Source organism: Salarias fasciatus, chromosome 17 (assembly GCF_902148845.1).
Source record: "Salarias fasciatus chromosome 17, fSalaFa1.1, whole genome shotgun sequence".
Lineage (NCBI taxonomy): Eukaryota > Metazoa > Chordata > Actinopteri > Blenniiformes > Blenniidae > Salarias > Salarias fasciatus.
Window position 1 is genome coordinate 10,071,131 of NC_043761.1, and position 72,089 is coordinate 10,143,219.

The window sequence follows — 72,089 nt, forward strand, 5'->3', positions numbered from 1 at the left end:
AAATATTTATCTCGCGACAAAATTGATTCTTGATATCAATTCATGTGTTCATCTCTTGAAGAGTGCCAGTGATTTAAGCCCGCCTCTTTAGCGTGTCAGACTTAATTAATTGCCATTACTATCATTGTGGTCCAGCTGATTGGTTGGTTCATCATTTACAGTATCCTCGCTCCAAATCTCATCCTCTCCAGCAACGCTGACATTTGGAGAATTCTTGATTAACATAATTAGACAACTTTGATGGGAGATTTACAAAATCCTCCTTTTCTCCCGTCCTGACTTGTTTCTATGCGCGTCTCGCAATCTTCCCGTTAATGCTGCGAGTCCCCCAGATTAAATGTGACATTTCTAAGGGTATATTTAACCGCGAGATATATAGGAAACATGTCTTCAGAGCTGAAAGAGTGAATGTGTTTACTGCATGGGCTGCACTGGCTGTGTGTGTGTGTGTGTGTGTGTGTGTAAAAACAAAAGCTGAAGAGAAAGAGGGTATTAAAGGAGACAGGAGGGGAAAATAAAGAGACACAGATAGACTCTGGCATGCTGTTATTTCTCTATGAAGAAGACCAAGGAGAGCTCCAGTAGTTTATTGATTTTCAGAACTGCTCTGCTCTCGTTGTTCTCCCCGGGTGCTGAGTGCTGTTCATTGGACAGGACACACGCAGCACCTCAGGCTGCGATCCCCGCCTGAGAAACCCCTCGCTCTCGCAACAGGCCCTTCCCACAATGCACCGCTCAGACCCATTCACGGCTACGTCTCAATAGCTTCCACTCACTGGGAGAAGCCGGCACGTCTGTTGAAGTCTGTTGTGCGTGTGTGTGTGTGTGTAGTGGAAAAAGGAGAATAAATTAATTGTTTTTTTTGACGAGAGCATAGGATTTCACCGTGTCATGGCGAGCGCTGTTTGTTGTGCTTCGGCGAAGGCGAAAGGTTTAGATCAACAAGGCAAGCTCATCTTTTTTTCCAGCGCTCATTCCTCACGCAGCTGCCGCAGAGGTTAGTTTGGATAAAGAGCCACTTTGACATTTTGGATGTTTACTCGGCATGCAAACAGGAACAAACAACCGCAGCCGCGTCACGTATTCCTCGCTCCCTCACACTTATCACGCACGCAAAATAGCAAAAAAAACTAAACAAAACATAAAAGCACATGGCGGTGTGTTTTCAAATTGTCCACCGCCTCTTATTCAAAGCAGGTCATTGTGAAATGATGCCATGGCTGCCGCTCACCTTTACCTCGGGTTTGTCTTTAATTATTGTCGGGGAGGAACACACAGCCCAGCTCATCAACTGGATAAATATTTGACCGCTATTCCATAAATTGGCATTGAGGGGGGGGGGGGGGGTTTGTTTTAATGACGCATTCTGTCCAAGTCAGACATCATGCGCCGAGCGTGCACGGCGAATTGGCTCACTGCAGGTGACCACAGCTCGTCTCGGCGTGAGGTAAATTAAAACTCACATTTCTGCTCGGAAAATGAGAGATTTCATACACTTCCCGAATTTGTCTTATTTAATTACAACCTATGTCAAAGCATAATTTAGGGAGCTTAGGCAGGGCATCCAATTAATCAGGAAATAGGTATGTTTGTGGTGTGAAGGAGCGTGCGGGGAGTGCTGCGTGTGTGTGCGTGTGAGGAAGCGCAGTGGCTGAATAAGAGAGCTCATTTTGTGTTTTGTTTGTGTGCCGTTTGTGCGTTCGGGTGCGTGTGCTTGTGGGTAAAATCTGATCTTCCTCAACCCGGGGGGTGCCGCTAACAGGACTCAGGGGTACGCGCTCAGAGAAGGACATAGAGGGTGCAGAGCGTCACGCCTTAACAAATAAGCGTCCCACTGCGATTTTAGCCAGTGTCGCTTGAGCTTGGCTTATGGTTTATGCTAATCGCAAATCTGCACAGGATCATAGAAATCCAGAGAGCTTGACATTTTTGATTATCATTCCACACTGGAAAACAAAGGCACCAAAGGACGACGAGAAACCCAAACTTTCAGGAGTAAATTCTATTTGTAGTTGATACAAAACTCCCAATTTTACACTTTTAGAGTATTTTATTTGCAGTCTTGACATATCATATGTGTGAGAAGGTTAACTGAGTGTTCATGCTCCTTACATCAAGTGGCCTGCATTCAGACTGAAGTTTTACACCAGTTGTGTAGTTTCCACATCACATCCACATATGGCAGGGCAATGAGCCTGAGTGATGGCTCACATACAGTTGCTGTCTTGGTGACTTTGGACGATTGTCAATAAAGTTAAATTTACCACAGATGGGTGTCAACTTTGATCTCATATTGCTCGGATAGCCGGCGGAAGCCATTTTGAGTCCTCTCTAAATCTGCGGCGCAGGCGTCTTCCTCACATGTGGCTTTCGCATCGCCTGGCCCCAAGTTATTGTGATAACCCGCCGACTGGGCTCCTTTTGTTTTTTAACGTCAGCTTTAATCGTCAATCACCTGCTATTCTCTTTCCTGGTCCGAGGGATACATATTTATGGAGTCTGGTGCGTTTGTGTGAACATTTGCAAGTGATTACGTGCACTCTTCTCACTCCAAACCGAGATTCCAGATGTGCGGCTACACCAGCAGAAACGTGAGTGACTGCTGAGCTCCAGGAGTTCGAATTCCTTCAGAAACATGGTGTTTATTTACAGCAAAGGGATTATCAATCACTGTAACAGATTTCACTCTGATCACAGCGAGCTCAATCCTTAATGAATCCATCACTTTATGTCCTTTCCAAGTTCATTTTGCATTCAGACACTTACTCCAAAAAAGCAAAATCTGCCCTCTCTGTGAGTCGGACCAATAAAGAGTTGAACGTTTTGATCAGACGGGCTCAAAAAAGCCTCCGCTTTGAGGGAGGGTGGGTAAAGTCTCACCATCATGCTATTAATCATGCGAGGGCATCAAGGTTCAGCTGATGTCAGGGTCAGCTTCAAAAAGCTTCTCTTATTAAGTTCTACTTATTCTGCATGGACCTCTGCGTAAAATGTTTTAGGGTTTGATCAGATGCAGGTGCTGGTTCTCACTGTTCAAAGCGACGCCTTCAACTCTTTCACCTGGCCATTAAAGTCTTTGCGAGGGCCAGCTTTTGCATTTCAGAATCAGATGACCATCTGTTGAGAAATAAGCTCATTAGTGACATTTACAGATGTTTTGTCCTGCAGCCAGTTCTCATTTTCGGTAAGTGTCTCTGAAAGTTGTACTTCAATAAAAAACAAATGTGGTTTTGGGAGCCGGTGAAAGAGGGGAACCCTCTCAGTTAATGATACAGGTGTATCACAGTGAGAGTTGAGCCACGTTCACTCCATGAGGAAACAAGTCTTGAAGTTTTGTTCTACTCGTATCTGTACTGTGAAGCTGGCAGAATGAAGAAGACAATGATTAAAATCATCATCGTCATCAATAAATGTAGTTGTTCTTGAGTATCTAAGAAAGTTTTCCACCTCTTTTAACATGCTATTCTGATACAAAGAACCTGAGTCTTCTCTGTTTTTATATAATTCTGGAAACTGAACTGAAACCACTACCTTTGAATTAAATATATCTACTACGCCATCACAACAAAAACTCAAGCCTATGCTGTCAATTTCTGTCCTGCTGCTAAATACTACTCTCCGCGTCGGGTGTCGGTGTTTTCCATTGAGCAGCGTTTATGCCCACAGTCATCCTTCATGTAACAAATTATTCACTGCTCTGTATGTTTCAGTTGCGAGCTAATGCTTCCATAATGACACTAATGACCACGAACTGGCATGCTAGCATCACACAAACTGACTGCTGTTTTCTCTGATAGGACATGGACTGGAAATATTCAAATGAATATATACACTAACAGGAGACACGCTTTATGTTGATTAGCGCCAATCCGATTGTGCTTTACCGGCAGCGCTCCTGTGCTGACGGAGACAAAACAAACAATTAAACAAAACTAGTGATAGCTTTTGTTTAGCTTGCTGTCAACCAATAAATTGTGTTAGCATAATTGTTATATACCATGTAGGATCACACCCTGGATGTCAATTTGTTTTTTTTTTGCAGGTTAAGAGAAAAAAAAAGTTTCATTTCATATATTCAACATAAGCAAGCAACACGGGCACAAGGAAGGCATGGGAGCTTGCAGCGGCGGTGTTTGTTTGCGGGGGGGGGGGGGGGGGGGGGCAGTTTCTTCCTTTCCCCTCGCGAAGGAGGATTATGCTTGTCGGCAGCATGCGCACCGACTGAGCCGGCGCCTCTCTTCGCCACTACACACTCCAGCAATCAGGCAGGCTGCCAAACAAACAGATGAAGTCAACAGAGAGACGTTTCCTTGTGTCTTCTGAGATGTGACTGCAACAGATGCAACGCTGACACCAGCGCTTGACACAGTGTGACAACCCACTGTGTCTACACAGCCAGCTCCACTTTGACTTAGTTTGAAAGAAGAAGAAAACAACACACGGGGTAGGGGAGGGAGTGCGGGGAGGATGACACTATGCACATGATCACACACAAGATAATGTTTGTCAGCAGCAACAGCGGTGTCACTCTGTGAGAGAGACAAAGACTGACAACAGGGGTTGATTTCACGGTGCAGTTGTGTTGCATGTACAGTCCTCAGAAGATTTGAATACGTTTGGGGAGAACCTCAACTGTGTTTATGATTCAATCTCTGCGGTGAACGACGGCCATTACACCCAGGAAGGTCAAAATCTCATTACTTAGATTTAATTTAATCCATGATTTTTTTTTTTTTTTTTTCCTTCTTCAAGGCCCCGTCCCTTGACTGGAACTCCACATCGCCACCCAGATAGGCAAGCTGAAAGCACTGCATGCTGGTTAACGGAGTTCTTAGTTTTGAGCAGCTCTAGGGGATGGAGTGAGGGAGTATCTGTATCCAGGTAATTACAGTCTGAGGGGGCACAGAGGTCCTCTGTGATTACACATCAGCTCTGTAATGGATTCAACATTTACAGACGTAGAGAGAGAGAGAGGGAGAGAGGGAGAGAGAGAGAGAAACGCTTTCCTTACCTTCCCATCATGAAGGCAGGGGATGGCTGGGTGAGAGCCGGTAAGGTGGGGCGGGGTAGGTAGGTATATCTGCAAGATGGATTACGTGGGGTTTGCCGAGTTCAACATTGACACAGATTCATCGTAAATCATTATGCTGGAGACCCGGAGTGATTTCTGCATTAGGAGCAGAAAATGGAGTTCATCCAGTCAATGAGGGAGGGCATATTTCACATCAATCACCTCCACACTCTCATGTTACCAAGGCTTAAATCTCACTTATACTGTTACCAATAGGGTTCAATGGCTATGATGGCAATCAGCAAGACTCTGCACTAACAATACCCTACTGACTACACAGAGGACACAGCGGGGGGCTGCGCTGGCTTTTTTAAAAGCATAAGTTATACATGAACAGAATGGAGAAAAAAAAAAGTCTAAATCACCTCTTCAACCATTGTATATTTTGTAGTTCTACTGTATATTTACAGTTTTTTAAACTTCGGTGAGTTCCGTGACTTATTCCATGCAGCAGTTTTGTTCCTGTGTAGCCATGGCGACTCCAGACAATGGAGGCTTTGAAGAGTGACGGTTCTGAGTCAAGTGCAAGTACAGTTTCCCAAAACATTTGTGAGCTTGAATAAATTTAAAGTGAAGTCAAAACCATTTTTTTTTGTGGCAGAAACTCAGCATGGCCATCGTCATCAATATATAATAATCACATGCCTGTAGGAGGAGACCAAAGACAATTCGTGCATGCAGTATAGAAGTGAATGAGATGTGTAAACAAGACTTTTAAATGACATACTGAAACCTACGAAGAAATGTATCCCATTTTGAAACACTGTAATTATGAAATCTGTGCATTTTCAGTCCTATCCTGTGCCTGGTTGCAGAGCGCTGAAGTCAGTCTCAGTTAACGATGGGTGTGGGGAGGGTACATCCTGGACAGGTCGCCAGTCCATCACAGGACAAACGCAGAGAGACAGACAAGCACAAATAACTTCAAATGTATGTTTATGGACAGTGGGGCCAAACTGCACTACCCAGAGGAAACCCATGCACGCATGTGGAGAACATGCAAACTCCACAAACTGCTCCACAGTGTGGCCCCTTAAATGGCACCTAAACCAACACAGCACTGTCCATAATGTGGTTAAATTTGAATCAAAATTGGTATTTTAAGTACCCGTGAAAGTCCTCCATGTTGAAATTTTCCACTTATAAGTTGTTTGATTAGTGTTCAATAAAGGGTTAAGTAGTTTGAGTTTAGATTAAAGTTTACATCTGTTGTGAAACTGACTTCAAGACAACAATTTCCATCTTTTTTTTTTTTGAGAGGATGTTAAAGGGTTAAGGTTTATTACAACTCCATGGTTCAAGAGAGTAAATACATGTGAACAGACAGTTTAGTCAGAAATATTTCAGTCAGGCGCTTTTTGTAAAAGTCAAAACAAAAACACATTCATTTTTTTAAAATGTCTTTATTGTTTTAAACGACATTTTGTGGCTTCTTTCTGCTTTATTTTTCGGGACACATGTTCAGGGAGGGCTTTGTTCTCTTCCCAGCCGCCGAGGGAAGCGAAGGGGAGCAGCGCGGTTCTGCTGGCTGCAGGAATCCGGATATGATGAAAATGTTTCTGACTCCTGTGTCCGCAGTGAGCTGCTGAGCGTCGAAGGAGCGTCGAGGATTGTTATTGTTGTGATTATTGATCGGTATCGGCGCGTCGACGACATCTGAACCCGGACCTGAGGACGGCCACGCGCTGCGCCAAGTAAAGTTTGGGAAAACTTTTCTGGACTTTGTCTCGAGCCGTGAACGTCTCGCCGCAGGAGGAAGGATGGGAACGAGTCACGTCTGAAGCGAGGGAGTTGACATGTTTGAAAGGTACGTGAACGCCTCATAAACAATCTGTAAACAGCACCGAGCAGGAGGCGGCCGCTTTTTCTGATAAATAAAAAAGGGGGGAGTGTGTGAACAAATTGGCTGCATGTGGAGGCTTTCGGTAGGTTTGTCTAAATAAAACCCCGGGAAGGGGGAAATTTCCAGCAACTTTTTTTTTTTTTCAAACTTCAGCTCGACGTTACTTTCTCGCGCTTTGACGAATGAACCGAGTTCACTTTGGCTGTTTTGACTGTGTGTGTTCGAGCTCATGGTGAGACTTGGGTTTTCACAGCGCTGAGGGCTGAGGAAAGGGAGGAACCTCTTCTTGCTGCGTGTGTGTTCCCGTAAAAGACGCCTGTCTCATGTCCAAGGAGACCGTCCTTCCTCCGGATGGGCCGGCAGGGCCTGCGAAGAGCCCCGGCCAAGAGACGAGGCCGCTGCTGTCACCCTCACACGGTAAGAAGGGAACTCATATCAGCAACACATTTACTTTGCTCATGTTTTCATGACAGAGGAAACTCTGGACTGACCTGTAAGAATCAAACCTGAGGTCTCAAAGTCACGTGGTCCAGGTGCAGATTTCAAGTGTCAGTGAGAAATCACTGCATCTCTCTGCAGTTTCAGAAACTGTCAATAGATTCAGGCTTTGTTGTTTTTATTGTGATGAGCCATTACACATCCAAAACAGAAATTTGATCGTTTCCCAGTATTTTGGAAGTTGTCACATTATATAATTTCTTGATAAATGAAATGAAAAAAAACTTTAAACTCAGATGTCTTTAAAGTAACAGGAAGTTTCAGTCCTCCATCACTGCATATGAACCAAGAAATAGATTCAATAATGGATTGCAACAATCGGGTTTTCTTTTCTGATTATTGCATTTCTGAAATGCATGTAAACGCATCAGGGTTGATTATTACAATTACATGATTAGTCTCGGTCATTAGATTTTAATGGTCATGCAGCAGCTGCATTTTCTCTCTTCTAACACAGCGGTGTAAACATACAACCAAAGGGTCCAATCTTGCAATTGCAAAGTGTAAAAATAATAAAGAATACACTGGAAGTATTGTTTCTGTAGTTTTTTTTTAAATATGTTATCCTCTGAACTAAATGGAGTTTGAAAGGAACTGGTCACACTAGGTCATCTACCAGCAGGTCTATCCAGGTCATGAACCTGCCAAGCTGAATTTCTCACAACATAAACGTCCTAAACACCACTCTTGGTATCACAATAGCATTTATTTACATTCTGAAAGAAATGAGGGGAAATATTGGAGCTCTAGCTGACAATCCAAAATGAATAAGCAAAAGTGTGAAAAGTAGTGAAATACCGCTTCATGTTCATCCATCCATCCACTTTTTCCATGTTCAGGTCGTAAGAGCTGGAGTGTGTCCCAGCTAACACAGGGTACAGCCTGTTCAGGACATTCTGCTGTTCATTTAATGGTATTCCTGAATGTTTTATACAAAAAAAAACAGCTGCATATTATACCTTTAAGCACTCAGTGTAACCCTGAGAAATCTCTGCTTTATAATGCATGTTTCATGTGTACGTGGAGCTCTGGCTTGTTAATGTTTATGGAATGTTTTTTTTTCTTCCACGCAGCCAGTAGTAATGAAGTGGGGCTATAAATATCAGTGACATATTCAGCGAGAACTGATATTGGTCTTGTGGTCAAACAAATGAGAGAAACTGCTTAAAAAGAGGAATAAGTCGGGAATAAGTCTGTGAATGCATTAAGAGATTACTGGCACATATCAGCATTTATCAGTCTGCTTGGGACAATCTCGGCCTTGTCTTTTTAAATTATATTCATGTGACTATTAGTGTACATCAGTATCTGTGCTCCAGTGTTAAGCCTTGATAATGTTTGTGCTTTTTCCTCAATAAAGTCTGAAGAAACGCCCTGGTGACTATTAACAGCAACCACAGCCAATTATAGTTTTTAATTAACTTTCTAGTTGCCCCTAAGATTATCACATGTAAAATAAGCTTACCCCCACACCCCCTTTTCATTTTTCTTCAAACAAGCAATGAACCGTTAACCATCCTATTTATACCAAGCATCATTATGGCTCTGTCAAAAAATAGCAAAGTAGGACAAAGTAAGCAATCACTGCGGCTGCTGGGTTGTGAATGGATTTTCGCTGGACCTTCAAAGGGACTTGCAGTTAAGACTAGATTTCCCCTCCCAGGGGACTGTGGATGTACTGAGAATAGGCCAATTTATTTCTAACCGTGATCACTAAATACTGCGGTGCATCACGCGGCACTGCCGCGAGCGCAAGTGCCGCCGCCATACATCAGCTCCGAGCTGAGATATGTGCCATATCTGTCGAGGGCTTGTGGCCTGCACCCATCCGCTCCACTCCCCCATCGATCACTGCTTACAAACACCAGGGGTTGTAGCCTTGCAGCAGAGCTTTGGTAAACGTAATTGCGAGGTTTGCTGAATCATTCTTCACCCATTTTTCTTCAGGATCACAGAAGGGTTGGCTTTACCTTCCCACTGGTGTGGTACTGAGAAACTTTGAGCAAAATTGTAGGCCACGAGCAGACACCTGGCACCAGACCAGTGAATAAAGTCATTGTGGAAGGTTTATTTATTGAACAAAGCAGCAGTGTGTAATGAGTGAAGCGTCAGCAAGTCTTGAAGTTAAGAAGCCGGGCTTAAGAGAGATGAGTGAAAGTGTCTCTCGTGTGTGTTTCTGCGCAGCTATCAGGCCGGGAGTTTTTGCCCACATACTTTTTCCAATTTAGATGAATGCAGCCTTTATGGCAGTAAAAGAGGCTTGGCAGGTAGAGCGTGCCCGGGAGCTGGAGGAGAGAAAATGAGATCCAGAGCTCTGGCAAGGCCTTCACCTGAACCGCCCCACCATGTTGTGCATTTTGCCAGAAGCCTGTTTTTTTTTTTTTTTCTGGCAGAAATAGGCCGAGTTGCCTCTGCATCTATGACTGTCCCTGATGTTTTGTCCTCTGTGGCTAACCTTACTCTGAAAGTTTACGTCTGTATTTGGAGCAACGGCTGTAATACACGATAATTTAGAGGAGCTGAACCTGTAATCGGATGGAGTTAAAGCAAACAGTGACAGCCACGATAATTTCTTGATTCACCTTGTATGCACCAGGGTTTTTTTTTTTTTTTTTAAATGTGATGTCCAATTCTTGTCACCATAGATGCTTGTGACACCGAATCATCAGGAAGAACGCCGTCTCCCAGGAAACCAGCATCTGAAGGACGAAGTCACGTGACCGCGGAGAAGCCTAATTATTGCGAGCCTGTAAGAAGTAAGTTTTCATGGCCGGGGAAGGCTGTGGGCGGACATCTCCCCGTAATGATAAACAACAATGAGGCGTTTAATTGTAGCAAGTGATGTTGAACTTTTACCACAGCAAGTGTTTATTTAGCATGGAGATGATGATAATTTCACGAGTTTCCTGAACACGCTCCACCTGTCAGGAGCAGGAGCTGCTACGACTTCTGCACGTGTGCAACAGGGTCAGTCGGCCAACTTAAATATTGGCTTCAGTGTTACCAATTATAGTAATATCAAGATGATACCAGGGTCTCCTGGCGTGTGAGTGCTGACATGCGTGCTCTCTTATTCTCCCGTTATGACCAAGTCTTGGCTCGGCCTGGCTTTCCATTTTTCTCCCTCCTTCCAAACCCTCAGCCCTGTGTTTTGGAAGTGGGGAAATCCTGTTTGTGGTTCTGGCAGTGGCTGTCTTTACACACTGATTGAACCTCAGCCGCAGTGTTTTTTATCCCTTGCTGAACGTTTACCTATTTTGAGTTAAAAGGTGCCAACAGCCTCTTCTCTAAAAGTGTTTTTTTTTTTTTTTTTTTACTCTGTAGTGTCTTTAAACCTTGTCGTAGTGTCGTTTTCACATCTTCCCTGATTGGTTTTGCTTCTCCCAACAATCTGTCATACCAACGGCATGTGTTTTCGATTTCAAAGTAATGGTTGGCTTTTTCCTTGGCTCTTTCTAATCAAGTTTTTTTTTTTTCTTTCCCAACTTAAGAAACTTTGTGAACCTGGATTGGAACTCTGGCCTAATCACATTGTTTTATGCAAATGTGGTGCACAGCGAGGTTTTACAAAACAATTATTTGCCACTGAGCTGCTCGAGTTATTAGCAGGTCTAATTAAACCGAGATGCACTTTAGTGCTGTAATTTCACTTGATACGGAGATATGGATTGCAGGTCACAAAAGCTCGGGCTAAATGCTTTGTGTATGTGTGTTTCATTGTTCCTAAGAAGAGCGAGATGTGTCAACAGAGGCTAATAGCAGCTGATTGCTTCCATCCATGTAAGTGCCAAGCAATAATAAGGATTGTGTTTTCATTTGACACAGTTCTTGACAACACTTCTTTTGTTTCTGTGTTGTTAACTTTTCCAGGGCGCCTTTTCCTGCCTTTTTATTTATTTATTTTTTTATTTTTTTTGTGTTTAGACTTAATGACTTGCCGGTGGCTTGTTTACTGAAGTAGCGTTTAAAAAAGGAAGGGGAAAAAAAAAAAAAAAAAGAATATCTGTCAGGAGGTCTTTCGAGCTTGGCAGGTGTTTGGAGTATTGCACTTCTGGAGGGAGCCGCGCTTTGCTTTCATCTCAGCAGATAAGCCCCTGTGACAACAGTTTTGCGTTGTAATTGATGTCGCTCCCCTCAACATTCACACATGAAGTGTCTCTTTTGGCGGCGTGCGCACACACACACACACACACACACACACACACACACACACAGACCGGCAAAGAAACCATCCAGCTGATATGCTGTTGAGAGAACATAAGCGTAAAGTAGCCACTTTATGTGGAAATAAAAAAAAAAAGAAGTTAGGTTTTGCTTTCGTGATGTCTTTGAAAGTTTCGTGTACACGTGTCTGTTTGTGGTTAAACAAGGAAATTCATTCAGGGCATCTTAGATTAACCCATTTATGTCACAGCCCCTTACAGTCTGACTGTGATTTTGTTTTGTTTGGGGGGGGCACCAGTGTGCTCGCTTTCAGGGGTAATTGAGAGCCCTCCTCACTGCAGAAACAGGAAATCAATAAGAAATCATCTGCCTGCCTACATCCCAGCGTGCACTGTTTTCCTTTTCCTTTTTTTTCTTTTCCCCTCTCCGCTGTCTGATTTAAGTGTGTGTGTGTGTGTGTGTGTTACGGTGTGTGTACTGTGACTTTTGACAACAAGCGGAAGCACATTGACTTGTTGTAATAACAACACATATCCCCTTTCAGTTATGAAAATTCTGCTTTGACAAGTTTCCGTTTTAAATCGAGTCCTTACAAAACAGAAACGTAAACATGGTTGGCGGTTCTATCACAATTTTACCGTGGCCCATCATGCCCTTGTTGTTTACATGAAGCCGTTTAATTGGTCTGCTGCTCATGTCGTGGTGTACATGCATGCGAGTGTGATCGATTGTTGTCGAAGCAATGCAGTGGTGTGCAATCATTCAGTTTGTCAGCACCGGACCATTTCTGGCTCCACTATGTCACACACAGATTCGCCTTTTTGCTGCTTATTGCGTCAATTCTGGTGCAGATTTCTCATCCTGATTCAGTCTGGATGCTCTGCATACATCCAGGTGTGAATCGTGTGTTGATTTCAGTCAAGTTAGCATGTCTGCATGTACTTTTCAAGTCCAGTTTCATAATTTTTTATTTCCTCTGTTTTCTAGGTAAATAATGAATCTTTACTGTGGCCAAAAAAGTCACTTTAATTGTTAACCACTGTCGCTTGTGAGACCAAAAATGTGCATTTGTGCCCTTCTTGTGAGTGAAGAGTTCCTCAGTGGTGCAGCCGTCCTGGGGGAGGCTGCGGGAGAATCTTGTGGGGGACACGGACATTCCTCAAGAGAACATTCTGGGTTTGCAGCTGGTATCTCCTCCGAACGGGTGACTCGCCTCCACAGCCTTTACCTTGAAATAAATTGCTGGCACCTGGCACCAGTTTTAGGAGTTTAATCATCGCATTATTCACCAGATTTTCAAATACTTTTTTTAATGCATCCCTGGTTGATAAAGACGACCTTACTAGCTTCTGAAGAACGGGTCTGTTTTTTTATCTCAGGGAAATTCTGTAGTGAGAAAGGAAGGTCAAATAACATGACTCTCCTTTTTTTATAGAAAGACATAAGTCTGGCCTTTGTGTGAATCTCTGATTTGACTCTTTAGTGGCACACCTTCAAGGTGATTACCTGTGTGCAGAATTGACCTTTCGGAAGTGAATTTTGTGACCTCTAATAAAAGCAGTTAAAGGGATTGTTTAATGCTTTGACCCGACTCGCAGACAAGATTCTAACAATCGAGATTCATATACAAAATTAGAAAGTTTTTCAACACTCGACAGCTGGTAGAGTTTTGTTAAGATAAAACAAAGGGCAAGTGCTTCTTCATCATAATTTTCATCATCAGTGCTGAAATATTTTTGCTGCTTAAGTGTTGAATCAACATTCTCAGACTGTCACACTTTGGCTGGTGTATCGAGCAAAGTGCCTTAAGTACTTTCATACTTTTTAACCTTTATGTCAGTTTTCCCTTTTCCCTTGATGTTTTTTTTAACCAGAAGAACTGCATGGTGATTGTTGTTATGCAAGATTCGTATCTTTATTGTAATCCTCGGAGACCTGTCTCTGCAGAAATAATGTGTCTAAAGCATAGACCTATTATAAACTGAACCGTAATTTTCAAGTGATTACTTAGCAGTGGGTCATGGAATCAAAAACTGTATAAATAGGGTGAAATGCTAGTGTAGGGGTTGATTAAAATGGCCATTGTAATTCTACCTCTGTTGTAATTATTTTCTCATTGTCTTGGTGCAGATAGATTTCATATGGGAAATTTCAAGTGTGTTAATTAGCATATTTTACCCAAAGTACCCTGGACTATTCACTGTTAATTTTTTTTTTTTTTTTGAAGATATTCAAAATACTTGAGCCAGATGATTAGATATGCATACCTCAATTCATGGACTGCAGCCTTTGAAATCTCCACGAGATACAAGGCAACATTTATTAGTTTGATTGTGGTTGAATAGTTTTTCTTTTCACCTGATTTAATGATGAAAAAAAAAACCAATTCTGATATTCAGAGATGTTCTGACTCTAACTGACCTTTTTTGATTTAAGTGTTTTTTTTTAAAGCAGATATCGATATGAGGGCAGGAAACACTCAAGACGATTTAATTTATTGAAAGTATCTAAAAAGTAGAAAAGCACTGGGAGAGCGCAGAGCTCCACCAGCTTCTGTTTGTTCTCGATCTTGTTTCCTCCAGCCTGTTTAGCTCAGGTGCGGTCGGTGGGCTGTTTGGCTTGTTTATCATGTCGCTAACCAGCGCTCTGTATGACAATGCCGGTGCCTTTCAGCAGCCCTTCGCAGAGACGGGGCGGAGAGGAGAAAAAAATCAGCCGGTTCAAATGAGAGCAGCGCAGGGGGGATTACTTGGCCTCTAACAGGGTTTTGGCTCCAACATTAAGGTTAAAACCCTTTTCTATTACTTGGATCTCTGCTGATGTTGCCCTCGCTAGCCCTGAACCCCCCGAGCTTCCAACTCCTTGCCCCCTTCGTGTTTGCAGGTTCAGTGCCTCCTCTGCTAGGTCATTCTGTCAAGCCCTCCTGATCAGCGGAGGGTGACCGGGGACCAGGGGCTGGCTCCCGTCCAGACGCTCAGACAGCCACAGCTGACACAACCAGCACCACGAGCCCCCCCACCACCACCACCCCACACACACACACACAACCTGCCTCCCTTCTCTTTCAGGCTAGAGCTAAAATCGATACGGGTGTCTCTGTGTTTTAAAAGCCACTCAGAGGCAGACGAGCACCTCTGTCCCAAAGGCTGATCTCTCAGCTTAAGGCCCTGATTGGCGTCCCGAAGATGCGAGGCGCTGACCCACAGCTGTCCCATTAGCAGAGGGTTAATGCTGAGATTGATACTGAGCAAATAAAGGAACTCGGTGTGGGGGTATTTTGATAGACTGTCTATCCCCTCTCTGACCCGCAGACAGACCTCAGCTGTATTTTGGCTTCTAAGAAGCAGTGGCTGAGCTGCCAGGTCCTCATTTCTGAGCTCCCTATTGGCCGCGCCAGTGGATGCTCCCAGAGCAGCACACAAAATCCATTCGGTTGTGTGGAGTCGTCTGCTGTTTTGCATCCGTGTGTCTTTTTTTTTTTTTTTTTGTGAACGTCGTCAAGTGTGCGCATGTGCATGTCTGCGAGCTCGCTGTTGAATTTCAAACAAGCGAGCTTCCTGTGGAACTACAACTTCAGCGAGGAGATTTTGAAGCCGGTGGAATATTTGAGTCATCGATGTAACTGAAACTGAAAATACCCCCCCCCCCCCCCCCCCCCCCCCCCCCCCCCCGCCCTCTCCGCCCTCTCCTCCCCCTCCCGCTCGCTCCGGCTCTGTTGCTTGGTTTTTTTGTTTTGAGTCGTCAGCGAGGAGAGGGTGGAGCACGTTTTTGGAGTATGAAGCCTGGCAGCTCCCTCAGGCCTGCTCTGAGTCACGTCATAATTGATCTTTCTAGAAATTGCGGGAGCTAGCCGTGTAAAGTCTAAATCCGTGCAAGATGTGCAGCTTTTTAAAGACACTACAGTGCATTCGGCTGCCTTTATACTCCACTCTTTCTCCCCTCTTGGTTGGTAAGAAACCGATGAAGAAAAATGAAAGACATTTGACAAGGCTTAATGCAGAAACAGGATTGTACGAATTCATCTCAGAAATATGGAGAGGTAGAGACTAAGGCGGCGTTTAGAGCCTCCTGCAGCACACGAGTTGCAAGGTTTTGAACGCTCCTTGTGTTCTGCTGCATTAGCAGCACTCAAATTAGCACCGTGCCAAATTCCACACAGGAGTGGAGACCAGAGACTTCTCTGGCCGGAGCTCGGGCGGAGGAGGTGGAGGTGGGGCTGAAAGCCAAAGGCTGTCCCTCAGTGTGATTCATATAAGAGAAACTGACATTTCATTGGGAGTTTCAGTGATTTAGATTGCAGTCAAACATATTAATCTGTGAAAAAATATTCCATTTTTAAATCAAAAAAATAATTGATGCCCCCCCCCGACACATAACTCCCTGCACCTCCCTGTCACAGCGCCCCCCCCCCCCTTCCCACGCATACCTCGCCACTCGCACGGAGTACGCTGAGAGGTTTACTTCGTCAAATTAGGCTCTTGTCTTTCAAGATGCCTTTGCTACTGTAAAATGTAATTAAGCCGAACAAAGTCCGAGGGGGTTATTTTTAGCACTCAATCAGCGGCAAAACTTGAAATGAGTAAATCCCCAAATATCCTGCTTCTCCACTGCTCCTCTTTTTTTTGTTGGACAGAAGAAGCAGCAGCACCAGGGGTGGAAGTGGGTGAGGTGTGTGTGTGTGTGTGTGTGTGTGTGTGTGTGTGTGATGAAAATGATATTAAGTGATGTCTTCAAGTGTCACTTCCCCTTCAGATAGGTTAGAGGAGTCAAATCTGAATGACTGTCACAAAGAATTAAAAGGAGGCTGGAAAGGAGGCGTGTGAAATCCAGACAACCAGTTGAGAAATATCCACCCCCTGCGCTGCAGCGGAGCAGAAAAACAGACCAAAATGTGATCTTTCCTGTTAAAATGAGATGCAACACAATATGATCAGCCTTGACAGGTGAAGGCAGTTAATAGAGTTCTGTTGCCAGCTACCAGAACACACACACACTCGCGCACACACACAGAAGCGTGTCACTCCTGCTGATGAGGATCCAATATCAGAGCAGGTAATTTAGCTTTCTTCAGCAGTCATCATCATCGTCTGCCTGACCGTCATCATCACTATTTTATCTTGGATAAACACAAAACACTGCTGTGTGTGTGTGTGTATGAAGTGACAGTGCCTGGATGGCTGTGTGAAGTCCGGAGTCGTCTTTTTTTTTTTTTTTTTTTTTCGTGTGTGTGTGTGTGTGTGTATTTGGTGGAACAAGCGACATTTCTGTTAGCCCGTGTCAGGTCGCCATCCACTCTGTGTAAACCTGCCAGACCAGACCACTGACTTCAACATGACACCCACATATTCACAATGCGGGAATCTAATTTTCCTATAAAATGCAAGTCCTCGCTGGCTGTTTAACGCTGTCAATTCACTCCTATTCTTCACTACTGACGTGCAGCTAAAGTTTTCGGCAGGTGGAACGTCATGCCACTTATAATTGTGATAAAGTGGTAAAAAATAAACTTACCATGCCATGTTTTCAAAGCCGGCATTAACACCAACCTCAAACCTTAAAATTATTATATTGTTGTTGTGAGCAGGCGTTTGAGTGTTGATTCTTTTCGCCACTTGTCTGTTGCTTTCCAACTCTTTCCTCTGAGACAATAAAGAAAGTCCTTGTACGGGAGTTTAGAAGGTCAAACGGTAAACGAGGCTTTGATATGCCCAAGGAAATTTTCAATCAGAGCCCTTTTGTAATAACATTCATTGTACTCTTTTCCTCTCTCTATGTGTGTCCCTCTCACTCTCTCTGCAGTATAATTCCCCTGGTTTTGCGTCTATAAATATGGACAGGGAAGATGTATAATTTCTAATGAGAAAATATATCCCTTTGGATTGAAAGGCAGGGCCCGCTCCACGCACTGCTGTTTGTTAGGAGGAGAGATGATACCTCAGGCTGTTTTGGCAGAGAGAGGGAGGGAGGGAGGTGGGGGGGGGGGGGGGGGGGGTTGGCGGCGGTGGTAAGAGGAGCCTGGCTAGGTCATTGCACATTTACAAATTAGCATTTCAATCATGCAGGTACACGGCCAGTCGAGCAGAAAATATACATGTTTTTCTAATACGAGGCACAAAAAAGATAAACAAAACACTGACCGTGTTAGTGGAATTAGCATTTCAGAGCTAACTGCCACTGTGTATTCTGCCGGTTTTCTGTTTGGTGCTCATACACTTAAATTAAAGGTGCTTCTTCCACTCTCCTATTCCATTCAGCGTTAGCGTACAAACTCATAGCATTGTGTAATAATGGCTATTAGGAGATGAATACAAGATCGATTGTGGTGTTTATTTGGTGGGAATGATGTGACATTTGAATAACTCTATGCTCGCCTATGATGGGCATTCTAATAAGCCTGGGCAAACACCTTTCGTGTCTCTTCTCCCCGTTTCTCTCTGTCTCAGGAGCATTAATATTAAAAAGGACTGAGCTTTAGAAACACAGAGATTGTGTGATTGTTCAATCCGCTCCATGCCTTACCTGTGACTCCTGATGTAGCGGCGCGCAAATGAGTATCTTTATACTGCCCTGTTTGACCTTTGTGTTATATTTTCATGTTCCTGACTATTTTAGAATTCTTGTTTGTACAGCTTTGTTTCAGTTGACATGCATGTATGCATATTTCTTCGAGGTTGGTCTGCATGCATGCATGCGTGTGTGTGTGTGTGTGTGAGTGCAAGATATCCAGTAGACATGTATGCACTCCTCCTTCTCTTCCCCATGTCTTTTGGGTGCAATTTCCAGCTCCCTCCTGTAGGACCTATTTTCCGTGACAAAAATGGAGGTGTTTATATGCTCAGTTTTACATACAGAGCGTTCCCCCTGCACAGCTCTGGTGCAGCTCCGGCACTCTCCAGGCACTCCGCCGCTCGGTCCCTGGGTGGCGCAGCCACTGAAGACTCGGTGACAAATGGCAATTATATTTGTGTGTTCTTCATGAATCCATCAAACACTGGCCTTTTAAAAATGCTCCCCAGATATTTGAGGCTGTCAGCTACTAGTAGCTGGGACCAAATTGGGATGCTGCTTAGACAGTCAAGAACCACTCACCCCCTAGTTTCCCCTGTGATGTGTGTGACGGCGTGTGTAGGGGAATACCATGTTTTATTCAACTACAAATGTACACCCTCAACAGTTGTTGATGTGCTAGAAATAGGGCAGTTATAAGTCCAATTTGAAGTGTGTATGCGTGTGTGTCCGGCGTGTTTCCTCCAAAACATGGTGTTTTAATGCAACCTGTCAGCTCGTGCGCATTCGGTTATCTCAGGACACCTTCCCTTTTTCTCCGGGCTTGTTGCCACTGCACAACTTGCCGGGATTAGTTAATATCAAATTTTGATGCCGGTTGTGTTTCCCGCTGAGTTGTAGCGCCCATGCAGTGGTGCCGTTTCATTGTTGCTCTGTCGGGATTTATTAACTGGCTCAGCTCATATTTGCATAAATCAGTTTCGTCCTTCGATGGTGGAATCAGATGGTATGTTCACAAACTTCCTGACACTTTTACATCACCTAGAAATTATCGAGCCTAATGTTGTATCAGGTCGCAGTGCGAGAAGTTTCAGGCACAGTTGTAGACTTCAGTAGATGATCAACAATTACGTTTTAATGCATTCGTTAATGAACATTTTCTTCTGAAATCATTAACAGAAATTGCATTTCTATGATAATTATTCATTTGCCAATTGGTCAACTAATCAATTCCATTATCTGTTGTTTAGCTGACAAACTTGTCATCACTTGTAGCCGTATTGACATTTAGTAGCACATGCTGAACATTCATGTTAAAAGGGTTTAATGCCTTCAGCTCGCTAGACTTATTAGCTCAATTCTGACAGGACTTAAAGAGTATTTCTGCCTTTTCTCATTATCTCTCCATTTGTCTTATGGTGACTGTACAGGTCTGTCATTGCCATCTTTGACAGTAATGTCATTATTATGATCAATGATTATGAATATTACTGCATTGTGTCCATTAATCTCGGTCACCATTTTATCAGTGGGATAAAAATAAAGACTATTCCAGAACCTGCGATTAAAGCGCACCGTTTCTTAGCCTTGGACTACTTTTTTACAGTTTACAATGTGTCACAGAGTCACCATTACTGTGCTGTGGTTTTTGCCTTGTGGTTTTCTAATAGCTATTTATACTTGGGCTGGACGATATGACCCAAAATCCATCTGTCAGTATACCAAAAAGTGGCATGCATTAAAAAAAAAAACATGTTTGTAGGGTTTCAGCCAGCTGTTTCAAAACTGATTCTAGTTCAAGGAGAAACTGGAGGGGCTCAGACTAGTGAAATGACTTCATAATGGTGCACAAACATCCACAAATCCACATTTAGTGCAGATCGATAGAATGCATGCATGAAAATGTAATATCTTCAAAATAAGTACATCAGCATGATGCAAATTTTAGGCTTTGTGTCCTGGTGCAAAATACTGTGAAATGTCTCTGTCGATCCTGCTGAAAATAAAATTTCGACCATCTTTTATGTCTATTGAGGAAAAATATTTTTGTGATATATGCCTTTATTGCTTGATCACCTGACTCTAATTTATACTTTGACAATTTAAAACGTGACTTCCTTCACAGGAAAAGGTGATTAATTTTTCTTCCCTGTCTGCTATTGTGCAGTGAACTTGTTTGCCTGTAAAACTGCATTTGGCTCCTTCTCTCATTCTAAATGAGGTTAAATGGTTGGCTTTATGTGGGATACTTGGGGCAAACTGGGAAACTCTGTTCCTCGAGATGTGAGTTTGCTATGTTTCTGTCTTCAAACTTTCAAGTAAGTAAATTGAAAGTGAGTCATGCTATGTTTGTGTTTATAGAGTCTTGACAGAATGAGTTTAGAAAAGTTAGTCATTGCTTGCAGATGGGATTCCCCCCATTGACCTTATTAATTTCCGACTGTGCTTTTGATGTTTGTACATCAGAGAATGCAGCTCAGCACGTGGAAACCGATGATGTGGAACAAAGTAACAATGCGACGCACTTGAGTTTAGTTTTTGTAGTTGGCTTCTGTGTATTTTTTTTAATGGACATTTTTGAGCAGAAAATTACAATTTCAACAGGGTAATTTGTTCCATGGGAAAAACTACATTTCAGTCTTGTTGCCTGGTGCGTCTTGTTTCCTAAAACAGTTGACTGCCTTGACTTAAGTGACTCAGAATAAGAACCAAAAAAAGAAACACTGGGGCTGTTTCAACTGACTAAATCATGTCGTTCAGGCTGACGGTGACTTTTTACCCACATCTCCATTCTCCAAAAAAGTACACAAGGATTGTACTTCTAATCATTCATGGCTCTTAGAGGAAATTTCAGAATGCAGCATTGTGACTGTTTTTAGCGGGTCCTTCTCGACAAACGGTAAAAGGCAAAAGGTTTGACGCACAAATGAAATCACTATTAAAAAAGACGATTTTGACCTGGTTGATAACTCAGAGTTCTGTTGATGCATGTAGGAATATTTGCTCCCCCATCAGAAATTGATAGATTTGCTTCTTTATTGCATCTTATTTAGTTTTTTTTTGCACATTTGTGACAAGTTGGTAGTGTATTTTGTGGGAGGGCCACGCTTGATAAACATGTTTAAACGCACTCATGTTCTGTTGAATAGATCATCTCCGTCCATCCTGGTAAGGATTCACTGTTTTTATTTTGTAAACCTGTCTGACTAGAATAAAACAGATTAAATAATGGACTGTACATAATATTAAAAATGTCAGGTGTAAAACTGAGAGAGTAACAAACGCTTCCCTCTCGGAGTCTCCTTGTTAAGCTTCATCCTCTACCCGCACTGACATGGGCAGGCTGCAAGGCTTTTGTCTTTTGGAGGAGAAAATCCATCAACCTGGCCTTAAATCACTGCATAATGAATTCTATCGTGTGCTACCCAGTTGTCTAATTCAAATTGCATGGATTCCTGATCCCTAAAGTCTATATTTGTTTATCGGAGCAGCATGCAGAAGCCTGAATGAGGAGAAGGCAAAACCCAGTGTGTGTATTTAATTGCTTTGTTTTACATCCACATTCACGTCCGGCCTCTCCCAGGGTGATGTGTTGTTAAAAAGTGCGAGGCCTGATTCCCACACTCGCTCTCCCACCCTTGTTAACTGTAATTGCGCTTGTTGGTGCACTGACAGAACGAAAAATAAGTGATGGAAAGAAATTACCAGCATCATATTAAGCTATGTGTTTGGATCCGCTTTGGAAAATTTGTTGATTTGTGGACAGCTGCGAGACTCTTGTGCCACGCAGCTGCTAACTAAGCCCGAGTTAAAGTTCGTCTGTGAAGACGATCCGCCCTCAACGTATATAAAGAAAGTAATAAACAGAGGGAAAGAAAGAATCAGTATGGCTCGCACAGAGAAACTTAAGAAGAGATGAATAATTCAGAAAATCTGGCAGCGTGTGCACATGCACAGCAGCTCTGATGTGGAGGGAAGGTAAAGTAGCAGTAAGTCCCAGTAGAGCTGAATGTGCAGGTGTTCCTCTCAGGGAAATGCCACCTCCTTTGCTCACTCACATCCTTCCCCTTCTTTCTTATCAGACAGGTCGCTGTCTCCTGACTTTCTGTCGCTGTCACACACGCACTTAGAAAAACTAGTTGAGGCCATCTCCGAGCTTTCAGAGAGGAGGAGAGATCATTACCATTGCAGACAGCAGCCATTTTGTATATGTACACTATCACAGGCTGTCTCTCTCTTTCTTACGGTTTTAATCTCCCTTTCCCTGCGCTGATCTTAACTCACACGAGGTAGCGCTCGCACAAATGTCTTGTCTGCCTTAAGCAATGGCTTTTGTGATCCTGTCACATATGAGGTTCCTCTGTCATTCCCGGGTGGAGATGTTCGCTATATGATCGATATTATCATGTTGGGAAATGGTGGCGCGGTTTGCTGAGAGTGGTTTCCGCACAGAAAGGCGTGTCTCAATTACTGTGCTCGTCTGGCGAGAACCAAACATCACAGGCTGCTGCGACTTCTTACGCGAATGAGATATATGATGTGTAAGGTGCACGGAGTGCACACAAAAGTTGTCTTTCAGCTGAAATGAAGTTATGCTAAAGGCATCCACAACTCCTTTTTGCAGCAGGATTTTAATTGGAGGACTCTGGAGGTCATTAGTTTTAAATTGCGTTGAATGCACAGTTTAAAACTTCAATCTGAAAATGTCGTCTTTTCTTTCTCTCCAGCTCAGCCCAAGCCTGGACCGGATTCCAAGCCGGTCCCTTCAGAGCCTGCCGAAGGAAACGCCACCAAGGACCAAAATGGCTTTCGCCACAGCAACGCTGGCACGACCGCGCTGAGTAACGGCAACGGAATCCACCCGGGCATCGGGGCCGAGGCCAGGCGCACGTGCTCCTGCGGCGCCAGCATTGGCGGAAGCGCGGCGCGCGGCGGGCCAGGCGCCGGCTCGAAAGCGGCGGTCAGCGCGCCGGCGACGGAGCAGCCCAGGAAGCAGCCGTCCACGCCCGTGTCGCAGCGGGTGCAGAGGAAGCTGAGGTCCAGCTTGTCCGTCAACAGCGACAGCAGCCGACGCAGCAAAGGCAGTTCGACCGGCTCACAGAAGCCTCCGCTACCAGAAGGTGAGTGTCCGATCAGGATGACGGCGAGGAACTGAAACCTGGACCGACTCGCGCTCATACTAACCTCTCCATCGCTCCATCGCTGGCATGACTCTGTCTCTGCATCATACTATACCCTTTCTTTTTTAAAATACTCTAAATCAAACAGGAAGTGGTTCTTAGTTTTCCACAATTGCACCATTTTGTAAACCACCAAATAATACCTTGTCAGATATTGATAAATTCTTCCCGTCTCTCACCTTTTAATGATGGAAGTTGCATGACCTCTCATATTTATCGCTCCCGTCAAACAAATGATGTCTCGTCTCGCCCCGGTTCCTTTTATTTTCCTTAACAACAAGTCAGAGAGTCTGTTTGCCGTGCAGGGAAGCCGTCACTTTGTCAGGTGTAAGGCTGAGGTGAGTCCGGTAATGAAGGCACTTTGCCGGTCCCTTTCCGTCGGCCAGATAGGTGTGACCACCTAACAAGGCTGGAGAGCATGGGGTGCCTATTAAAAGTCGTGACCAGCCTTCCACAGGCCCCGCACGGCCCCTCACACCTCCGTGGGCCCCTTTTGGCTCTTGCTACAGCCCGTCAGCGCTACCTTGGCCCTCATTAACGGGGCCCCGTTGCTTCGATGCTCTGACTGCTGTGCTCTGCGGCGGTGCGTGTATTTATGGACCTGCTTGTGTTTTCTTTTTTCTTTTTCTGGAGTTCATACCCTGCAATGCTTTAGACGTGCTTCTTTAAAGTGAATGGGCCATCCCCACTTACTCACCTCAACCAAGGTCTTTGCTCTTTGGGTTTTTTGTTTTATATGAGCATTTGCTCCAAGGTAAGGAAGAAGATTAAGATGTGGTTTTCTGTGTTTTTAAAATATTCACAAGGGTCAGGCTGAGATATAAGTCTAAATGAAAGCGAAAAGTGGGCTGTCAGATCTTTATTTGATGATGTTTTTCTTGAACTGCGCGTCAGATCGAAAAGCGCGTCAACAAAACAAGAAGGCAAGCGCGCATCCTCGACGCTCGGCGGATGAAGGTGGAATGCATCCACCAGAGATATTCCACACGCATCATGTTTTCAGCATCCTAATTGGTAAAGAACAGAAAAGAGCGAGCGCCGGGAGAAAAAGAAAAAATAAAACGACCGCTCAACAAGTCTCATTATGGCTTTTGTGTTGCTTATTTGCAGATGCGAGAGCTCTCAGAATCAATATGTTCGCTCTCAACTATTTATTTCCCCCCGGAAAACAGCCAAGCTGTTGTGTTTGAATGTTTACATGGATTAACATAATCTGTTTGCCTGTGAAATTAGCCTCCTAAACAGTCCCCTGAACACGGGAAATAAAAGGCGTAAGCTAGCAGGAGCTAGCTCTGGGGATTCTGTTGTGCTCTGTGTTTCTTGGCACATGCCGTTGGCACCGTAGCCAATCTGCGATAGCAGCGCCGCTTCAGAGGAGCCATTCACCGCGCCGCCTTTTGTTCAGTGCGGTGGGTCGTCCCAACTCTTTTCATCCGGTTTGTGTTTGTGCTAATTGTGTGTAATCAATTAAGGCCTTGGAGCTGCTCGAGCCTCATTTGGAGATTCCAGGCCAAGGCCGTAAGCACAGCCGTAAGCCCTTTGCCAAAGCCAAAAGCCGAGACGTGTGTGTGTGTGTGTGTGTGTGTGTGTGTGTGTGTGTGTGTGTGTGTGTGTGTGTGTGTGTGTGTGTGTGTGTGTGTGTGTGTGTGTGTGTGTGTGTGTGTGTGTGTGTGTGTGTGTGTGTGTGTGTGTGTGTGTGTGTGTGTGTGTGTGTGTGTGTGTGTGTGTTTTGTAAGCTCCACTCCTCGGGTCTAACTTTTCCCTCAGTCATGCATTATAAACACACCTGCTTTCAAGTGCATGTGGTGGGCCTTCACTGTCCATCCTCCATCCTCTGCCCTCTTTACCCATGTGTGCCTCCTGTGCATTCCCATGGCCACCAAGGCTTTGTCTGATCAGTCTCCCTCTCTTTATCTTTGACTGACTTGCTATCTCGCCCTCTGTCTCTCTCTCTCTCTCCCTCTTTGTGAGTTTGAATGTTTTGCACAGCTTGCTGCTCTGAGGCCCATCCAGCTTGTTTTGTGTCATGCCGCTCCCTTCTCTTTTTTTGATGTTAGCTTTCCAGATGTCTCATACTATTTCCTCAGAGGCGCCGGACGCTGTTTTTGGCCTGCAAACTCTGGGCTTCATCTCCGCTCGCTGACATTAAACAGGAGCATTGTCAGTGTACGCTGTTCGGTCTGTCTGTTGGTTGGTTTCACTCTGTCTCTGTCTGCCTTTCCGTCCGTCTCTCTGTGTTTTCATGGAGATGTGCCTTCCGTCCAGCTCTCTTGTGTACAGTATACGACCCCCGCCTCCTTATTCCCCTCCTCCCTGTTGGCTTCTGTAAGATCCAGACTAATCGCTGGTGTTGAATTATACATCCAAGTGAATACTTGAGCTGGCTGGCCATTGCTTAATGCCTATGTACTGTGTTTGTATCGTATTCACAGCATGCTGTTACATTCTCAATGCTGGCATGGCTATACCCTCTGGGTCCTTCAGAGTTTGTTAGGCTGAACTTTGAGGTTTTGTGCATGAGGCTGTGGTCGGGCCGAACTCATCGCTCTCACTGGCATTTTGTAACACTCTGATGGCAGCGCACTACTGCGGACGCCAGTATAAAATGTGTTAGAAGTTTTGATATGCCAGCATGAATCAAATCCACCATCTGCCCGAAAGCAGTTTACTGCACGTTCACCCCTGATGTTCAATAGCGAGGGGTTTATTCTCATGAATCTTCCATCACCGCTAATGTTATGGCCTCTGATAAGGATAATAAGATGCATTCAAACTTCAGGCACCCTCACAGACACACGTACGCACATGCTCCCCCGTTTCATGTTCCCTCCGCTATCTTGTTTGTATCGCAGTCGGCGAGTGCTGCTGGTCAGCTCTGCAGGCCTTACCACTGCAAAATTAGGAAGGGGAAAAAAAAAAAAAAAAGACCTCTACTTTGATTAATCAAACATGAGCATTCAGCGGCCCTCAGCTTCCCGTTCCGTCCTCCACACTCTCCTCTTTTCGCTTTCCCTCTAACCCAATCAGTAACAGCCCCTTCTGACAGCTCAAGATGGGGTGATGAAAGTTATGCAAATGTGCCCTGTTTGTAATGCTATTTTTCTGCATCCATCCACATCATGTCTTTTTAACGCCGCAAAGCTGCGGCGCAGCGCTCGTCTCGGCTCAAAACGGAGACGGCTGCAGGAGGCGGTGTGTTGCAGCGACTTGCATTCAACAGCACGAGTTCTAGAAAGGGGGGAAAGTCTTGATTAAAGCATCAATTCTGTGCGTTCATCTTGTGTTTTGTGTCTGAGGACTTCGCACGTGTTCAAGTAGATGCGATCATTGAAGGGCATCTAAAATGTCACGCGTTTCTTTCATCCTGCAACAGATCAAATGAAATTTTCATTAGGATGGAAAAAAAGTCACTTCATCTTTAATCACACCCGTTGGTTTTCACACTACGACAACACACTCTTAATAAGCATTTTATTACAATTGGCTAAAATCAGTGAGAAAGGACTTCAGGTCAAAAACTCCCCAAAGGTTTAACTTCCTGGTGCTCCTCCTCTCTTACTGCTTCCATTCGCTGCTGCTGGGAACACAGAGCAAATCAGAGTAAAAATACCTCGAAGTTTGTTGGGGGGAAAAAAAGCAATTGATGAGATGAGGTAAATTCAATATATGATCTGATGAACTCACTGTGATCGAAACCTCTATATTGAAGGGGAAAAAATCCAATGCAAATTTACTCACGAGAAATAAAAATAGTAACAAAAGCTATCGCATGCTACTGCAAACAAACTCCCTGGAAGTTTCGCAGCAAAACTTAAAAGATATGTGTGCAAAGGCGATGCTCTTTCAGACCGCATTTTAATAATTGTTGTAGCTCGCTTAATGCATTTAGAACCACGCTGATGCCGGTTAATGAGAGCATTAGTAAATTGACGGGGAATCGCTCGTTTGCTGCGAAACAACATGCCGGAAACTTTGCGCCAGACACATGAAGAGGGTCTGGGACAAGGTTAAATGTTAATCAGAGGTGTGAGCGTTGCCGGCATTAATTTACCTATTTGCCAGGGAGAGACTCTTGGACGTTGCTAATCATCTTTGTTTGATCTCCCCAGCAGTTTGCATGATAATGCCACAATTATTTAACAGTGTGTTAATCAAAACTGCAGGAGAGGAATTATTCCTCTGAATTTTCTTATTTTCCTCGGCCCCCCTGCCTGGGCAGCCATCACCCTCTTTGCAACACGCTTCCTCCCTCTGCTCCAATCGTCAGCCTGCTGTGCATGCCTCATTCACCCACTCACGCTACACTACCGCTTCCCTTGTTTTGGTGGAAATTTAATTTCCTATTAAAAATATTTGCTTATGTGGGTGTTTTTTTTCTTTTTTTCTTCTTTTTTTAAAGAAATAATTTGATTTGGTTTTATTTCATTCACATCCCTTCCTGTCACGGACCCAGACTGCTGCGTCCACTGCATCCTGGCCTGCCTTTTCTGCGAGTTCCTGACGCTCTGCAACATGGTGGTGGCCCAGGCCTCGTGCGGCGCGTGCACGTCGGAGGCCTGCTGCTGCTGCTGCTGCGCCGACGACCTGGGCGACGACTGCAACTGCCCGTGCGACATGGACTGCGGCATCATGGACGCCTGCTGCGAATCCTCGGATTGCCTGGAAATCTGCATGGAGTGCTGCGGCATATGCTTCCCCACATAGGTGGGAAACCTGCGTTTGGACCGGGGTGTCTCTGCAGGAGACCAGCGGACCCTGGATGAAAATATAGAAGGAAACTGCTGCTGCTGTCGTCACTTTGAATTCAGCAACAGACAGAAAAATATGTGTCTGTGCGTGGCGTATGTGTTCGCAAAGGTCTATTTTTTTTTTCTCTCTCTCTTGTGAAGCAGCATGGTGCGATCGTGTAACGCATGCTTTGAAAGATGTATTTTGACACTGGGCTTCTCCATCAGAATCAGCTCAGCAGGAGCCTTTAGGTAACTCCAGATATGCAAACCTGTCAGTTTAGTCTTCAGTTCATTGTAAATATTGTATCCCATGAGGGAAAATATTATAATAGACTGTCTTTAAAGTTCGTTACATCAGGAATGCTGTCTATTTCACCCTTTAGATGCATTAGTGACCAACATGTTAAATACCACACGTGCACATTCCACTCAATCACTGCTTTTATCCGGGTTTCGTTTTCCAGCATGTTTCTTCCATGCTCCAGATCTGACGTTGCAGTCTTCATACTGTACAACACTGTAAAAGGGTTATGTGATGATTCATACATTTCTGATCTTATACTGTTTTGCGAAACTTCCATTCAGACATATCTACTGTAGCACTGCAAAACTGGTGAAATTATTGAAGTTGAATCACGTCTGCTCTCTGACACAGAAAGTAAGAGGAAGTTGGAAGTTTTCTTTGTAGGATTCATAATAAAATTCCAATTATCACAGGAAATAATTGCACAAAATCACTGAGATGCATTTAAGTGTTTGGGGGGAAAAATAGCTTTAAGTGAACCAGTGTTCTCAAGCGTTCTCATCTCAAGCGTTTGATTTGCTGGTGTTTGAAGCCTCGGGTTTACTGGAAATGCAGTGAAAGCGCTCACGGTTTGTGACCAGCTGGCTGTATGGAATTCCACATAGATATAAACAATTTGCACAGCTTATGTCCTATATTTTCATGAGAGTTTTGCGTATCGTGGAAGTGTGACTGGTTGAACTGCGCTCTGTTCACCCGGGCTGCGATGATAAGGAATTAGAAAAAAGAAAAAAAGGAAAAACACAAGATGACCCTTGTTGCCATATAAGCGGCTTTTGGGTATCAAGCCCACTGACTCACAATTTAAAAATAAAAAAAAAAAGGAATCATGAGCTGTCATGTAGAAATGGTAAACCAATGTAGGGTAAAGGCAGTTTTCCTTCCCTTTTTTTTTTTTTTCCAGTTCTTTAATTCAGTGCATCGCTACGAGAGGAGTTTGTGGTGAATCACCAGCGAGAGTCACTTGCTTGTCTCGGAGATCCGCTTTGATGCTGTTTAAGAGACGATACTTAACGCTGGCCCTCATTAGCACTGCTTACTAAATGGCAACACAAAAAAAAAAAAGCCCCCTTCCTAAAGCCGTCAGAGATAATGTGCCGTCGTGCACAGCACATCTTAATAGAGCACTGTTCAGTGCAGAAGAAGGTTGGATAATATGCAAAAAAAAAAAAAAAAAAAGAAACCTCATTCTCACGTTTCTGATTAATTCAAACACATGTTTGTTACGGGCTAAAGAGTGTCAAGAAAACACGATATAGATAATGTGAAGAATTTATCTCAAAGGAAAAACAATATAAGTGATAGTCGTCGTCTTCTATCATGCTGTTGTGCTTAGATTTGCTGTGCCTGAAATATGATTCTTATTTTCATCTTGATGCATCGTTGCTTTTCGTAGAGTTTACAGCTCATGCTTTTAGTTTTGTACATTATCTTAAATATCAAAGAGAACAGTTTTTATAAATAAAACATTATTGAAAATGTTTGTTTTTGTCCTCTTTTTCTTTGTTTTGTTTTAATCAAGCTGTCTTGTGTCCAATTCATCAATCTAGCAAATACAGTGCAGTTGCTTTACTTAGTAACCAAGTATCCCTGAAGTAGTAAAAAAAAACAAAACAAAAAATTTGAGCTTTTCTTTGCCCATGTTGGACGGTTGGTGGGAGGTCCTTCCCTGTGAAGTCTGAGCGTTTTTTGGAAGCGATGGTTTCTCCCTGGCACTTCGCCCATACTCTACCTGACTGCAGAAACTTGCCCTTTGATGGCGAGCGTTGCAGATCCTACTGACTGATCTCGTGACAAAACGTTGGGGATTTTGCAGCCTTGCGCTGCATCTGTGCCACCTGTAATTACGTTCTTTCCAGTGTAACTTTCCTAATTTCTTATAATATTGAAATACTTTCAGATGATGAGTGCGGTTGATTTTTTTTTCCTTTACACTGCAGAGAAACTTTCGGATCCTGTCAGGGCGTCACAACACGACTTGAACCACATCTGCAAACACTAACGTCTCCCCTCTGACATCTGACGTGCACGGTTCCCTCTCTGGTCCCATTAGACGGGGGCGCTAACCTGGGAACAGCGTCGGCATTAACATGGGAGCGCAGCCGGCTACACTGGCGGAGGTCATCGGGGAGCGGCGACCTCCCGCTGGCTGCAACGGCAGCCTGACCTTTTGCCGACACCACCCCCTGTTAACCTCCTCAATTAACCCCCACATCAGCCCCTCTGCTGGAGGTGCAAGGAGAACCAGAGTCCCCTTTCGGTTCCGTCTTTATTTTTGTCTTATAATTTTCTGCCTGGATACACCCCCACCCCGGTGAATTACCATCTTATTTCACTAATGCGGGCGGGGGGAAATATCGCTGTCCAGAAAGTCTGTAATCACACAGCAGTTGTACTTTTTTTTCTTTTTCCCCCCCACTTTAGTTTGCATTTGCAGAGAAAGCGGAGGGCTGAGAAATTTGAAAAACTCCAGGTAGAGTGTGCAATGACCTTTTCACAAAGTCTTCCACCTTTCTACTCCTCTAATCAATCCCCCTCTGATCGCTCCCTGTGTGCCGGATTGTAATGTCACAATTAGGACTGCTCCATTGTTTCTGTTTGCCGTCTGGGGAGAAATTCAGCACTTCTCTGATCTCAAGGTCATTTCTTTTACAATATTAAATGAATTAGATTGCGGCTGCGGCCACCTCCTCTGCCTGGCTGTGTATTCATCCACCCATCCATCCGTCCACCCATCCCTTCTGCCCGCTCAATTGAGTAGGCTACTCTTTCACTCAGGAAATGAAAGTCTCCTGCCCTTGGCCATGAGAACAAATGACTGCTTTTGCTGTTGCTTTATGTGCAGGAGAGAGGGAAAAAAAAAAAAAAAACAGATGGGCACATTAATGGTGTTTTGTTTCCTTCATTTTCATATCAGAGGTGGACCTGAGAGTTGTGTACTGTTAAGATTGTAACCGTATTATAATTACAAATAATATGACTAATTAAACAGGACAAGAGGGGCTGTCAGTAATGTGTTACGCTTCTTTTTATTCACCATCTGTTTTTCTTTTCCAGGTAGAACATCAGCTCTTTTATGTCAAACAGTAGGAAATGCGACCGTGTGCTCACCGCCCCCCCCCCCCCCCCGGTCCCTCTGTCAATCTATAGGATCTATAATAGCTCTCATTACCTGGCTGTTAGCAGGAGGGGATTATTCATTTTAATATATTTAGAATATTGTGTTGTCAGTCATTAAAAGTAATCAGAAAGATACAATAACTGTCTGCGTCTGTGCACAGTTTTTGCATCCCGAACGCAGCTGAAAACCACACAGGTTGCTGCAGTGAGGCAGGTCGAAATGGATTCAAAATACGATACAGTTTGTCAGGAACATAATTCAGAAGTTTTTGGATTCATGGAAAATTGTTATCCAACTAATAGCTATTTACTTCAGTCATGGTGAAAACCAATATCATGACTTTATTCATCAAGATTTATAAGATTTCTTAATAATAAATTTGAGAAATTGTAGATAATATCACTATATTAAATGTCAAATTTGTCTTTACCTTGTTGCTGTTTTTTCATAGACTGTTTTTGCAGCTGCCAGCCAGACCTGAAAGTGTCCACTTGCCCTCTTGTTTGCAGATTGTGCAAATCCGCTTTGATGCGCCTTCTTTCTCCTTCCTCCTCACTCCTGCCAAAGTTTGCAAAGACTTGACCTCGGTGTTTAGACTTGTGGCGCGGCATTAAAATAAGATGAGGCGGTGTTTCAGAGGAGGAGAGTTCAGCCGATGTCACTTTCAATTAATCTCCTCAGGTAGTGGCCCCATTAGCCCTCTCGCACATGGGCCTGGTTTACAATGCAAATAGGGTCATTACCTGCGGACTCTAATTGACTCTGACAAGAGGCCGGAGAAGGCTGCCTCCTCAGACCACGTGTTATTTGTTTGCTGATTATTTGTCTCACTGATGCGTTTGTCGGGAGCCAGGGAAAGCTGATTGTGGTTTAGTTTTGCAGAGTTCAAAACAGTTCATGTCAGCGATGCGTTTTTTTTTTTTTTTTTTCCTAACTAAAAGTCAAATTCAACACAATAAAATGACATCAGTCTCCGAACAGAGTTACGAAAATGAAATGTAAATTATCTCCAAGTGAAAGATTTGTCGTCTTTGTTCCCCTCTCCTCTTAGAGTAACAATGTGTGATCGTACTCATACCCTAAATATTTAAAGACCCCCTTTTGCTAAAGCTTTGCTGTGGTACATGGGCCTCTGACTGCTTCTAATCTCCTTGTTACCTGGAGGCGTCACCGCAGTGATGCAGAGATAACATGTGGCAGTTAGGCGAGATCGCGAGCTGGAAAAAAAAAAAAAAAAAAAAAACCCTGGATGGGGGCACGGTGAGGTTCAAAGTTTCTGCCATGTCGCTGTGCCCCGAGAAGACGGCGTCTGAGACGACGAATGAAAGGAGGGAAAAGATGCCGAGATCAATCGTTTTCCCGTTTTTTTTTTCTTCTTTTTTCTTTTCTTTTTTTCCTTCAGCATTGCAGAAAACAACCCCCCCTCCTCCCTCACATCCCTCCCCAGATGTTCTGGCATCTTAAACGCTGCATTCAAAGAGGAATGTTTCTGGATGAGGCCTCAGTATCCGCGGTGTTTCGGTGAGCCCGTGTTGAAGACGAGCGTTGTGTTTTATGGCTGTCTGCACAGGCCCTTCCAGGGAGCCGGGGGTCTCGGACCTGTAAATAAGACATCAGCTCAAAGTTGCACACTTTCAACTTTTCCATTTTCCCTCCGCTTCCCCATCTGAAAGGCCAATGGAGCGTGCGAGAGGCAAATTGAGAGGGACGTGAGGATCGGGGATGCCTGTTTATTTGCTTGTACACGCTCCTTGAGCTATAAATTAGATGTCACCATTGTTACATGTCAGCCGCTGATGTGGATGTGCTGTGGTCTCCCAAGCAGGACTTTTGATTGTTTGTTCTTAACATCACTTAAACGAAGGAGGGCTCCGCTCGCCCGCAGTCATCTGGCGCGTTGTGACTGATTGGCAGGTTGTTTGACGGGCGCGCTTGTTCCATTATAGTTCTCGCGGACGTTCTGCAACAACATACAAAACAGGGTGTGTGTTTACGACTCAGGCGGTTGCCGGTTCTGTGTTTGACGACTTGCAAATCACCCAGACGCGTTATTTAGACTTCCTTTTGAAATAAAAGACTTCGGTTGCAATGTTGGCGGATTTCCTCGCGCCGCCAAGTGAAACTCGGTCGTGGCACGAACTGAAAGCGGCGCCTCCAAGGTTGGTTGCTCCGCTGCATGAAAAGTCTTCTTTTCGTAGGTTTCTTTTAAGATTTTGTTTTCATCAGCCTTATTTATTTTCCCACCGGGAAAAATGCCTTCAGATTGGACAAAGACATGAACACAAGTGAAAACGCTGCGGTTTGAAAGGGATGTGTTTGTGTCCTCTTAACCTGACTGGAATAAGTCAACCAGCCCAGACAAAGAGAGGGAAAAAGAGAGAGAAAGAGCATCCAGTAGCTCACCTCCCTCCATGCAGAAAGAAAAACACGGATCAAGGTCTTAATAACGTCAGCCATTGTGGCAAATATATAGGACTCAACTTTCCGCTTGGAGCAGCCTCTTCACATTGAGTTAACATGACTGACAGGCAAAGCTTCTCGCACACACAAACACGTACACACACCCACACACACACTCATCAACATGCTGGCTCCGGGATGCTTAGTAACAACAGGAGGAAAAACAGGATCAAACAAACATGCACAGATCAGTGATTTACTGCCGTGGCGCGCTCCTCAAAGCGTTCTTTTCCTTTTACAAATAAACAAACACAGTATTAGTTGTTAGATCAGTAATATTGCTTCCCTGTGATACAGTGACTGCGCTGCGAGGCTCGTCTCTCCCAGCTCCCCTTCCACAAACAACAATAACAACACGGCAGCGATAAAAACCCCAGATGTTTTGCCTCGACGTGTTTATTTGCCTGTCAGATGTCCCTAATTGTTTCATCTGCTGCAAATAAACACATCTCCTGTTGCATCTTTGTTTACATGCCGTTCGGCAACAAACCGTCATGGTGACAGGTTTCTTTCTTTCAGTCCTTCATTTTTTTTTTTCTTCTTCTTTTTGATTATGTGTGGTGCGAAAGATGGGGGGGGGGGGGGGGTAACCAGGCAGTGGCGGAGTGTTTTGCACACACGCCGCAGGGACTTTGATGCGTGGGGAGAAGTTTACAGGTGTGTGCCGGCGACACCTGTTCCTGTCGTCATCCTCAGGAAAAGTACTTTTACTGTCAATTAACACGCATTATCCCAGGTTCATTGTTCAGCGAGGAAACAAGCTGTTCCTGCTTTTTATTGTAAGCGATCAAGCCGTGACTGCAACAGATTAAGTTCTTTTAATGTTTGTTGTATTTAAAAAAAAACAACAAAAAACTCAAAAATATCTTATGCTCAAATGTTATACTTGTATCTTTACTTGATAATTACAACATATATCATGATAAATGACAAGCAAATCTCATGCAAAGATGACACAAAATCTGTTTTACATTCCAATTGTCATTTACAGGTACATTTAATCAAGTATGACAAATGTCTAAAGTCTATTTTGCATTTATATATAAAAATAGTTTTAGCAGTTTTTCATACTCTTTCAAATACACCAATACGGTGCGTTGGCTGAGATTTGAGGATGTTTTGCTCGAGAGTAAAACACTGGTGATTATCTTATCTGGAAAAAAAAGATCAAAATAAAAAATATCACTTTCTGTAATTACTCTGTGTTTCCCCTATGTTTGAGTGTGCATGCAAATAGAGATGGAAAAGGGCTGCTCAGTTGAAAATGGAAATCTTAACACAATTGATTTTAGAATCTAAATTTAATTTCAGTTTGAGTTCTCTGCATAACACTGCAGATTTGTCCTGCATCAGCAGTGGGTAGGCTGGCTGGTTGGATTATGCCATTTTTTTTATGTTGAGCCTGCCATAATTTCTCTAAACTACAAAGGTGTCAACATTGTTTTATTTATTCCTGTTTTCGTCTGCTCGCTGATCATTAACATTGCCAGCGTGCATTGTTGAAACAATTGTTGTGCAAATGGATATTCCTCCTCTGTGGTGTACGTAATCCAACTTTCAACAACACATCCTTGCATTGGTTTACACATCAGAGTGTGAATAACATGCCTGATGTGTCTCGGGGTTGTTACTTATTCCATCTGGTGTATGAAGCCAAATATGAATAGTTAATTGGCAATTATTAATACTGTATGTTTGCTCTCCTTTAACAGATGTAGTCCTGGGGAGCCACCAAAACAAGCCCGCTTGGAGTTTTTGAAGTCGTCTGAAAGCAGCCGTTGAAGTTATAGGTACCTCTTTGAGGCAGGGAGCGAGCGAGCGAGCGAGGCTCAGAACGAGTGAGGAGGAGGAGGAGGAGGAGGAGGAGGAGGAGGAGGCTGCAGATCGGAGACGCCACATCTCATATGTTGCAAGGTGATGAAGTGCAGATATCTGCCCTTAAAGAATATGTGCCCTGCGGACATGTGTGAGATTTATGTGTCTTTCTTCCTCCTTTTCCAGTCCATTCTTCAAAATTCAAACATGGTGCAACGAAAGGGAGTTTGAAATATTCTCAGCCTCCAAAAGAATATTCACGAAGATCGAGCTTGCAGGTTAAAAATGTATATGCAAATGCAGGCTACATTAGAGCATGCACAGGTTGTTAATAAATTAACACGTGGCAGAAATAATTCAGTTTAGCGTGATAATTCTTGGGTGCGAGCTGTCAGCTGTCGCATTGTTCCGGATAGAAAGTGACGCTGAAATGGCAACACGAGCAGTGAACTGTGATGTTTTAGTGTACCTTCAGTCTCAGCACTCTGACACAGTAACTGCCTTTTGCTCGCCTGGCTCTGCTGTTTTTTTTTTTTTTTTTTGTCATTTTGAAAGAACAAAAGGTTTAATTAAGGATGCTTTTCAAAGAGTGGTTGACACTAAAGCATGCACGCACACATATTATCTCAGAAGGGGTTTATGTTCGTGAGGGGAAATTGTCTCGGGAACCAGACCTACTCACGCACTCACTCACCGTTAAAGAACAAGATGCATCTTAACGCCGACTTAAGTTTCTTTTTTTCTTTTTTTTCTTCTTTTTTTGGTGAGTTCATCTTCTGCTTTCCAAAACATTGGTGATTACCGCTCATCAGTGGCGCTCAACGTGTGCGACGCGAAGCGTTTCCGCCTCGGTTGCCGCGGTTGCTAAGCCGCTGATTGTAGGAGGGCATCTTGACGTTCCAGGCAGGGATGTCGTATGACGAGTGCCACTTCCTCTCCCTGCCTCATCCTTGAAGATTTGCATAGCAGGAAGCCGGGGAGCTGACACTCTGTTTATGTAGCTCAAGGTGCAGGGGATATGTGAGGTGTCAAGTGACTCACAGTCAAGTTTTTAATAAGTGCCATTTGTTCAATCTGCTGTTTAAACACTCCCGTTGCCTCTCTATATCCTTAAAGACTGTATGCCCTGCTATCTTTTAATTAAGTCTCGGGCTAATGTGCCACTTAATTGACTAATCTGAGAGATTTTGTTTTCTCTAATTTACTTGAAAAACCATCACCAGCTAAGCTTTTTAATATTGGTCTGATGGGGGTGGATACTTAGTGGATGCCTCAGAAGTGAGTGCAGGGGTAGAGGAAGTACTTGAAGGGGAGAGAAACAAAGTAGCGTTAACTCCTTTTAATTCTTATTAGCTTTGACAGCTGGCTGATAGCTAACTAGGCCATCATGTCATTCCTGTTGAAGCATTTTGTTTTTTTTTTTTTTTTTTCCCCCCTCACAGGTATGCTTTGCAGATTTTCTCAGTAAAACCTGTATTTGCATAAAGTATGCGATCGCGCCGAGTTGTATCAAGTTCTCTGGATGAACTTGCTTCGCGAGAGCCGCTCGGTGGATTTCTGCGATGGGGAAAAAAGCGTCTTCAGAGGCAGGTTATGAGAAGCAGAGGCCTAATCTCTGCCACAGCCGGCTGAAACAAAAGGCTAATTCAACAGTAAATTTTTCCAGCGGCTTCGCCAGATGCTTGCAAAAAGGAACATTTAGCAGTAGATTCCATTCAGTCTTCCAGTAAGGTGAGTGGGTACGAATCTGCATTCATACTTAAACCGTTTGACAGATGGAATCAATGAATGTCACACTGTCATGGTTGTCAGTTTGTGTTTCTTTGCATCTCCAAATATGATCCATTCTTAAAATGCTGATTGAGTTCCAGCATGCTATCCTAACTCCTTACCGGATGGCCACATGAGTGAATCCCCTACCTGCTCCTGTGAATGTGTCGCTACCGCTACACACGTCGGTTTGCTTTCTGAAATTTAAACGAAAGAGAGAAAATTTTGAACTGTTTCTCCAAGCTGCAGCCAGATTATCGTGTGGATCAAAGCAGGCGGCGGTGAGTTCGGGGAGGAAACGCGAGGCCGGGGCCGAGTGTCATGTCACCACATGCAGAGGCCGTGATCAAATGGAAAAGCAGCGTCAGGGCCGTGTGATAGGACGGCCGAGCGAAAGGCCTGTAAACAATGAGTCACCCTGCGAGGCCAGCAGCAAAAAGAAGGAAGGAAGGGGAGGGAGGCAGCCCCAACTCGTCTGTATGTTTGTGCATGAGACTCAGAAGGAGCGGGAGCCTTGAGAGCCCGCCGCCGCCGCCGCAGACAATCAGGCCTCTGTCAGGAAGTCCCTGCAGACGCGGGATTTAACTCCGCAACTCTGACATTCACATACATTTACACACCGACTGATACTAATTATAACAGGAACCAGCGAGAAACAAATAAAGTTGCACGAAGTGCCCTCCTCAATATGCACAAACAGTTCTCGCCGGTATCCCGACATGCATCATATGCCAACAATGCAACACAACCACAAGCACACACCAAAATCCAATAAATAATTAAATCTCCAGTGGCTGCCCTCAGAACTACAGTGATACATTAATTGGGCAAAATTAGCATGAATTAAAGCAAATAAGTGTAACATGTAATTTATTACTTATCAAGCGTAGTTTAGCAGAGGAAGGCTCCGATTTCCCCCAAGATTGCTTTAACAGCTATAATGCATTTCTTAATTTACTCTGTGGAAAATCAATTTTTTTCAGAGTTCATTAGGCACCAATATGTTACAATGCTGCTCCCCTGAGCACCCAGCTACAAAAAACATTATGCAAATTCCTGCCAGTGCATCTGTATGTAAATAGCAACCAAGTCCGCGGCCAATTCTCCACGGAAAGCTTTGTTAGCGGACCCTTTGTTTCTGAGCCTGAGCCTTGTTCATGATAGTCTGGAAATTAGGAAATGGCTGCATGTGACAGGTGAGAGCAAACACCCACGATCCTCCCCCCCGCCGGCTGCAACACAGACAGCACCGACTCTTGTGTAATGCCGCTAAACTTGGTCTGGCCTGCTCTGCTCTTTATTTTTCGGCCTGTTTGTGGCGTGTGACGTAATGCTTTTACTGTTGGGCTTGTGTAATCAAACCAGAGTGTGATGGTTAAAACTGTTGCCTTTTTTTTTGTTTTTTTTTGAAGAGTCATTGGCTCGGAGAGCAGAATTTAAAGTCCGCTCCTCCGTTTCTTGCGTGGCACCGTGTCGTGCCTTGAAATACGGGGCCTCGTCTTTGAAATGAAAGAGCTCATGCCATAAAACAGTCATGGAAGCCACAACGTAATCCCGCCAAGCTCTTAGTAGATCGTTGGTTTACGCTCAACTATGCACTTTTCCATCCTAAATGTATACTACTTATAGGTCTTTCGGGCTCGGAGCACATCTAAAATTGAGGAACCCTTCTGTGTAGTTACCAACAAAATATCGCTGGCCACAAACAGAGTTTCAAAGTTGCGAGAAATCCCGTCAGCTCGACAAACGGCGCGCAGTTGTCCACAGTAATGACCCGATGGTTTTGGACTTCGCCGAAGCATTTCATGTGTAAATAGACATAAATTTTAAGATGTGTAATCAGAGCACTTTGTTGCACGCTGAAACGCTTACACGCACGGTACCCTGCAATTTTGTAGTTATTGGGAGAGAGTCGAGGACTTTAGTAGGCTTTTCTTTATGCCTCATAAACAGCTCAGCCCCAGCTTTCACACTGCGACGACAGTACGCAGCCACATTGTGTTATTATGTTCTTAATTTACTGCACTTCTTCAGGACGGATTTCTTTGAGACTGCTGTAAATCATAGTTGAATCTACTTCAAATGTCTACAGTGGAAGAAAAGCACTGGTTTAGCACACTTTAGCATATAGCCTGTGAATGATGCGAACCTATGGGAGAAATGACCAAATATGGCCTCTTGTCTTATCAGTTATCAACATTGAACGAATGTTGATTTTCATCTTACTCACGTTCAAGTTTATTGAGTTTTAAAAGTTGTGTTATCAAACTGATAAATGACTCTGTCCTTTATGAAACATTTTCCCCCACTTCCATCTTTCCTGTTTTGCAGGAAAGTATTGCTCAGTCTGGGAATGATCTGTATTCATCCTTTGTTGTTGTTTTTTTTTTTTTTTGTCTTTGGCTCTTGCGTTACTAGGACACAGCAGTCACCTACATCATGTCAGTTGTTTCACTTGGCCATAAGCCAGGTTTCATTGTGCGCCACAGTTTAGAACGATTGGAGGACGATGTCTTCCTGTCTCACTCATATTGAGTTTGACCTTACTTTTTGATACTTTACTCATTGAATCTCTGTCTGTGTTCTCATTGAAGCCTTTTTTCCCCCCCCCTTTCTCTTTCTGTCTGGCTGTCTTTCTGTAAAATGTGCTTCTGTGCTGCAAACAAAGCTTCGCCTCACCTGCTCGGATTCAATTCTTTCCATGAAGTGATTCTCACAAAGCCCAAAGGCCGTGTCGACCATATGGTGCTGAGGAAGTCTCATCGCTTGTACGACACAGTGTACCTTCGTGGCGGTGACTTGAACAGGAGGTAATTACTACTGCAAGAGGAAAAGCTAAAATTTGGTTTGCTTTGCGGTGAGTTCAGGGTTATATCTCGAGCACGTTATTCACTGCTCGCGTGGATAAAATAACAAAAATACTGCAGATGCTATGTCTTATTTAGCTGCGCTCATTTATTATTCCCACAAGGAATTAAAATGCTAATTGTGCCTATATGAAAAGTAAACTGAAGCAATCAACTTGACAAGAGCACTTCTTTTTTTCCTTCTTTTTCTATAACTTTGTTTGTCTGCGGCGCGCTTTGAAGCAAACCGCTGTCGGCTCATTAAGTTTGCCTCAATTGAAGTTTATTATTTACCTTTCTTTAGTCCACATTTAGTTCTGTAATTAGGTGTCACCTCGGCACGCCGTAGGAAAAACGGTATCCAAGCAACACAGAGTATATGTATGGTACAGGTCCTGCCTCGTCTTCCCGATTGTTGTCTTGTTTCGGCTGTTGTCTGTGGCCACAGGCTTTAATGGTCAGAAAATGTGACGGGAACTTCCTTAAAAAAAAAAAAAAAACACAGACTAATGACTAACAGCAGGCGCAGAACGAAACTCTGACAGTAAGCAGATATTACAATGCCAGCATGTGTTTTCCTTTTCAGCCGTATCCTGTTTCGCCGTGCGCACAGAGCACGGATGATTAAAAAAAGATACTCAGATTGGTTTTATCTGGTTGTTTGTGCGTCTCATGTGACATTATTACAGGATCAATTTGCCTGCAAATTGTTGGCTTGAATTACTCTCAACCCCCTGACAGTAATTTTGTCGACCCTTTCCACTATTTTCCCTCAAAAATTATAAGACCATATGAAAAAGAAAGTGGATTAAGGAGCATATTTACAGCCACGCTATGCAATTAAAGATACAATTCATGGCATCATTACAACTTATGTGAACGTTTTAATGTCAAGTAAAGGTAAATCTTGATCCTGGTAAAGAAAGATCTATAGGAGAATAAGACATTATTAGAACTTGTTACTGTACTAGTTACGCAAAACTTTGTATTGCAGTGATAACAAACTAAAAATGACTGATCTAAATAATGTAAAATACTCAGAACAAGCATGTCCAGCATGGATGGGCATTGATTCATCTTCATTAGCATGGGGTCAAATTGTGACCCAACACATCCACTACAATATATTAGATTATGACTACTAATTTATTAAATAAACTTAGTGTTCACTTTTAAAATTCATCCATCTTCTGTACCGTTTCCACCAGCTCAGGTTGACGGAGGGCCTGGAGTTGACCCCAGCTGATCGAGAGGCGAAGACAAACACAGGACAAGTCGGCAAACCATCACAGAGAGAAAGAAGATAGGAGGAAACCAGCGTTCATGGAAGAGACAAACCCCGCACTCAAATTGATCTTCTCTCTGAGGTAAGAGCGCAAATCAATACAACAATACATGGCCCTGTGTCTAAACTAAGAGTTTAGTTTTGATTTCTTTCAATCAACATGTAGCCTATGTAGGTACAATAATTACAGTGTAATTATATTAGCTTCAAATGACTGTTTTCCCCTCATCACCTGTGAAGCCAATCAGTAATTGAGTTTTGTAGTTTGCTCCTGGGCTTCGTGTGATGGCGACCTGGGCTGCCAGCTGACCATTTTGTACACTAAGCTCTATGTATTAACCCTGAGTGTTTATTAAATATGATATAAAAAGCACAGCAATAGTTTCTGAACTTGGTTACAAGTGATAATGTACGAGTTTGACATAAAAATAAAGGACATTGTTCCATTTTGATGCGATTGTTACTAAGAGACAGGAGAATTCTCGGTATTTCAAGAGGATATTCACTATTAATAGACCGGCTTTCTTACTGTAGCCCTAATATTTTACAGTGACAAACTGTATGCACTACAGCAGGGTTGCCAAATGTTACTATTATAGCAGCGACAAACACAGCAATTAGAGCGCAGTGATAAAATCCTGCTTTTCCACGTCACCCCTCATCATTACTTGCGACAGTGATGAGTGGCTGTCCCGCTCTGCTTCCCAAAAGGCCCTCGTCTCACCGTACACAACTTCCCGCGCGCCGCGCTGTGTTGTTTGTTTTCCGCGGCGACGGCGTGTCGCAACTGCGCGTTTGAATTAGAGGCATCCGCCGCCGTTCCCACCGGGGAAACATCAAGTAATAAATGCCATTCCCCGGCATGCTTGTTTGAGTAATTTACGCTCAAACGAATGTCACTCCTCGTCTCCAGGTGGTCCTCACTGCCACGTCTCTGTGTACAAGCCGACAGTGCTTTTGATGGCTCCACCTGAGAGATTTGCCCAAATGTGTCTGCTTTTTTTCCCCAAAGTGGGTTCCAGAGTTTCCGCTCTGGGCTTGTTTACCACTAAATGTTTTTGTGATTTCCCCCCCCCCCCCCCCCCCCCCCCCCCACCCCCACCCCCAAACCAACATGGGACTCAGTGTTTTGTATTTTCCTTTCTCATGTATCTTCTTTTTTTTGTTGTTATAAATGGCACAGCATTTGTTCTGGCGTCCCTCCATCCCACCCTGCCCCCTTCGTCTGCTCGCTAAAAATGACTGGGTAGGCTGTCAGTAAACAAAGTCGAGTTTCCATTAACCTCTGATTCCCTCTGAGAAATCCACAAACAAGTTGAGTGCCGAACGGCCTCATGCGAACTGTGCATGCGCAGATGTGACACACACATATACACACACACACACACACACACACACGCATACACACTCATACACTTATGTCCTGAAGAACAATATGGAAATCTTCGTCCTTCCTCCCTTCCCATGCTTAGCCCTGGTGCACTTGCCGTCTGTTTTGCCTAATTGCTTTAACACTAGCCTGGCATGCTAATTGCACTGGGCCCCCTGTCACCACATCATTTACATGGCCTGCTTGATTTGAAATTTAATCTGCTTGAAGGGTTTGTGTTTCATGCTCACTTTAAATCCTAATGCTCTGTGGGATTGGAAGCAGTTTGCGTTATTGCGACTGTAAAATAAATCCTTGTGTATTTGTTTGGCACCGCGATTTTTCTCGTCTAATGAGGAGCTCTCGCTGCACCCGGTCACATCTCCGGACATCTGATTGTGATTTTCAAGGTAGTTTCGGTTTTGTAAAAAGTTACTCTGTGGCAAAATAAAACTTTGCAATGCCACTTTGAGCCAGCGATGAAATCAAAGGGGAAAATTGATGAGACGGTGGGCAGTGCCGCGTCTGGATGCTGGGCAGAGGAAACTTGTGGATGAGGTGGGAGCGTGCGGTGTGTCGGCTGGCCTTCTTTATGCAGCAGATGGCCTTTTTGATGTGGAGCTGAAAGAGGGGTGAGACAGAAACACAGCGTAGCAAGTTCACATGGCTCAATTCAATCAAAGGCCGAAAGCCATTTCAATTTCTTAGAGGTGGGCCCATCCTGTTTCCGGTGTTTCCACCCAGCTGTAGGAGTTTTTCTTTTCTTTCCTCTGGATCTGCACAGTGCGGCGACACCTTTTCTGGTTTCATCTTTATCATCTTAAAGTCTTGAACAGACACAAACAGAACATCTGAAAGCGTCCACCCCCCGACAGCAGCCGAACGAGCTCCCAGCTAACTGCTTGGCCCCGGATGGCCTTCTGGAGATCGTCGCACAACCAGAATCGTCATGAAGCCCGACGGAGGACAGGCGGCTGCTGAGTATCGATGTCGAAGGGCTCGGCGGGGGGACGCCGGAGTCAATGCGTGCATGTGTTTGTTGCATCCTGTGACTTACGATGATGAATGGCTTGGCCGCTGCAGCGGGCAGGCTCCGCTCCAGCGACGCTACGTCGAAACGTTCGCCCTTCCTCAACAGACTGGGCTCCCGTCCCGGGCATGATTAGTCCGACTCTCGTGCTGCTTTCACTGGGGTAATTTTTGGACATCCTGCCCCTGTGTTTCTAGCTGTCACCCCTCATAAAGCCGGCGTGGCTCGACAGTGACCGCGCTGACCTCTCTGCAAACACTCCAAACTCCCAGAGAGATCTGACGACTACAGAAAGTTCAATGTGATGCTAATTATGCTCAGCGAGGAAAACAGGCTACTGAACATTCATGCACGCACGCACACTCAGAGGCGCGCAGGGAGCGCTGTTTATGTGAAGACGGAGCTTCAGATGAACTGGTTTGTGTATTGTGCTTTTTGCGAGAAATTAAAGCCTTTTTTTTTTTTTTTTTTTTTTTTGGTGGCCCCTTATTTTTCTTTTCTCCATACAAGTTCAACCAAACAGAGAGAATACAGTCAATATTAAGTCAATTATAAATATTTATAATCTACACATTTTAAAAATCCTGTCAATCACAAAGATGTGGGGGGATAAGCTCACAGCAGCTGCTTGGTCCGGATGTGATTTGCATGCTACAGAAAAGCCTCGGCTTGCCATCCCCGTTTTGTTTTTGACTTTGCATGCCTGCTTGTTCTCAGCGCAGATTAAATATAGAAGTTTTGTTCTCGTTGAGGATAGATTTTTTTTTTCTTCTTCTTTTTTTTCCCCCCCTTTCTCCACTCACACACACACACACACACACATTTTTGGCACACACAACACACAGAGGCGGTATTGACGCGCAATGCTGATGGCGATTCATTATTGAAAAGGATATCGTCTCAATATGACTGGAGTTTGTTATGGGAAGCTTTGTTCTCGTCATCTATATTGCAGGGCATCTTTGTCAGTCAGCACTGTTGAGATCTTTTTCTTCTCGCGCCCTGTTTGTGTGCGGGGAGAAGAGAAAGCGTTTTCGACTCTCTGTAGTGTTTGGCAGTGCAACTGTCCTAATAACTAACTGCCTTTTTTCTTTTTTTTTTTTTCAGTTGACAGAAAACTGAGAAACAGCACTGTTAAGTTTATCCTGACAGTCGGAGTCTTGTAACATCGATTCATTGTCTCTCCTCGAGTTCACGATCCCTGCAATCACCTCACATACATGTATATTGTGTGTGTTTTTTTTTTATTTAATTTAACTGCTGCAAGCTGTGAATGAGAGCCTCACTAATCCGCTGCTGCATCACGATGCACAACATATTTAAAATCGATTCAAGGCACTTGTGTCCAAATGAAAAACAAAGCACTTAAACAACCGTGGTATGATTTTATGAAATTTCTAAAACCGCCTCATAAAGTGACATTAGTGCTCCCGCCAACAAGCTTCTGATTGTCACTTTTGCTCAGCATCCTCTTGATTTCATAATTTATTCAGAAGTTGGGACGTGTCCTTATGCCGGTGTGTTGCACACGAGTGTGTGCGTGTGTGTGTGTGTGTGTGTGTGTGGGTGGATGAACTGGCAAAGTGTCCCCTCAGAAGAGTGCTTGTTGTGTGGCATTCTCTCTTGATTTCATGCTTTGCTGATGGAAAATTAGGCCCCGGCGTATCTCCGCATGAAGAGGAGGTGTGGGAGGAGGAGGAGGAGTGCTGATGGTTGCTTTTATTGCCTCAGGACACTCTCCTCGACAACAAGGAAAATAGAGCGATGAGGAGGGAGGGAGGCTGTGTCATTGGCTGCTAATGCACTCTAAACAAGACGATGAGACACATGGAATCCCCAACGCGACTCCAAGGAGCCTCATAAAAGAACATATCTTTTCTAACTCTCTCTCTTTCGCTTCCCCCCGATCTTTTTTTTCCCCGCTTTCCCGCTCCTGTAAAGTGCAGTTATGAGTCTGGCATTCTGAAACATTTTAAATGTACTCTGCCTTTTCGTGGCGGTTTTTGAATGGCATGTGGAAGCGTTGAGGAGTTCATTTGCATTTTTTGTCTTGTTTTCTTTTTTGCCTGTCTGTTGCCCAATGAAGCTCTGAGGATAAAGTGCTTAAAGGACTGCAGGCACTTCACTTGAGTTGTTTGGTTGTTCAAAGATACGCCACAGTACACCGCTAGTTGTAATGCAGCTCAGCCCACTGTCAGACGTGTGAGAAGCATTCTGGGGGGAGGAAAAAAAAAAACAAAAAAGTTTTAATCCCACTATGTTATGTAAGTGGAGTGAGAGCCTGGTATATTGTCGGGTGCCTGTGTTCATCATGTCACACAGATCAAACGTTGCACAAATGGTCGGAACGCTTCCCTTTGATAAATTTAAAAAAAAAAGAAAGAAAAAAAAGTGAACTTTCCAGACTTGTCTTCAGTTGATGTTTGACACAACACGATAGCGGAGCTGGGCTGGAGTCCACCTCCGTTTGCTCATTATTATGTATGTTCAGACAGCATTCACTTTGTATTTCCATTTGTGAGTTTTTAACAGCGACTCACAGGGCAGCGTGTGATAGACTTTCCTGTTTTAAACTCCAATATGCCGATCATTTATCTACGCACTTGTTCACAATATTGATTCGTTTCTTCTGTTTGAGCACTTTCAGCTCGGGATGTTGCTGACCAACAACTACCCTGTAGGCTAGACTCAAAAACGTATTCACAAAACTGAGTGTCAGTTCCAATAGGCCTTACTGTACAAACCAAAGACATTGTACAGAAACATCACAGAAGAGCTTAAGTTTTATTTTTCCTGGTTATCGCATGAGGATTGAAATGATCAGTTTAAGTATTTCAATGAGTCACTCAGATAGGGATTCTGGAAATTCTAAAAAAAGGAGACGATAATAAAAACAGGACATGACACAGAGGCTCAGGTCAAGTATTTAGCTTTTTTTGTGAAACAAATAGACCATGTGCTTCAGCTGGAGGCCTTTTCTCCACATGTGGGAACTTTACGATCCCAGTTGGACTGATCAGTGTGGTCACTGAGGTGTCTCATTCACAGAGGCTTGCCAGTGTTTTTTTTTTGTTTGTTTGTTTTTCCTCATGTTATAAGAGCCAATAGTTTGGAACAAACATTAAACTCCTCATAATCATAAAGTCCTCATAATGATGATGAATCAACACACCGCCCTTTGATAGCTCGCTCTTACTTCAGGATTGTGGCAGATAAGAGCTGGAGTGAGTTTCCAGAAATGTTCGCTAATGTGATGGGAACACATGCTGATGTGTTTGTGCCTTGTAAAAGTTGTAAAAACCGTTTGCCTAAAGGTGGAACTTCACCAGTCTGTGGCTCCTCCACCGCGCCTCTGCTGTTATGTAACAATGTGGGTTTTTCCAAACATGTGATTCGCCCTGGAAAAAATATATGAACCCATGAGCATGGCATTTCATTGTCCTGTATTCCTATAGATTATTTTTGTTCTTTTGCTCAAGTTATACAATCCGAGTATTGGAATCGATGTAGTTGTCTTTCAGGAGCTTGATGACTGTCTGGATGTTCCATTTAGCAGGTCTGGAAACCATTCCAGTATTTAATCTTTACTGGAGAGTAAATTAAATACTAATGTTCAACATCACAGTGACAACACTTTCTACCTAGCTTGGGTCATTCACGCCTAGAATTTGTCATAAATCAATCAAAGTGGTTCAAAAACTGCAAAAAACTGCAATCAGCAAAAACAAAAAAAAAACCCAGCTTCATGCCAACAAAAATACTGAATTTTGAGCTTTTACAGAAGAACAACAAGCTCTCAGAAATAAAGTGCAGACACTCTACAGTCACAATGCGACAGTTTGAGTCAGCAGTTCTCAGTCGGGTAAAATAAATACTGGAAGATGTTTAGGAGGATTGGGGCTGGTAGTCAAAGGAAAAGCCTGTTTGCTTAAATATATAAGCAGCAATGGAAAACAGAGGGGGAGAGGGAGCGCCGGGGAGAGTTTGGGTGTAACGCTGTCCGTAACACCTGGGGCCACTCGGCACAGTGACGCATGCAGAAGAATGCAGTGGGGACCGGCCAACATCAGCCACATCTGGACCGGTTTGGACTTTGATTCGGTGCGTAACTTCCGGTCAGAGGCGACCTGGATGAAGAGCGAGGAGAGATGACCGAAGCATCTGTTCTCTTAGCCTGTAAGTAAAAAGAAAAGAGAGAGAGCGCTGGAGGAAGATGGGATAGATATATGGTGAATTCATCAATAGGTCATCACCACATTTTTTTTTTTCTCTCGCTCTCTCACTCTGGAATCCTGTAATTGAAGTTCGAACAAGTTTAGGATCCTAGATTAGCAATCTTAAGTGTCGGGGCGAGCCCTGCGCTCTCCAACCGCAGCAATCACTGAAACTCTAATATTCTATTTCCACAAAGTAATCACTGAGGAAGTTAGGGGAATCTAACTCATTTCAACTGAACTGAGTCCACAGATAAATCAATATTCACAGACAGAGCCTAATATTTGGTGTGGGATAAGGCTGTTTTGTATGATCTCATAATCAAATTGTGCAGAAAAGGGACTTCTGCAGAAAGAGAGGGCAAAGACATTTGAACCTCAAAGGCATAGTCCACCACTGTGAGGCGAGACTTAATTACAATGACCTTACAACAGGGCACTAGCCTAAAGCCAGGCGTTCAGGCTAACCACGCGCCCCCCGCCAGCGCACAATACACCCCCTGCCGCCATCAGTCCTGATAAATGAGTTCTACTCCTTGATTGCCGCATCAGGACCGAGAGTGGGAAATGGGCAGCAAGAAAAGAGAGAGGGAGGGAGGGAGGGAGGGAGAGGGGCGATGAAGGAGGAAGGTGGAACAATCTGAAAAGAAGCAAGCTTAAGTGGTGTAGTCTCGGTCCGAATCCTGCCTTCAAAGCCTTTCTGTGTGGAGTTTGCATGTTCTTCATTCAAAGAGTTATAGAAGATATAGGCTTCTATTAAAGATGTTATTGCTTCACTTGAAAACTCCTTCACGGCTTTTCCGTTCCACAGATGTCAGGATTGTTCAAAACTCCGAATTTCATTCATTTCAAATTATGACTTTTTTTGAGGGTTTTTTTTTTTTTCTTCGGGGACTATTGACTGGCTTCACAAGTCAGTCTCACTGTACACACTCGGGCTCTCACTTAAGCATTGACAGACTGCCAGCGTTTACAATTTACATTCCACGCTCTCTCCATCACTCTCTATTTCTAAGTCACTCGCTGCCACGAGTTGAACTTGGTTTTTGATTAAGTGTTTGTAGGTAGCGCCTCGGGCCCTGTCTCTCATAGATAAGGAGCAGTAATCCTGATGTGTATGTGTGTTATTGTGTATTTTTTCGAAGGACTCGGTGGCTCTACGCCATGGGACCGAGAAACAGTTTAAAATTCATGAATTTAATTTTGTTATATTTCCCCAGCTGAAAATGAAGTGTCATTAAGTTCCTGTCCCCACTTTAATTTTTTGAATGAGCTTTTTGAAAGAGCACTTATTCTCTCATGTCGATTGCACGTCAGTTTCCTAATGACAAAACAAATCAGAATTTAGCACAAGCACTTAATCTGAAATCATTTCTGTTTAAGATCAAAATCTCTGATGAGTAGATTTTTTTTTTTTTTCTCCCCCTCCTCAAAGAGGATGCGTCTTTCCAGAAACCCCCTTTTAGGAAGTGTTCCCATGTTTGACAGCATGCCAGTCCTAACAAAGGGGAAATGCTGAGTTCCCTTTAATAGATCTATATTCATTTTCAAATGAGTTGATTAGCCAGCACAATGTCATTGGATTCAGGGGCCCATTACACATTTATGATGGTAAATTACTGAACATTTACAATCCAAATGAAATTTCATGAGGAGGGGATATTGAAAAAATGAAGGGAGAGAGACGCTTTGCGTTCATCCCCGTAGCCTTGCCTCATTGCATCTCTCTTCCTCTCCCTCCCTCTCTCTCTCTCTCTCTCTCTCTCTCTTGTCTCCTGTCTCGTTCTCTCTCACATATCACATCAGTGCCCCCTGTGGTCCAACCGGGCATCACATAAAGGTCTGAAACTCTTCACTCAACCCGCGTTTCTGTCATGCCATTCAAGGAAACGTGTGGGTTTTTTTTTAAACCGTCATTGAATCAACGCTACATGTGAATTTACGGGTAAATATTGTGCGGTTTTCAGTCCACAGATGGGGAAAGATGCAGACGGATTGCAGTGAAAGATGGACGTCTGCAGCCGAGGAGCTTGTTCTCCCTCTCTCTCTCTCTCTCTCTCTCCTTGGTGTAGTGTTACATGTAGGTTCAAACGTCCTATAGATCCCCGAGCAAACACCTCTCCTCTCCAATCAGCTCTCAGCACTCTGCAGCCCTGTCACTGCATCCGCATCAATATTTTATTTTAGCAAATTTGCGGTGACATGCATTAGTACAATTAGGGCCAAGTTTTTACTTGGATTCCCATCTTCTACAAGGAGAGGGAGCGATAAGGGGAAGCTGAACCCGCACTCTCTCACTTGTCTCCTTGCTCTCTCTATCCCGCTCTTCCTCTCTCTCTCCAGCGCGGCTGGCTCGTTCCTCAGCTCTCCACCTCTAAATAATTCATCATCCAATCAATCATTTTCTCTTTGTTTTGGGCCCCAGTGCCTGAGATGAAACGGCCCGCTGCCAAAGCTGCTTTGCCTCATCTGAGGCCTGGAAAACATGATCTGCTGCTGAGATTACAACACACACACGCACACACACACACACACACACACACACACACACACACACACACACACACACACTAGAACGCACCTTGCACTGGAGTGCAGTGGTGGGAGTCATACACATTCATACAGATACATAAGACACAGATGCCAACACGCTTTTATTTTTTTTTTAGGCGGACACAGTGTGGTAGGAGACATTTGAGAAAGCCAGAGACCTTCATAAGTTTATTATCTTTCATCCTGATAAGAGCAAAGAAGCTGAAACAAAATGATTTGTTCAGATTATTAACGGCTTCGGTCAAATAGAACTAAAGCAAACTGATCACAACTGGATCCATACTCACTGCTTTTATCTGCAGCGGTTTGTACATAATATCTTTTCGTCTTATTTGCTCTTGTCTTTGGCAGCGAGCATGATCATTACGCTCATTTAACACGGGTAAGCATCAAGTCTTTTTTGGCTTTTTAATGTTACGCCATTGCCAGGGCGCTCTGTAATAGAACACAGACTGGGTGTGTGATCTCCCAGCTGTAACACTCGGGTTTGGTTAGCTTATCTAAAGGGCCTGTCTCCGCCTTAAAGCCTGTGTGGAGGCTGCCTTAATAGGGGGAAATGTCTTGGACAAGTGATTTGAAGATATTTTGCTTCATCCCTTTGGAGCGCTCTGCAGGTGATGCTGCGAATGTCTCCTTTGTTTGATGTCGAACAACACAGATCCGCTATTGAGTGATAGCTTCAAATGCAGAAAGAGTGAGACCCTACGTGCTGCTCTCCCCCCCCCTTTTCCGAGCTACATCAGAGACAACTGACATCTATTATGGTAAAGAAAAGACAAGTGTTTGAAAATTTCAAGTACGCACACGGCAAAAGTGTCAGGATTTTTTTTTTTTTTTTTAACAGAGTGCAATTTTTTTTTTTTTTTGTTCGTTCTCTTTTTGTTAACAAGGTGGTTTTAAGTCAAGCATGTCCATATGAACTCTGTTGGATAGAGCATGAAAGGATGCTGCTAGCCCATCATGGTAATATTTTAGCCCCCTTAAAAAAGTAGCCACAATTCCCCAGTGTCCACCTAACAAGGGGAGATTAAACCCATAGACTATGAGCTCAAATTCCAGGAATTTTATCCGCTCACCCACCATCAAACTTTTTGTCACAAAGGCTCCAGCAGTTCCTCCCTCCGTTGGTCGTCTCGTTTGAGACATCCAGGTGAAATTTTGTCCCTTCTCTGCAAAAGTTCTGCTTTATAGCTTATTTTTTCTGCGTGTGTTTTTCTTACAAATTAACCAAATTGACCAAATATGAAATGTAACGCACGATTGTGTTCTGTTAAACCGCATCTGACTGAAGGAATTGAGGGGACAGGAACATCGTATGAGCGCTGGTACTCGGCACACCGGCGCTTTGACATTTCACAGCATGCATCACTCTACCTAACAGGTGTGCCGCCGCTCATCAAAGGCGGCAACAAAAGCTAACCAGGGTGAAAATCCTGTGGCAGATCCGTCTCATCGTCACCGATCTTCATGTTAACTGGGACTCGGTGAGTGATTCACAGCCTGTTGTCACCATCTAATTCACCGTCGCCACTAGAGGTTGCAGTGAAAGTAAATGTTTGTTATTTCGGCACTGTTTAAATACGGCTCTCTGTTAAGTTTGTGAGTGAGTGAAGTTGTTTTTCAGTCAGTCGTTGAAGTGACGACACAAGTGCGGTCGCAAGTTGTCATGAAAAATAGAGGAGGGATTCCAGAAGAGTTGAAAAGCGGTGGAAAGTGAGTTACTGCTAAGATGTGCCGCCCTGTGGTCCTATAGCAGAGCGCAGTGAGATAAACAGCCCAATGAAAATAAAATACACAGTTTATAGCCACCGTTGAAAGCTATTGCATTGTTCTTGCTTTAAAGTGAAACTGATCATAAGTAAGAGAGCCCCATCTGTTTACTCTGTCATGAGCTGTTACGGATGAAGGCCTCAACTAAATTCTTGAAAATACGAAAGTAAAAATGCTAATTCTACTATTAAAAAGAAGAAACGTTTACCCCTGAAGCTCGCGGTGTAGATACCACTTATTTCTCCGCACATGAAATCTAATAGCCTTGTTGAAATGTGCCGCCGGGGACTCGCATACACACCGAATGCATGTCTGAAGTCTGATAAATAGCGGAGGCGCATGAAGAGACATTAACTGTAAGTGTCCCGGGCACTGTAAAAAAAAAAAAAAAAGACAAACTGCTTTATTTATCAGACTGGCAGGGAGACATTATCAAGACAGACACGGGGCTGCGGGAGTAAATAAAACACTGTGGCAACGTGCGGGGGAAAAAAAAAGTGTCGTGGCAGAGTTGGGGAAAGGGAAGATACGGGGAGATGAATGAGCAGAAGGAAGGAAAGGTGGTGGGATGCAGGCAGAGTGGAGGGAGAGGGGACAGGCTGCAAGTGTCAGGCGGAGAGTTGAAGGATCACCCAGGGCCTAGTAATCATGCCCCGTAGGGCTCTACGTCAAGCAGCTCTAGTGTGAATGAGCGATCACACCTACCTGCCCCCTGTTTGTTCCTCTCTCTCCCCCCCCCCACCTCTCCCTCGCTTCCTCACACACACACACACGCGCGCGCGCGCTAAGTAACACCGTGTGCAGCAAGTGCAATATCTGCCCACTTCATGAAATAAATTGGCCACCTACCAAAGACAGCAAGAGGCAGATTACCTCCGGTGAGAAGTCAGCTATCGCAATTATTGTTACAGAATGTGTCAAGAAACTGTTCAAATATGTCATTCCAAAACACGGCCCCAGCCCGCGTGACCCCGAATAGTAAGATATTTATTAACAATTACGAATTAATTGAAGAAAATATTTGGTTCATATGTGCCAGTGTAATTTAGGCAGGGAAATGTGATGAGTTCTTGGTTTTTATAAGAATATCATTAACCCTCTTGTAATTAACCTCGTTCAAAAATTAACCACATGTTATTATCAAACCAAGCAAATAATTGAAGCAGCGGCTTAATTTATAATTTGACAATTTCCTACCTCTTTTTTTTTTCTCCTCCTTTCATGTATGCCTTTAAAAAAAAATGAAATGGAGAGAAACATTTAAGAGCGTGGTGTTTAATGAACATGTAGAGTGGTGAAAAACGGAGAGGCCAAATTACGTGGTATTAATGGATCTTTGGTCTGTCCTGCTAAACTGGACGGCACTGTGCTAAAGACACCCCCACTCCTCCGACCCCCCTACCCCGTATATGAAGCAGGGAAACCACCGGGGAACAGCATGGAGATCCAGTCTTATGTGTAGGTTACTCACACCGGCTCGGTCTGGATGTCAAGAGGAGGTGGATTCTGGACGAAAAATAAAATCCTCCACGGAATTGTATTTTTAGACCTTCTGTTGAAAGTATTGTTGCTTACTCGGATGTGTTTAATGTCAGTGCGTTGTTGAGCGAGGTTTTAAAAACATGTATGATGATATTTTGTGTTTGTTGCTTAAAATAATGCAATCAGGAGTCATTTACCGTCAGGCACTTCCACGGAATGCAGCCGGAAAAAGTTTGGACACCCCTGATGTCAGCATGAAAATATAAATTCCCAAAAAATCAAAGTAATTTATATGCAGAGTGACCGACTCCACAATAATGGGCATCATTTTATTAGAATATATTATTGAGGCAGTAACGCATACATTACTTTCATGCTTTGGCTCGTAAACACAGGGCTAATTGTAACCACTTTATAAGTGGTAGGTTTGTGATTTTCTCTTCTGGGAGCGTCTTATCCTGACCTCTAACGATAAATCACGACTCGACTGATCGAGCTGAATTCTCAAGGTAGCTCCTGACTGCACTCCACATGTAGGGACTGATTCCGTGTGATATTCTGAGTCCGTTTCGTCACCGATTTGGACTTGACCTCTGCGTGCCCCCTCCCTCCCCATCACAGCGTGATACATCGAGGAAGTCCTCGTCTCTCCGAGAGTGGGAGTGGCCGTCCGCCGGATCTGCCTCATCATTGACCTCAACGGTCCGCCGCGGCGAGTCGTCGGGACGGACGTTTAACTGCCATACAAAACCGCACGGCTCGCTGCCCATTCAATCACTCATGTGACAGTTAACGGCCCTCGGTGCCTAATGATTTTCTGTCATGTTCGGGCCACGCGGCGGAACCGGAGGATTAAATATCGGCCGACGATAGACACATCAGCTCCCGCGACGGCCCCCCGTTCATCAGCCGAACCTTCGCCCCTCCGCCGTTAGACCTCGGAGGGAGCGTGAAGTATGGGGCCACCTTGTGCCGCTTATGGAGGGGCCACTTTGTTATCATTCTTCCCTCTTGCTGTTAAGTTAATAGTGTACGCTTCATAGCCTTTGGGAAATTTAGCCAAGTTCTCAAGAATCTTAATCTCAGTTGTAAAATGACAAGATACTTTGTCTCCAGACTTCCTCCGGTTTGGGGAGAAAAATTAGGAAAATCCTCATGCGTCAGGTGGCTAAATTAATGAGGCGTCTGCTCCAGGCTCAATCCACATGCACCGACTTAAATTTGCGCGTTCGGTCACTCTTCCCACATTGAATCCACCTCTTTAAATCTCACAAGAAAAGTATTCTCAACACTTTTTCTTTTTTTTTTTTTTTTTTTTTTGCTTATGTTGCACTTGTACCATCTTCTGCAGGGATGTCAGTTGTCTGTGTACACAGGGAGTTTGAAGTTTCAGGCCACTGTAGGCCCAACTCGCCTTCTGGAAGCCCCCCCCCCGCCCTCGTTCAGTCCTGTTTTGTGTCTGAACATGTATCTTGTATTCATCCAGGCTCCTTCCATGGCTCACCTCCTCCACACATCAACATTGTTTGCCGGACGGGCATCTGTGGCCGGAGTTGTGGGGAAACTTTGGAGTATTTATTATTCAAAGGTCTTGTTCCCTATGCTGTTTTAGTGAAGGGGGGGGGGGGGCAGCAAAGGTGTGTGTTTGGTAGAGGGAGATGCAGAGCTGACACAGTGTCACTGACAGGGAGAGCTTCAAAATCCAGCAGTCGACTTCCCCCCCATTATTTGTTCCAGTCCAGGAAGGCATAGGCAAGATCACACAGCCGTCGAGCTGTGTGTGTGTGCCTGAGTGTGCGCTTGAGTGTGTGTCCCTGCTTGGCATTTGTGCTCCTATATCTATGTGGGTTACACACAGATGTAGCGGAGTTTGTTCGCTCTGCATGCACTCATTTTCTTTTCCAGACTGCATTTGAGAGTTTTGATAAGTGAAGAATCTACAGTGATTGTATGTTGATTTTTCTGATGCTTTCGCTCACCTGTCATATCCCGGTTTGTTTTTCGCTGGCCTTGGCAGGTTAGTTTCGAGAAAGCGTCTTTTTATTGAGCCGGCCTGAAAGTTTATTCACAAAAAAAAAAAAAAAAAAAAAATCAATGCCATTGATCTGTTCAATTCATTTGTGGCTTACTATCTGTATTTACCCAAAACATTGCATTTAATCAATGAAATTAATCACACGCTCGTGTTGTCTCTGCCTCTCTCTCTCTCTCTCTCTCACACACACACACACACACACACACACACACACACTCGTATTGCAAACAGTCATAATGAAGAGCAGAAAATGTCTATAGCCCTCAGTCCTCGCTCTCTCCCACCAGACATCCCAACTTTGCACACTTTACATACAATATTCATGCTGTGTCTGAGAGAGGAGATTCACGGTCTGGTCATCTGTAAAAAGAACGAAAGAAAGAAAGGAGAAAAAGAAAACTGTGGCAATCACTGATTGTCTCTTGTCCTTATGAAAGAGAATAATTCTTAACATGCGCCAAGACGGTTCAAAAACAGCCTTTTTTGATGAGTGACACTCCCCGTCCTCCAGATACTTTTTATGTTTCGAACTCATTAATAAAGCAGCACCCCGGAGAGTGAGACAGGGGAGACATGAATTTTGTGTGTGTGTGTGTGTGTGTGCGCGTGTGTGTGTGTAAACTTTTGGTGTTTGAATTGTCAGGTGTGATTTTGAGACTCTGATCTTCACACAACACGGTTCAGTCACGCTAGTTGTAGTGCTATTTATCGTTTTCTTCTCTGACAATCTACTGGATTTCTGGTAGATTATCAGAGCAAAGTGGAGGTCTTTTCTTCCTTTCTTTTCTTTCTTTTTTTTTTTTTTTTTTTTTTTGTCAAACACTGAATATTAAATTAGGCAAAAGTAAGAAGTGGAATTCCCTGCAGTGAGGTGTGTTACCCGCAAAAGAATGAGGGGGAGTGAGAATCTTAAATTACTGTAGATGTGCTCTATTAAAAAATACTTCTGTTACACATATATATATATATATTTTTTTAAATTCCCCTTTCCCCGAAATGTCATCTGCAGCTCACCGTATCCGTTAGCATCTTTTGTTCTGGATTTTTCTGTCTAACCGCAACTTTGCACTGTGGCTCATTCGATCACAAACACAAAAGATCTTTGCAAATTTGCTTATCAGCACGTCCTTTCAACATCTGTTTCCCTGCTTTGTTGTAATTTTTTTTTTTTTTTCTCAATCGAATGCGTGCGGCTGTATTAAAGCATTTAAATGGTAATCTTTCCGCTGCCTTTTGTGTCTGCGTTGCCGCCGCTGTGTGCGTGCCTGTGCGCCGCACTCAGCTGTTCACTTGTGTTTAGGCTGCTCAGGCTCCCGTATTAAAGCTTAATGCACTTCCATTCTCATAAGACACGGGGATTTTGATGAATGCAACGAGTGCATGTTTTGAAGTTGCACAATACGCACGGTGGCATCCTATCTTTGTAATGTGGCCGTGTTTATGAAGCCTTGAGGTGCAGGGATGTTTTCTGAGCGCGCTCCCTCTTTAACAGAATGCATTTTAAGTGCCCGAGTCATACAATAACACACACACACACACACACACACACAGGCATACACACACACACACAAACGCGGGCATATTTAGAACTGTAGGCTTTTAGTCAGCATATTAAATGTGTCAACTCATAAAGTAAAATGCTGTAAATGTTTTCAATATTCATGTTTTCGTATTTGTCAACCAACATTTCATGACAAATTCATGAAAAAAGCCTCTCAAACCGCATGCTGGGAGAGGGCTTTGTGCATTGCATACATTTTTGAAAAGACACATCCATTTAGAGCTCACCATCAGAGATTTGCATCCCAGGCCTTTGAAAAATAAAGATAAATATTTTGTATCATGCATTTTTCAAACGGCGCACCGATAAAACACAATCCCTAAGATGAGGCTGACGCTCCGTGTAATTACTTGTTTTGTGAAGGGACCGTCGCTAATGGACTGTTATGTCACTTTGTTTAGTGAATAATTAACACTTATACAATCTGCACCATCAAAGAATTGTATTATTGATTACTGGAGTTGTTTTTCAAATCTTCTTTGTTAGCAGTTTGTTGTGAATGAATAACAGGCTGCCTTGTGCACACATTTCACTAAAGCTGTCTGCATGGAGCGGCTTGCTTTACTTTCACCGGAGCTTCAGATTTACAGTTCAATATATATATTTTTAATTATTTAGTTTAAAAAAAAGACTTTTGGTTGAATTGTCACCTGAATCAACAAGTTTCCCAAGTTACATTGCGGTAGATGAAATGAAGTCAAGACAGCAAAATAAATCGATGTCAGATTCTGGTTCCCACAAGTTCTACAATATGTGTCCAGATCATAAAATGAAGCAGCATCTCTTTTTGACATACGTGCTTAATAAGTTAGTTTGTCACATGTTGTATGTCTGCGTAAGTGGATCTTTAACCTAAAATTACTTTTCATTCATATCATGTCTTACTGGCTGAGAGTGAAATTAAATGTTGCTGTGTCTGCTGGCTCTTATGTTTTCAAGGAAAAATGGAAATCAGTAACCATAACTCTGAAATTTTGACGTGATTCTCAGCCATTTTTGAATGTCAACTGCTTTTATTGAAGTCATGATCAAACAAACACATATTTGTTACTCAGATTCGAGGCTTCATATTATTACAGTAACGGCACTGTCAAGATTAAAAAAAAAGATTTCTTTTGATATTATCAAAGTTTTAATATTCATTAAAAGTGTTTTTACTTTCTTTTTACTTTATCGCCAATGTCTTCACCTTTTCTTCAACTACTTGATTTTGACTTTTGATTTTTCCCTTGAACTTGGTCCAAATACCCAGTTGTTGTATATCTGTAGACGTGTTTGGACTCCACAAATATATCTGATATGAAAATCCACATATTGAAATCTTGATTATTAATTAATGTTGATGAAAACATTTTAATTGCACCAGCATTTTTTCAATGTTTTTTTTTTTCATTTTCTCTACATCTTGACAAAAGAACAAACATTTCATCCTCAAAATAGAACTCAGAATAAATAATTATTGTTAGCTTATATTCACCAAATTGTATTTTCTCAAAAAAATAGGAAACCTAAGAAAAAAAAAAAGATAAAAATTAAATATGTCATGGCAAATCAAGGTGTTGTGCTGTTTGATAAAGTGAATTGCAGAACTTCAAAAATAAACATAAACCATTAGTTGTCCTACTAGATGTGGTAAAGTTCATGTATGTTTCAGCAATCAATGTAATTTCTGAATGCACGTGTGCAAAAAACGCCCTGAAGATGTTTGGAAACGCGTCACATTTGCAGTGTGGCGAGCATGTGGTGAGCATGTGTCTGCAGCTTGAAGGGACTAATCTGCTGTTGAGCGTTTTGAGGTTGGTTAAGTGGCTCACAGCGACTTGTTGAGAAGAATAAAACTGCATGATTTCAGATCTCCAAAACACAGAGAAGTCACACAAACTCAGTAGATGCAACAGTTGTTGCTTTTTTCGAGACATCTGCAAACTTATCGTACTCAATTAAGCAAAAAGAAGTTGTGGAACAGGCGGCGTTGCTTAATGTGTTTCTCTTACTGTGGTCTGTGGTGTTTTTCTTTTGTTATTAACAGATCATCCACATTCATGTAACTCAATGAAGAACTCACACCAACCTTCAGCTCGGGTTTTTAATCTTTTTCATTTTTCTGGACCCACCTGTGTCTCATTCCCAGCATTCCTCTGTTTTTATGGGGGAAAAGGTTCACTGTGAGCACAAAGCCTGAGCCGCGAGTGCAACTGCCGTCCCAGTAAAGAGCACATTCACAGGCGTGACTAATGGGTACGGCGCAGGGAACCGTCTTTATACGATCCAAAATAAGTTCACTGGCACATTTCTGAAAGTCGCAGGGTTCAATAGACGGGAGCAAGGCAGGTGTTATTTCAGGGGGTCCAACCTTTCACCCACCACATGCAGGAATTTACAGCAGGAATCTCTTGTTGGAGACCCAGCAAACCCAGAGGGTATTTACATTATCAATTAATAGAATATTTAAGCGTCTGTGTGAAAATTGGTCCACGTGGAATAGGTATGTAAACCTCACAGCAGGGAGCCGCAATTAATTGCATTTGAAATGAAAGCAGGAGAGGCCACAGCTTGGAGCAAACTTTCCTTCACTCCATCCGTGTGCTACAAACAGAATCAAGTCAGATCAGTTGCTTTAAACAGAGAAATATTGGGAGGACCGTCTTTTGCTTCCTGATCAATTTTCTGCTTTTGAGAACTTCACGATGCGCGTTTCTTTGCCATCCACCTGTGAACTCTGCTGCATTCCCAGCCCGCACAATACCGCCGCTCTCCCCATTCCGCTGTGCATTCATCTGTGAAGTGGAGGAAGTCGCCATTAGGAGAAGACAATGCAGTTGCGGGACGACTTATCACTTGGCCTCGATAAGAAGCAGACAAATAGGTTGAATTGTTTGTTAGGAGCCGTCCCCGGCTGGCACGGGGACACTGCGAGGTTCTCTCTTTTTTTTTCTGCGCTGTTACCCTTTTTCATTAAACCACATTGCATAATTATAGCGGGAGTCGGTGGCATCCTCCATTGTTGTTTAATTAGCCAGCTAATGTTGTTACTCAGTGCTGCAAACCCTTCATTTGTCTTGCTTAAGGAGGCTCTCTCTTTCCATTACCGTGGGGAAATTGAGTTTGTTATTTATTGTAAGAGGAGAATATGCAGCAGTTATATATATATATATATATATATAGCCCATTAAATCTTAATAAGGCCCAATTCCTTCTGTTACAGTGTGTTGTTGGCTCGACGACACCTTCATCCCTCTGAGAGGTCAGATAGAAACGGTGAGACACTGCATTCAAAGTTGGTGTTTAGTAGCGTCAAACAGAAGCTACAAACTCCCATAATCCTCCTCTTTCTTATGTGATTTCTTTTAGTGTTACAAAAGGCGGATGTGCAGCAGCAGCAGCAAGACGGCGTGATGCCGGACCATGCCAGAAGTTGCAGACGCTTATTGATCTTTGCGATATTCTTCAGCACTTAACCTTTACACGAGCCGAACGGGGTATGAAGTCCCTTATTGAATGTGTACTTTTATGTTCTTCTCTGGTGACAGGCCTAATCAATAGTCCCTCTCTTCACTCTCATTAGAAGCTGGAGCTTCCCAGACTATCTTTAGCGGGGGAATCTATCTGCTTATGTGCCCGAGGACGACTTGGTGATCTAATTCAGTAATGCAAGATTTCACACCCAAAAAAAATATTTGACTTGATCAAATGCCAACGGAAGAACTAAGAAAACGGTATTAAAGTTTTCTAATTGACTAAATTTCTTTTGAAGTCAAGGTAGGCACTTTTTTTTTTTTTTTTTTTTTTAATGTTTATGTAATAAGGAAGTCGCTAAAAACGTGAGCTTTTCTTCTTTCAATCGGCATTTCCCCTTATGTAGGCACGATGTGAACAGATAAGTACTATTAATCATTCCCCCGCATCTGTTCATTCCTGTACACTTTCACCTGAAAAGTCTTTGCACTCGGAAAATAACGCTTCCCCTCGCAATTGCCTGACACATTATCTCATTAAAATGTACAAAGAAAACTCCTTCTCTTTATCTCTGATAATCTAATTAGCATCAGCCAGATGGTTTAATAAGGGATATCGGCGCCGTTTAGCCTCCCAAACGGCCCGCTGGAGGAGAACAGTGGAGGAGGCTCCTCTCCACTCTCCTCTTCACTCTGAATAGCTCTCCAGGGTTCACATTATTGCTTCCTCTGCCTGAGGCGAACCACTCCAACTCAGGAGTTTAGGGAGGATGAATGCATCCAGGAGAGAGACATGCTCAAAGTGAATCAAATAGGCAGAGATGTTGGATACTGCTGGGAATGTTTTAAACCAAATAATGGCAGATAACCGCCTTCACCTTTAGCTCCCCCAAGGAGCGAGAAGCATTCCACTTTATGCTTTATATCTTTCTGAGATCTATCAGTCCATTCCGTGTGTGTTTAATTGTTGCTTAGGTAACATTCTTGCGCTGGTGAGATAGGTGATTTGAATTTCACACCATGAAAGCACAAAAGACTTGCATCGTAAAGCAGTTTCAGACAAGTTCGGTGTTCCATCGTGCTTTGCGGGGAGCTCCGTGGTCTTTCCAACTTCAAGCTGTTAGGCCTGACAAGGCACCAGTTCAAATGAAGTCAAGCTATCATATCATTAAGGAGGAAAAAGTTCTATGTCCAGATTACATTAGAGGAGTCTTAGCCGTCTGGTCTCCTTGGTTCTGACACTTCTCTCTCCGTAATGAGCGGATGCTGCCGCGGCCAAGACATGAATGCTCAAGTGAAGTCCGGTGGACAAGACATCCTCGGCCAGGCCCCTGCATTGGCAATCTAGGCAAATACGTCGAGCAGAAAGAGGCCAGCCGGCAAACCAAGCAGCCAGACAGTGGAGCCAGTCACTACAGCCCTCAGAGCCAGCAGCGAGAGAGACATGCTCAATTAACTCTCCAACTTCAGCAGGGCTTTTCCTGCTGGCCAGTGGAGAGGAACAATAATGACTGGATTTAGAATAAAAAGATGTGCACATCTACAAAGAAGGGGGTGTGAGCGGGGGAGAAGATGAGATAAGGGGCTCCCATTTAGATTGACGGTTGGAAATTGTGGAAGGTCAGCGCGGTCTGTGAAGCGTCACCCGGGCAACTGCTGTGGCAAAAAAAAAAAAAAAAAAAAAACACACACACACAGTCCAGCCAAGCCTGATCACTGGGTGTGAGGCTTTGCTACTTAGTTCTCTCCATTTTTCCTTCACTTTTTCTCAGTATCTTCTTGAGGCCTCATAAATGGGGCCTCCAACAGATGTCACAGGTCGATGGGAGAATCCTCTTTGCGAGGATGAAATAATGGGTTGTAGGGTTTTTTTTTTTTATTATTATTATATCCACAGAATACCATAAGAGTCAGTACCAGTTACCCCGAACGAGACCATTTCACCAGATCAGTTTGTCACATAACTGAGTCTAACTTTGAGGCGGTACTAAAGGATTGTGGGAAAACCAAGAACAAGTTTTATTTTCTGCCTTTGCTGACGCTAATGATCTTCATATTAGGACCCATTTATTTTTGATGCGTTCACACGACCTGGCCTCTTTTCTTAATGATATAAAAGAAGTGCGCCTGGTAATCAGAGGATGCTAATGGAGTTAACCTGGTTTCCGAACTCCAACGGCACTGCTAAACAAAAGGAAAACGGATTATTTCTCCATCAACAACATTTAAATGATCATTAGGAGGAGTTCTCCACAAGTGGCCCGAGGTAAGAGATTTTAACAAGCGCCTGCTTTTCTCCCTGATCTGCAGCACGGCTGGCACATGCAGACCGCCATGCGCTAATTGCACTCAGCCGCAAATTGAAACAATATCTAATTGTTGGCGAGATTAATTAGGCACAAGTGCAGTTGTGCATTCCTAAACAAGGGCCTCCATAAATAACGCCAGGTAGAGGAGAACAGATGGGAATACTTAAGATTCCTTTGTTATTGCAGCACACGTTCTGCAGAAGTTTTCGCTCTTTCCGTTGTGGATGTAATCCTGCGCAGCTCCGTCAGGGAAACTCGTGCTGTACAGTTCATCCAACCAGTGGAATTAGTGTTTTATGCAGCTCCACTTTTGCGCTGCGTGACTCTCTTTGCTTTTGGTATTTTCAGCAGCAGTGCCACACTGTTTACATACACTGTTCCACAGTTTAAAGGAATTTGTAGAGTCAAATCCTTCCTCACATCATAACAGTAATTACATCCCTTAGCACTCGACACAACCTTTCAGTCTTTTTGCACTTCAGGCACTTTTTAAACTGTTTTACAATCAATTAGACCTCCCAGCCCCCTCCGCTGCGCTGCACTCTCTGCTGATCAGGAGCTTCAAAGACATCCATAATATACACGCTTTACAATTTCACATTGTGTGTGTGTGTGTGTCTGCTTACTTGTGCTCAAGTATTGAACTTTGCAAAGTGCAGAGCGCGGATCATACACACACGTAGAGGGTCTTATTAAACTTTGTGTCGAGCTCACTCCAAACTTTGACACGCAGAACGCCGCAAGTTTGCATTAGGAATATTAATGCCCATATTAATTTTCTGTTGACCTTTTGCCTCCCACTGGCTCTGTACTGCAGTCCAAACACAGGGAGTCTGTTTTTAATTCTCCGGTTTAGAGGAGAGAAACACGTATATTTGCATGCGCTCATTAATTGAGGAGATTTTTATGAATAAAAAATCCGACGCTCCCAGCTCCCTGCTTGTGCAACAGATTTCAAAAACACAATCTTGGCTTGAATTCAGTCAAACTTTATCCAGCTGACATGAGCGGTTTTTGCAGAATCACTGCTTCATTTATTCTGCCTGCGTTCAACATGAGGTTTCACCTCACACACTTTCCTGTTTGCATTCATATTCAAATGCTGATGTAAAAAAAAAAAAAAAAGTATATATTGTACTTTGCATTAAGCGTTACGGCTATTAAGCGATAATTGTTCCGACCTCAGCATGGAGGCTCATTGTGCGGACCTCTTAAATGACAAGCCAGTCACAGTTGAGAAAGTTAACAGAAAATTCGTCAGCTATGTTAAAGCCGCGCCTTCAAAAGCAGGTGTTCGGCATGTAAAGACTCGGAACAAAGCAAATTAATTTGGTTGGAAAAACAGCAACAGACGCCTCCCGGCGCGCGGCCTCTCGACACCGCTCCGCTCAGAGCCGCGCCGCAGCGCTCCCGGACACAATTTCCAATTGTTTACGGCTAATTTGCGGCTGTTTTCCACACATGTAAACACACCATCCAAGAAAGCCGTGGAATGTCACAGGCGCTCTGCCTCTTCTTTCTTTATTCCTTTTTTTTTCTTTCTTTCTTTCTTTTGCCTCCCTGAGAGGAAGCAGCGAGTTGGTTTACCTCCAGGACACTGAGCGTTTGGGGCCATAACAAGCAGTAGGCGATGTGACAGGGACAAAGGAAATGCATTAGTCAGCCATGTTGTGCGTTTCTGGGAATCCATTCTGTGTAGAGTTCACTCAGGAGAAATTACATTTCTGCTTTGATTTAATTAAAGCTAAATATTGGGCAATCGTCAGGCACTTGGCAGGGTATGCTTGACACTGTAATTATCTCCTGAGGTGCTTTTGTCTTAAAGGCTGCATTCATGCGTGAAACCAATTCCAACATTGACTCGTCAAGGGCTGCACTTTTTTTTTTTTTTTTTTTTTTTTTGTTTCTTTTAAAAAAAGAGACACTGTTTGCTTACCGTACCTCTAAGCCGTCTATAACCTGTCACGCAGACTGACTTGTCTTTCGGAGTAGCGGAGAAGACGAGACGACACAAGAGGCTGTTAAAAATAAAATACACAGGCCGCACATTGGTTTGTTGCACAAAAAGGCAACACACCTTTGAGTGTATTTCTCTGTTTTTTTTCTTTATTTACGCATTTGTAATCCAAATGTTGGGCTAATGCAGGGTGAAAAATCAACGCCGTCGTCGATTAATGGGTCTTTATCCTCTAGAAAACCCTCTGAATAAAACATTCGCACATGAGTATACAGGTCTGTGACATGGTCTATGATTTATAAAGGAATTTGAGTACGCTTGAATTCAGAGCCGCGCCTTCTCGCCACTCTTTTATTTACTGTATATATATATCTATCAACCATTCCTCTCAATTCTATCTGTTCAGCACGCGCTCTCTTTCACTCTGTTTTCTCTTGAATTATTCAGCAGTGTCATCATGTTGACCTGTTCCTTGTCAGTGCTGGAGCAGTGTGTGTGTATGTGTACAACAGCGCTGAAGCTGTGTGTGTGTGTGTGTGTGTGTGTGTGTGCGCGCGCGCATGTGGGAGTGTGTCAGGGCCAAGCAACGCTCTCCTCATCCAGTCCTCTGCTGTAATTTGTGTCACTGACTTGAGTTTGATGGGTGAGCAGCTTCGCACAACACTGTGTCACAGGGGTGGAGTGTGTGTGTGTGTGTGTGTATATGTGTGTGTGTGGGAGTGTGTGCACATTTCCGTGCTGCGTCCGCCTGACTTTGTCTGTCTCCATCTTGAGATGCGGCCAACGTGAACCTGCCGCGGCGTGCGCCCGCACCTGTGTGTATGCACACGTGTGTGTGTGTGTGTGTGTGTGTGTGTGTGTGTGTGTGTGTGTGTGTGTGTGTGTGTGTGTGTGTGTGTGTGTGTGTGTGTGTGTGTGTGTGTGTGTGTGTGTGTGTGTGAGGACGAACGGCGGTGCGGCTGCTTCCTTCCGCTGCCTGCATCGGCACAGTGTCACAGTGAGGAGCCCGGAGGAGACATCCGAGGCCGCGGTGGCGAGGCGCTCACAGCTGCCACTTGTCACATTAGTCGGCTCAAATTTGGAGGAAATCAATTCTCAACCTTAATTCGCTCGACGACTCCCACGCCCGGTGCAGCCAAAGAGCCACGGCCACCGGCGGGGTCCCCCCCCCCCCGCCACCTTCCACCCTCCTCCCAAAAGATGAGGAATAGACTCCCAGGGGACACAAGTCATCAATCTTAAATCACCTCCTCCAAACTAATGGCAGTCCCAACCCGGCCGGTCCTGCTAAATTGAATTATTACTGGATTGACAAAAAACTGCTGAGAATATTTTTGAAGGAAGGGAGGGGAAGGCTGAGTGTGTCTTAATGACAGGAAGTGGAGGAGAAGTGGTCGGAGTCAGTCGTTGGGGGGGGGGGGGTTATAAGTTGTACTCATGCATGTGCATGCAGACACAACTCACCTGTACAAACGCTCACGACCGCATGCGCTCTAACGCCAAGAACCCCATTTAAACACACAGTCAGACACACATTTCTCCAGCTATATGCTGTATGCTAATGTTCATCATCAGTCAGGGCAGATTAATGCCCCAGCTCTCAGCGAGGCAGGCGAGGCGGATCCAGGTGCTGCGTCGACCACCTACTCATTCAGACACAATGCGTCGAGACAGGATTTTGGATAAGGGGCTGCAGCGGCGCCTCTGCTTTCTTGAAGCCTCAGCAGCCTTCAAGAAATAGTTGGGCAGACAGTTAGGTGGGTGTGGAAAGGGGAAACCACAACATCTACCAAAAAAATATAATTTGTGGGTTTTTGGTATTATGCAAACTTCTTAAATTCTCATCCCGACTGAAAAAACATCTTGTGGAGTTTGTTTCTTTTTCTTTCTGTAATTGTCTGGAGGAGGGAAAAAAAAAAAAAACAATGACTAAACTTTCTGTATTTTTATTTTTAATGAGCCACAATAGTTATTTCCACATAAAACAGGACGGGAGGCATGTAATTGTTTTTATATGGCGGAGACCAGTCGAAAAACAGTTGGAAAGAAACGATGAGAGTTTAGGAGTCACAGATATATCACACACACACACACACACACACACACACACACACACACACACACACATCTTGTCTTGCATACAGGGCAAATTTAATCAGGTTTTTCCAGCATTGCTCTTGCAATGATGCAAATTTTATACACTAGCAGGCATCACTGCACCACTTACTGTTTCTTTTTTTTTTTTATTATTGTAATAATACAAAAAAACATGTGTTCACGTCTGTAGGCTGTGTCTGGAGTCATGTGTACTGCTGCTGACTTCACACGCGACGCATGCCTTCCTCTCAGATGTATGAGAAACACTTAAAAGATGGCTGATGTAAACACTTAACCTCCCGCCGAGCGTCTCCCGACTGCACCTCGAGAACGGAGCCGGGGAGAGGCTTGATCACAACGTGTACGCATCGCCTCTCCGTGCCTCCGTCTGTCAAGTGCGCGGCGCTGTAAACATGTTGAGCGCGTCTGGCGGAGCCGCTTGTTGAGACATATTTACCGCTCTTTGCTGTCGCCAACTCCGCCGCGCGCTCCGAGTTGCAGCTGCCTTGCGAGGCACATGAAAGTGATGGATGAAAGTTTTCCCCTCCCAGGGCAGAGGGGCTGAATTAAATTGAAAGCTACTGTTTATTCCCCCCGTGTCTCGTCGTGGAATCAGGTTTGTTTGCAATTGATTTAAGCCGGGGGGGTCTTCTGTGGAGGAAAGGCTAAGGTTTTTTTTTTTCCCTCTTGATGGAAAAGATGATTGAATTTGTTTTGTCTCGCGTGCCTCTCCGCTTGCTGTCTTTCTGTCTTTTGCCGGTGTCAGTAAATCAGATCATCGCTCTCCCCCTGTCAACACGCGCTCCTTGTTGAGCAGTCAAAGTTAATTTGCCAACTCACTCTTTCAATTTCTCTTTCCTTCTCTCCTTCTTCGATTATTTTTCTTCCTTCACCTCTTACTTCTCGTTCTTCCTTTCTTTTCCTTGTCTTAAATTCACATTGACAGTTTTTTTTTTTTTCCTGAGATTTCTGCTTTCTCACTCAGAAAGGAACGAGTTTTTGCCCAGCTGGCTCTTATCAAATTGGTGAAGCTGGAAAGTTCACATGCGGCACAAGCTTTGATGAGATGATGAATCCTGTTTCGAGGAGGTGATGTCTCACGCTATCTCAGAGCAATCCCCCGCCACACCTAGCCATGATAGGGTTTGGTCCCTGGTTAAGGGGAGCTTGTCAACCGGATTTCCTTTGTAGACGAACCGACCGGCGTCTGAGGGCTTCCAGTGGGGAAACGGCTACAGAGTCATTATTCATCATCCAAGGGTTTGCCGGGGCCCGTCAGGCACTCTCCCTCGGCAGCAGTCCATCTCTACAGCCATTCATCATAGGCCTGAATGTAGCTGAGAGGAAGAAAAGAGCGAGACACTTAGGCCCTCCGCTAGCGAGGCCCTAATGAAGGCCTGCGCTCCGCTCTCATACAAACACCTCAGCGATATTAAGCTGGGTCAATTATTGTGTCGCTCTCAGGCAGCCATCAAGGTGCGGGCCCTACATTTGAGCGTGGAGTGTTTAAAGTCAAGCTCACAGAGGAATTGGACATGCATTAGGCACAACTTAAACACAGCTGCTTTAAATACGTTCCCACAGTAGTTTGAAAAGGCAGCGCTGAACTTTCTTTGCTGCGTTCACTTTCCTTTTGTACCATGTGGGAATGAGGTGTTTTTTTGTGCGAGACTGGGCTCTGTTTTCTACATCTTAATCACCACATCTAACAATAATTGTTCTTACAGTGCACTGCGAGTTTCATTTACTCGGAAGTAGTTTAGTTTCAGCAAGTCATATGGCCATTAGATTTATTCTCGGCGAAAAGTGGGAAACGGAGGGTAAGAATTGGGTGTTTCAGATGGTAGACATGCGTGGTGGCAGATTGTTGGAGAGGAATCTTCCAGACTAATTACACAGTACCGAGCACAGCACTTCCAGCGAGTTATTTGCACCGCAACGTATAGTCTTTAGCATTCCCCGGCCTCACAGGCTCAGCTCAGCTGTGCCACCACGCAGCACAGCTACAGCTACAAGCGCAGCCGCAGGTGCATGTAGAGTACATGTGTGATTATGCATCTCCTCCAGGCTAATCTGATGAAATGATCCAGTTTTGGGGGGAGGCATATGTCCCATTCTGTTCCACAGTCTGGGGACTCGCAGTTGCTGGCGAGCACTTTGTTAGCTGCCCTTTACATTTTGTGTGTAAATCTCAACGTTTGCAGGTCCACGGGAGACTTGTCAATACTCAGAGCTGTATAGACTGTGGCAGCCTCACTTCAGGGAAAACATTTGCCTTGAAGTACTGTCTTTCCTCATCTTCAATGTCAGCCCTGGGGCTCCAAGACAACATATGTTCCCTGCATGTCCCCAAGACATGGCAGCCAGCGTGCACTCTACGCTAGCTAGTTGCACAGACGCACCATCACACGGCTACTGTCTTCCTCACAGCTTCATTTCCCTCTCATCTTTCTCTCTGTCTCTCTCTCTCTCTCTCTCTCCCTCTCAAACAGCAGCGGCGAAACAGATGGCCGCAAATTACGGCGGCAGTTGTGTCTTAAAAGTATGTGACAAACTCACAGCAGTAACCCCCCCCGTCACTAAAATGACAAAATCATTAATTGGCGTTGCGTAAGGGCTGGCTGCTTTAGCACTGTCTCGCACAGCATGAGCGCCTGTCTAAAACTCACAGATGTAAAAGATTAATCTTTTTGCCTTCAGGTAGGTGAGCTGGAAATCAGTGGGTGAAAAAAAAAAAGCAGCACTCCTGGCTGTTTGGTTAGCGGGGAGAACAGAGAAGAGGGCACATCCGCACTACTGTAGGAAGCATTCAGTATTTTGTCCTTGAACAGACCCCATGTGAGAGTTGCATTGTTCCCGCATAGCGGAACAAGAAAGTGACTGGAATATTAAACGTTATTGATAATTTACCTCTTCTTCAGTGGAAGAGATTAAGGAAGTCTAAATGGTTATTTTAGAGGAAACTGGCTTCAAATATTGCATACTTTGAATTTCGCACAGCATACTGATGTGCGTGTGTGTGAGAGAGAGCGAGCAGTGGTGTGTGTGTGTGTGTGTGTGTGTGTGTGTGTGTCAAGGCCATGCCCTCTCACACAGAGATATGATGTACTATATTACAACCAAAATTAAAGGTATAAATATTAACAACTGCTCATTGCTCTTTTACTGGTGTATTTAGATGAGTGTGTTTTGACATGAGTTAAAGTGACTGCATAAAAGATACCCGCCTGTGTGACGTCTCAAATAAAATGTGAATAATTAGCAATAATTAACTGAAAGAGAAGAGGAGGTTTTTGTCGAAGACACGGAAAGTAGCGATTGTACTTTTACACCGAGCAGACAATTCAGATGTCCGTCTTCTTTATCTCACCTCTCTGATCTGCCATTACCCGCCACGCCACACCACCTCCACCACCCCAAATTAATAAAGCTGTGTGTTAGATATTAGCAAGGCAATAAAAGGATGAATATTTGATAACAGAGATTCAGACTCTGTTATTACTAGGCCATTACATCAGCACTGTGAGCTCAGACCAAAGATAGCTGCCACTTTTTCATGTCAGCAAAAACAGGCTCTGACAATATTGGATTCTGTCTTAAACTCTCATTACGATCACATTCCTGAAGAAAAGAGTGTGCGGAGCTCCTGACACGTGTGTTTGAAAGATTTTGTTAACATTTTCGCAGCACGGGCGTGCTCTTTTGCTGTGCGTCCATCTGTCAGTCCGTCTTTTCTTTTACTGTCCACACTCCCTTTGCCTTATTTCTTTGTCAATCTTTGATTTTTTTTTTCTTTTCCTCTGTTCCTTTTTTTTGTATTTTTATTTCCATTAATCTTTTTCGAGGGCCTTCTGTAATCCATCTCCCCAGCCGAGAGGTATTCCCTGAGGGTAAATTACTCTGGAGGCCTGCCTGGCCCCGCACTGCATCAGATTGACCCTCAGCTTGTTTGCCATTTTGTATACTGCACTGTTTATTTAACAAGGAGCAGAGTGAGTGTGATTTCCAGGGACGGGTCCCTGTGATAGTAGCTTTGACACCCTGCCTGAGTAATGACCCTCATTATGGAGCCTCTGACAGCTCCCTGAAAGGCCTGATTTATGAATATGCTGGGACCGCAGCCCCACAAGCCTCCACGCACCAGCCTCTGAGCATGGTCTCCCTTCCCTCTGTCAGCACCCACGGACTGTACATGCGTGCGCGTGGGCGTTCTTACAGCGGCTGCACATGCAGTTGAAAGTAAATGGCATGTGTGTATGAAAGAGCATGAACACTCACTGTCCCTCGTTTAGCCTGACTTTCTGTTCTTCTTCATTAAAATAAATAAATAAAAGAAAAAGTCTGAAAAAAAAATATATATATATATACAAGCTCTCCCAGGCAAGCTGTGGAAAGTTGGATTTGAGATTTTACAGCAAAAATAAATTCCTCAAAAGTTGATTTCGTTCCCCGATTCGGGTTTTTGGTATGCGAATGCAGCAACATCCCACAGAGAGAGTTCTGTGCTGCAACTTCCAACTTTCAATTTATTTCATTTTATCTCATCTTATTGGTCAGTCCTTCATGAAAATTTCACAAATCTCACCCCGCAAGGATTAACCCTATACATATTAACCCTTCTTAAATATAACACATATCAAAGGGCAGCATAAATAAGTTATGA

The 72,089-nt window shown here is 43.8% G+C and overlaps 1 protein-coding gene across 1 annotated transcript; it reads left to right on the forward strand.

Moving 5' to 3' along the window:
• Window positions 1–6,603: 6,603 nt before the first annotated feature.
• On the forward strand, window positions 6,604–29,506 carry mdfic (MyoD family inhibitor domain containing). The gene is made up of 5 exons (XM_030113931.1): window positions 6,604–6,878; window positions 7,168–7,331; window positions 10,058–10,168; window positions 22,811–23,203; window positions 27,717–29,506. The coding sequence occupies exons 2-5, from the start codon at window positions 7,238–7,240 to the stop codon at window positions 27,965–27,967; spliced, it is 849 nt and encodes a 282-aa protein (XP_029969791.1). The 5' UTR covers window positions 6,604–6,878; window positions 7,168–7,237; the 3' UTR covers window positions 27,968–29,506.
• The last annotated feature ends 42,583 nt before the right edge of the window (window positions 29,507–72,089 follow it).

What these genes read in the sequence shown, in the direction of transcription:
- mdfic (XM_030113931.1), top strand. Translation starts at nt 7,238, where the DNA reads ATGTCCAAGGAGACCGTCCTTCCTCCGGATGGGCCGGCAGGGCCTGCG. An exon ending in GCTGCTGTCACCCTCACACG is followed by an intron (nt 7,332 to 10,057) that starts GTAAGAAGGGAA and finishes TTGTCACCATAG; the next exon opens with ATGCTTGTGACACCGAATCA. An exon ending in GAAGCCTCCGCTACCAGAAG is followed by an intron (nt 23,204 to 27,716) that starts GTGAGTGTCCGA and finishes TCACGGACCCAG; the next exon opens with ACTGCTGCGTCCACTGCATC.